This window comes from Notechis scutatus, chromosome 2 (assembly GCF_049901735.1).
Source record: "Notechis scutatus isolate UNSWTSFEM ecotype Mainland chromosome 2, rNotScu1.2, whole genome shotgun sequence".
Classification (NCBI taxonomy): Eukaryota; Metazoa; Chordata; class Lepidosauria; order Squamata; family Elapidae; genus Notechis; species Notechis scutatus.
The window spans coordinates 93,084,278-93,156,366 of record NC_142010.1 but is presented as its reverse complement, the minus strand read 5'-3'; the positions used below and the strand labels follow the sequence as shown (position 1 = coordinate 93,156,366).

At 36.5% G+C, this 72,089-nt stretch overlaps 1 protein-coding gene across 1 annotated transcript; it reads right to left on the bottom strand.

Annotated features, from left to right (window-relative positions):
- Window positions 1-13,207: 13,207 nt before the first annotated feature.
- LCP2 (lymphocyte cytosolic protein 2) lies at window positions 13,208-62,660 on the bottom strand. The gene is made up of 21 exons (XM_087954180.1): window positions 62,372-62,660; window positions 55,582-55,644; window positions 55,124-55,170; window positions 35,435-35,500; window positions 33,341-33,366; window positions 30,333-30,370; window positions 29,303-29,498; window positions 28,789-28,895; window positions 27,797-27,863; window positions 27,343-27,417; window positions 24,728-24,750; window positions 24,614-24,633; window positions 24,411-24,515; window positions 22,211-22,245; window positions 20,130-20,321; window positions 18,862-18,985; window positions 17,374-17,414; window positions 16,523-16,644; window positions 15,029-15,106; window positions 14,592-14,747; window positions 13,208-14,202 (listed from the first exon to the last, which is right to left on the bottom strand). The coding sequence occupies exons 1-21, from the start codon at window positions 62,447-62,449 to the stop codon at window positions 14,080-14,082; spliced, it is 1,782 nt and encodes a 593-aa protein (XP_087810306.1). The 5' UTR covers window positions 62,450-62,660; the 3' UTR covers window positions 13,208-14,079.
- Between the last annotated feature and the right edge of the window lie 9,429 nt (window positions 62,661-72,089).

Here is a 72,089-nt window from a genome sequence, read left to right as displayed (position 1 = left end):
TTTTGCTCTACTTGTTCAGCGTATCTTAATTATGTGTAGTCACGGAGATTTGTTGGGAAATTTCTTAAGCAACTGGAAAAATATGTGTTAAGCCAAAAAATAGAAAAAACTTTGGAAAAAAACTCTTTACATTTAATAAATTTATTAAATAAATAAGTAAGTAAGTAAGTAAGTAAGTAAGTAAATAAATAAATAAATAAATAAAATGCTCAGATTGACTTCTTAATTTACTGGAGTGTAGGAGGAAGAAAAAGAAAACTCAGTCAAGCTTTTAAGGTTATATTACTATACCTATAATCAATAAAGTATACAATAGTTCCATTCAGACCTGGAGTGGAGTCTATTGCCAGACTTAACCTATCTTGAAGGGCTAACACTATTGCCCTTTAAAAATATTTTAATTAAAATATTTAATGTAATTAGAACACATACATTCTGATATTTGTCTTTCCAATTAAAAAAAAAAAAGATTAACCCTGGATCATATATGAGAAAATATGTAAAACATAGAAGTAGAATGATTCTATGCCAATATGTCAAACAGTTTATATTTATATTTTTTACACATTTTAAAAAATGAGCAAACATTTTAAAGTATTTCTTATCTCAACAAATAAAGTTCTATCCTTTTTCCTTCAAGGTTATGATGGTACTGAACAAATGGTGGTTTTGACCAATTTTGGACATTCCAGAACCCTGTAGTCACTGGGTGCTTCATATCCAGACTTACGATAGATTGTAAACCCTGCAATCACTTAATCTCCATTTGCAATCTTTCCTGCCAGGTTCCCCCGAAAGTCAATGTGGAAGTGGGCAAGGAATGTGGCAAATTACTGGGGCAAGTCTCTTCCACCTATGCAATCTCCCTATGCCCCTCTGCACTCACATGCCATCTATTCATACACTCATGAATATTGTCCCAGAGCCTCTCCATGCAATCTCCCCATGCCCCTCTGCACTCACATGCCATCTATTCATACATTCATGAATATTGTCCCAAAGCCTCTCCACACCTCTCTTGCACATACCTTCCCCAAACCTTGTGCACCACCTTACACCTATCTGCCGTATGATGCTTAATAGACGGCACCCAAAGTGTGCTCACCATGTCCAATCTCATCGGACAGGCAGAAACAATGAAGACATCTGGTCCCTCAAACAAAGCCCAATGAAAGACTTTATAAGTGATAACGAGCATCTTTAATTCTATCCAGAAGTCAACTGCTAAACAGTGCAGCTCATGATTCAGTGGGTCTCATGGGTATGCCGTGCCAAGGAAAATAATTATACATTTCTTAGTAGCTTTCCAACAATTTTTTAAATCTGCCTCTCAAGGTAAAGTAAGTAACTTCTTGTTAATAGTTTGTAGTCATATTTTTAGAATTTTTTTGTTGATACTATTAGACTGATTTTTTTTAAAACTACCATGGGAGTTTCTCTGCAATAAAAAGATAGAAATATTAGAGATATTAAATAATACTAATTTTCCCTACACCAAAACTTGAACCTAAAGTTGATACATTTTGTAAATATCAGAAAGCTCCTAAAAATAAACATAGGTGCATAAGAAAAGCTTTTCTGGATCAAACCAAAAATCCATCAAATTCTTCATGTTATTCATAATGGCAAATCTTTCACATTTATCTACTTCCCAGAAACAGGCATTCCTAAAATGCTACTTTCGAACCAGAAGGCAGCTTATGCCCATTATACCTGATTAGATAATGATTGTGTGAATAAAATATGAGTCAGTACTTCATCTTTCTGAATGTTGAAAATTGGACTGCCATAGAGACTTTTGTGGACTTCGTGTAGATACAATATATGGGAAATTCAATGAACTATTCATAATGGAAGTGAACCTTATGTTGTTGCTTTTTTTGTTCCCTAACAATTTTAAGAAAACAGTGGATTCAAAAGCATCCACCCATACATCCACATATAAACATCTTTTTCTAAGACTTTATATCCCTATGAGATATAATATGTGATAGTTCAATAATATTACCAAAGCAATAATAGGCTATAACGATTTTAAGTTCTCAGAAGAAAACCTATTTTGTAGGAATAAATCCAGAAATAATTGGCTGCTCCATAATCCCTCCGAACAATAGTAAATAGATAAGCTTTATTCCTCTCACAAACAAAATAGTATTATGTAGGTTTTTATATATCCACAATTGTGAGTGTAATCCTGTTATTAAATCTAGCTGGACTATAATAATACAAAAGCTATTCACACATTCAATTATTTGCCGGGTAAAGACAAGAATGAAGAAAACTACTGCTTGTGTATGGCCTCTGATTAGATTAAGGCACATAAATGATAATTTTTGAGAAGATTTCAGAAATTAATCATTTTAAACTTTCTTTTCTATTGCCAGTAATTAATTAGGAACAGATACTACTGATTACATCTAAACCATTTTTAGCCATCATGAAATATTGTTGGAGCCAAATTCCATGCAGATCTGGATATATTCATATGGAAGGACTGCACGGCTAGATAAGACAACATGTGTATTTTCTTAACATGTATAGTATTCACATAAACCAATATCAAATATTTCTTAATGGTTCTACAGTAGCTTTCATTCTACATTATATAATGTTTCAATAGTATCATATTTTATTTTGAAGAAGGGCATTAGACATGATATATTTTCTATAGTGTGCTTATTACTGAAAAAATAAAAGGCATAAATATACAGGTCTTTCGCATTGGTTTCTGCTTCTCTCCGGTCAGAAGATTTTAAATCATCATACAGTATAATGCCAGTTCAAGCATGTATCTCCACTAGTAAAGTTACCCTTGGTATTTTGCTCTCTATGGCAGCTAATGTTATTTGCCAGTCAATTTATTTACATTAAACTATAATAGAATAAAAGAAAGAATATTACAATAAGTGATGTTCTGATTCTTGCCGGGTATAGTGCAGTGCAGCATATGTCAATATAATAATGTAAATTTGTCATGTTGTCTCTTAGGATAGCTATAATCCTGTTGCAACCATAAATTGGACTGATGAATTTATTGAACTTAATTCATCTAGACCAGTTGAAACTTAGGCAGCATACAAGATTAATAAATTATTGTTACAAATTAATATTAACAACTGCTAGAAAAAAAAGACACAAACTTTTGTATGAGTTGTCATTGGACAAAACCTACCTTGATTACTTCTTTGCAGATAGCAAATACACAATGAATAGTGGGAATATTGGTTGCTGGTAGTGGTAAATCAACCCTACCTGTTGACACTTAGGCTTTCAAAATATAATTGGCACAAAAATGTGCAAATTATGCTGTAATGCTTAACTGAACTGTCTTTAGATAAGTTTAACTAAAGCATAGTTTTATCATCTCCATGAGATAATAAAACAAAGAATGCATTGATTAAACAGAAAGAATATAGCTTTCTTAGGCAGTTTATCTTTTTAATATAAATCCCTACATTAGAAAAGAATATATCAAAAGAAACCGAAACCCAATATCTTCATGCAAAACAGCAATGTAAAACAGTAATCCACCTCTAAGTTAAAACTGCAATCAGGCAACTCTAAATAATATAAACTAGAACACAAATATTTGCACATGTAAAGTATATTTGAATTTAAGAGGTCATTTTGTTTATACGGATTTAGAACTTACAGTTACCAGCATCAAAAAGCTGCTGTATTACCCACAAATTAGTAATTAACTTCAAAATGTTCTTGCTGGTGCTATTTTTTTTAGTTTAAAAATGAGGTTAATTTAACTTCAAGAGCATCAGGAGCAAGAGTGATTTGAATGTTCCAGCAAGTATTGGGGGAGAATAATTTGAGGCAAAATGAACTAATCCTGTTTTGTATTCTTTTCTGTCATGGTCTGATTAAGACAATATAATGAGTGAGTATGAAGAGGGCTTAAGTATTGCTGTGTGTAAATGATATATCTTCCGTATTAACAAGCTGAATTAGATGCTATTAGAATGTGAAAGCACTTATTTTAAAAGGAGAAATATTAACATGCTTTTAAGATGTTTGATTATCTTATGTATGAAGGGAAAGAAACAAGACACCCAATAATATATATATATGACATTATACAAATATGATTGCTTTATATGAGTGAATTTCTTTGATGCAGTTTTTTATGTACTAGAAATTCTTAATGAGAAATATAAATACCGTGTTTCATCAAAAGATTGTCATTATTAGTGATTTTAAAATGCATGGAATTTGTAATGTCTTTGCTCTATAATAGCTTTCTTTTAAAACCATTGATGTGATTACTGTTGATTTATATTGAGATCTTTTGAAAACTATATAGACACTCCAGTGATTCAGAACACAGCCTCTTGATTAACTGATGTGAATATATTAAAACATTATATGTATTCTATGCAAGCCACATTGGTTTTGATCTAGCTTCAAGGTGTAATTCACTCTTTCCTGAAATTTGAAATTCAAATGATTAAGTTCAGATATGTAGCATTGTAATGTAAACTTTTCTGTATGCCCTGCTCTTCAGATTGTTCTGTTAAAAGAAATATCCTTCTGGGTTCAGTTCCAAGTGGGGGAAAAGACACTGGATTCATGGAGGTTGCTTGGAAAGGTTTACTGGTGAACAGAATCACGCACCTTGGACATCTTGGGCAAAGAAAAGGATGAAATGTGAGAGTCCCTGGATTTTATGCCTTCTCTAGGCTTTGAACTTCCTGGGGCACAGGAAGAATATCCTGATTGGTTGCTATCAGAGGTCATAGCTAGCTTTGTAGGTTGTCTGTGTGCTAAGTTTGGTTGAATCTTGTTGGGTGATGCAATGAAGGGCACTTAATGGCTCTGCCTGAAGTAGGGAGATCTTTGTTATGTAGAATAGACTAGCCCAGGTCTTAATGGCCCATTAACAAAGATGGGAGGGCTGAGTTTCTGCATCCCTTTTAGGGAAAATATTCTGCCCTTTTAATATTTCCTAAAATATTTCATTTTTCTAGGAGAGGGGTGGGTTTTAACTTCCTAGTTTCATACCTAGGAAAGATAAGGAATTCATTTAGTTTGTATTTTATTTTTATTTTCCATAGTAATATTTTTCAATAATTTCCCATATCTCAAATGTTTAGTATATAGAAAAATAACACATTTCATTTTTTTCAAAATCAGAAAGGATATATCACCAAGTTTACTTGACATATGGACCCTGATCTAGATCTGTAAATTGTTTTACGTATTTAGGGTTTGGAATGTAGGGGACTTTCTGGATTACAAAGAATGGAATGAGAAGTTAAAATTTGGCTCATGTTTGGAGAAATGTTTCCCAACTTAATGCAGTTCCACTGAAAGAAATGAACTGCAAGTCCATTAAAATAGGCATTTATGAAATTACTCTAGAATATAGAATAGAGAGTATAGTTTTGGGAGTAATGAGAAGCAATATGTTAAAGTCAGAACTTTTCAAGAAACTTGATTTTTATTAAGGAAGTAAAATTAAAATATTACATATTTTATTGAAGATTATGTTTAAAAAGAGAATCAAAGCCACCAAAAACCTGAAGAGGCAGGAAAAGGGAAAGTTGAGAAGACAAAAAAGGTTTTTTTAAAAAAACTTGCTCAAAGAATACAGAAAACTGCAACAGGACTGGGGGGCCTGGGACAGATTAAAAAACTAAATCTTGCTTTTGGTGCTGGAAATACTTGTTTTTCTGATTAACAGAAGGTAGAAGTCTGAGATCTAAGCAGCATATTCAAATATAAATTTTAAAATATTATATTTAAAAGATTCAAGTTTAAGGATTCTCCATGAATAGTTTGCAGATTGTATGCTAGTCCTTTAGTGCCCAATTCACTGGTACTATGGTAATTCCTCACCTTGTAAACCACACCAGTTCAGGCTTTGGAATTGAGAATTGGCTCTGATGCTGGCAGAAAAAGGCTGGTCTGCACATCCCCAGAAACCAGCCAGGGAAGGGAAATGGTGGCTGGTCCTTGAGTGTCTGTCCTGGCTTCAGACATTGAATTCAGAGGTTTATTTCTGTTGTCCACATGAGGGGCAACTTTGGGGACTTATAAAACCAAAGTGTGTGGTAACTTCCCTGGACTCAATAATGGTTTAAAGGGGCCTTTACTTCTTATTTTGCCACGGATCAATGTTTCGGCAACGTTAAAATGCTTGGATTTCAATCCCCAGATTTCCCCAGCCACCTCTGGCCAGGAAATTGTGGAAGATGAAGTTTATAGATCTTAAAATGGTTGAGGTTGAGAAACACTGGCATAGGTAAATGCAAGCACACACACACGGATACTTATCTCCTGCGCATTCCCTGCTTTCTCTCTTTCTCTCTCTTTCCCTCCATTCGTGGTTTTTTCTCTCTCCGCGATTCTTCCTTCACCTCATCTCCCCCCCCCCAACACGTCTCAATCCCTTCCCCTTTCCGGCTGTCACCGCTCCTCCTTCCCCCTCGTCGTGGGTTGCAGGCTTCGCTTTCCTCGACGTGGGCCCTGCTTTCCTCCCCATGTGCTCACAGTCTATCGGCCATTCTCGGAATGTCTATATTAAATCTTGTTTGTTTTACACGCTCCAACCCTTTAGGCATCGCAGAAGGTCGTGCCCCATTTCATTTGTGTCGTTTCGGTCTACAGTCTGCAACGTGCGCTCCGCATAAGAGCATCGGGAAACTCCTTTTCGGCTGAAATAACGCTTGGTTTTAAGTCCCGTGGTAATAGCTTAATGTCTAACGAAAGAATTAGGAATACTCTTCGGAATCTTCAAAGATCGCCTTGCTCCAATTTATTTTTCGCTCTTTCTCCCGCCTTCGGTTTTTAGAAAAAGGCGTTTATTTCGAGCGGCCCCGCGTGGCCGAACGTTGGAACAAAGCGGGAGAAAGAGAAGCCGTTTCAAAGGCAGACTTACATGGCTGAGTTCTATCGCCCGGCTTCTTTCCTCGCTATCGCTTTTAAATGTGCAGACAAAGGGGGCTTAAAAATACACCGGGACAGGCGATATATTTGCTGTCGCTTCCCCAAAGGGAATGGAAAAGCCTTAAACATCCTTTTAGAATTTATTTCACCAAGAACGTCATCGTCACCATTTCTACAATTCGATCTCTGGCTTGTCTCAATAGTAGCAACGAATTGCAAGCAGCAAATTCGACCTGCTGCTCTTCTCTTAATTTCTGTTACCAGCAGGTTCCTCAAAATTTACTTAATAGGGAGTGGAGGTGGGGTGTCCCTTTGTTCTAAATATTTGTATTTTCCATCTAAAATATCAACTTCAAGGGCCTTACCTAGATCACAATCTAACCTGGCATCAAACACAGAAATCCTTAAAACCTAATACATAACTTAAAACCGGAGTGACCTTACTTTCCCATCATGTAACATATCCAATATATATTTAGAGTAACACTGTTTACATCTTACTCATACAAAAGAAAATCTGTAGGTTAGCTCTAATAATTGAATTAATTGAATGCTTTTTCTTCTAAGCAGGACCTGACCCAAAAGAACAGGGTCTGTGGGTTAAAATGCACAAGGTTGTTTACTATTTATCACATGATTCATCTCTTAATAAAACAAGTGTATTTACATTTTGAGTTCCCATAATGATGTAGTATAGTATATTATAGTGTGTGTGTGTGTGTGTGTGTATGTTATTCAGCTTTGTTCGGGTATTTTTCCACATCGTTATAGTTGTGCTTTTAAAAGCAGATTCACACTGAGCATATGTGACAGACGTGACGGGGTCTGGAGATGCTGTGGAGAACGTTCTGTTGCCTACAACATCCTCCAGCATGACCGGTTTGGCAGTGGGTCCGCAATGGTGTGGGGTGGCATTTCTTTAGGGGGCTGCACAGCCCTCCCATGTGCTCGCCAGAGGTAGCCTGACTGCCATTAGGTACCGAGATAAGATCCTCAGACCCCTTGTGAGACCATATGCTAGTGCGGTTAGCCCTGGGTTCCTCCTAATGCAAGACAATGCTAGACCTCATGTGGCTGGAGTGTGTCAACAGTTCCTGCAAGACAAAGGCATTGATGCTATGGACTGGCCCGCCCGTTTCCCAGACCTGAATCCACTTGAGCACATCTGGGACATCATGTCTCGCTCCATCCACCAACGCCACGTTGCACCACAGACTGTCCAGGAGTTGGAGGATGCTTTAGTCCAGGTGTGGGAGGAGATCCTTCAGGAGACTATCCGCCACCTCATCAGGAGTATCCCCAGGTGTTGTAGGGAGGTCATACAGGCACATGGAGACCCCCCACACTACTGAGCCTCATTTTGACTTGTTTTAAGGACATTACATCAAAGTTGGATCAGCCTGTATTGTTTTTTCCACTTTAATTTTGAGTGTAACTCCAAATCCAGACCTCCATGGGTTGCTAAATTTGATTTCCATTGATAATTTTTGTGTGATTTTGTTGTCAGCACATTCAACTATGTAATGAACAAAGTATTTAATAAGTATATTTCATTCAGATCTAGTTCCCTTTATTTTTTTGAGCAGTATGTATGTATATATATATACATATAGTAAAAGTCTGACTCACAGACAAACACAATACAGAAGCCTGATGATGGCAGATGAGATTCTGCCGAAACGTTGCTACAACTTTAAAAGCACAACTACAATGACGTGGGAAAATACCTGAACTAACTATCTATCTATCTATCTATCTATCTATCTATCTATCTATCTATCTATCTATCTATCTATCTATCGGTCTAGGTGTGTTCGGGTCTTTTCCCTTGTAAGATTAAGACTATCTTGGCGACGTTTCGGCAAGGTCCCACTCGCCATCCTCAGGCTGGTGCTTTCGGCTTCGTGCCAGTGCTTAATCTTAGTCTTAATCTTACACGGGAAAAGACCCGAACACACCTAGACCTACATACCTGTACCCATGAAAATCTACGAATATATGTGTGTGTGTGTGTGTGTGTGTGTGTGTGGTATTCAGGTATTCATCATCAGGCTTCTGTATTGTGTTCGTCAACTATCTCAGTTGTGATTGCAGATACTATTAAATTTTTCAGCCCATTTTCACCCAAATAGGTTATTTCAGTTTGTTTACACAGTTATGTCAAGCAAGGAAGATTTAAGTCATATTCAGATAAAAATACTAATATGATTGTGTTTTCAATTGCAAATAAAAATCTGTCTTCATGTTTATCTTCTCTGAAATAGCAATATGGGAATTTTACCTCTTGTATCTATATTCCTATATATTTGTGTTAAATTTATGTTTACTAGCAAAGAAATAAAGCAGAATTAGTATGCTCCATTCCATATTTGGGTAGACCAGATTGTCCTGATATAAAACACTTATATTCCTATATACTTTGTTATTTCTATTTGCAGTGAAGTGTTGTACAGCTAGGTGGAAGAAATCTTGAAAGAAATGAATAGTACTGAGCCTGCTTAGTACTTGATGCCAGGGCTGTAATGGACAAGGATTTTCAAACATGTTATTATTAAAATTATGATAATCCTACAATTCTTGATCAAAAGATCTACAATACTAATTGGCTACATTGGAGATAATTTATTTATTTCTTGTTCTGTTTTTTTTGTTCTTAGTCTCTCACAGAACTTCGTCAAGTTTTCATGGAAACCTAAGGTTGCGCAGAATATAGTTTGAATAAAATCTGGCCTAGACTAGGAAGTGAAAATATGTATACTGTAAGAAGCAAAGACATTTGCAAACTATGTCTTAAGTTATGTTGCTTAGAAAATAAGCAGGAATCAAACTTAGCCACCCTGAAGATCTTATCATTTTATTAGCATTTTATTGTATATGTGTGAGGTACAAATAAACTACCATTATTTGGAGTTTAAAGAACAAACTATTTCTTAGGTCACATTTTACCCAAATTGTTTTACCGTTACAGTTACAGTTACCAAAAGAGTTTGAAGAATTTTGAGAAAGTTGTTGCACTTCAATCTGATTTTTATTTGTATTTTCTTTTCAGATGTCCATGAATGAAAAGGATCACTTGCTTGTTATTGATAATGCAATCAGAACTTTGGATAAAGTATCAACTGAAATGAATAAACTTATTGGTAATTTCTAATGCATGGTCAGAATAAAGATATGAAATTAAGAATGATATTAATATAAATATTTTTCTTTCTTTGAATTAGGGGTCCCAAAACCCTTCAGCTCATTAAACAATTTATCATATAAGAGTAATGTAATAAATGCTACTTTAACTAATACTAATAATAATAACAATAATGGATAGTGCCATCAAGTCTTGGGGTCGATACTGACCACTTTGGAGAACCCTGCTCTAAATGTATATTCGTGTTTTTTTTAAAAAAATATCTTTTTTATAATGCAAGAGAGTAGAAGTTGTAAAGTCAATATTGCTAAGTCAATATTTTTATGTAATGAACAGTTGTACACACACAGAGAAATAGTTTTAACAGTTTATGTTAGCATTCTGGCGCTAGATTAGGCTGAGATATACCAATTTGCCAAAAGCTACTGAATTGCTGAATTGCTTCTGTGGTTGAACAAGGATTTGCATCTAGGTCACCAATACCTAGGGAAAAAAATGCTACTGGAATCACTGCATCTTGGTTGTGGTTTCAGAAAGGCAGCAGAAAATATTACTTAATGCAAACACTCCTTGCAATAATAACATTAAGGAACGGGAGGGGACTGTTTAGTTACAATTGGTCTTCAGCTGTTTCAAACCATAACTCAAATTTGCCAATTTTGTGGGGCCTTCCAGTCCATTTTGCAGCATAGTGTCAGGAATTTCTACATAAATCCTGTGATAATGGCAATAAACCATGGCATTAGTGATGTTAACACAAATGTTTAATTGTGAAATGAAGAATACTGTATGTACTGTACCCACAGTTGTGTAAATTAGTAGGTGGTCTTAAATAACCAGAATCTACAAGCATGAATTTGAATTGTTGGGTTTTTAAAAAAATGTTCTGTAGTACTCCCACAGAGGAATGTCCCTTCCTTTCCTCACAATATATTCACCTGCATTTCAAGAAAATATTTTCAGAACTACTTTCTTTCCAATTTCACATTTTCCCTCTAGCTTTCCCTTCCACTTCAGTTATTTTCTAAAGATTCCCAACTTTAATAGTTGAGAGTTTAATAATTGAGAGTTTAACTGGAATGTGATGGTGTCCTTGCTTGACTATTCCTATTAAAAATAGCATGCAGAATACAATACAATATTGTCATGCACACCCAATCACAATATAACATTAAAAGCCATTGCTTTTCTTTCTCATCCTTTTTATCCAAATTGCATTGTGGAAGCAATCATATATGCACATGCAATAAATACACAGAAGACAATACAGAGAAACAACACAATGTACAGATTTTTAAAGACAAAATCAAATATTGCTTTTCAGTAAAAACTGAACTCCAGCTTTGTGACCTTCTTCTGAACTTTAGTCATCCTGCTCAAGCAGATGCGTCAAGAGAAAATGAGACAAAGAGTCAAGAAGAGTTCAAGAATAAAACCTGATTATTATTTTTGCTAGCATCTCTCCAGTAGTTTTGTTGTCTAAAACATCAATATTTAAAATTGTTTAGCGAAAGGTAACTTTACTGATTTCTTAATGGTCTCTTGTCATAATGTCCTTTAAAATATTTCTGTGAATATGTTTATAATCGAGTATCAGAAGTTAGAAGTATAGGTTTTTAAGCTTGAGCTATTAAAACATTGATATATAAGCTGGCATCACATAAGAATGTTTTTGGCATTTTCTTACTCTTTTTACCAACATTTTACAAGAAAGCAGTAAGTTTGGATTGCATAAGAGCAGAGAGAAAGAGAGATATTTGTTTTTGTTTTTTTAAATACTTGAGTCCTCTGTTTAAGATAATATTTCTGTGTTGTGTAAAACAGGGGTCCCCAACCACCGGTCCGCAGAACAACTCCTACCGGGCCGCTGGCTTGCTGGGCGCCGCCATCTTTTTTTGATGAAAAAGTGCTTCCGGTGAGCTTTTCCGGGTAGAAAGCTCACTGGAAGCACGTTTTCATCAAAAAAAGATGGCGGCGCCCAGCTGATGCGGGTACCGGGCCGCGGCGCCCAGCTGATGCCGGTACCGGGCCGCGGCATCAAAAAGGTTGGGGATCACTGGTGTAAAAGACCTACCATATATTGTCACAAAATATTTTTTTCAGAACATAAAAGCCATGCCCATTTTCAGATTATGTAAACATGTATACATTTCTTGCTATGTATTTGTTTATTTAGATAAATAATCTAATAAATATTCAATATTGTTTCAATAAGAATTATAAAATATTTTAATTTTTATATTCTTAATTTGGAATTTCATTATTAAAATGACTGTGTATTAAATAAAATTGATGCAACTGTTGACAGGTAAATGTTTCATAATTCTTTTCCTGGGGGAAGAAAAAAGCAAACTACCAGCATATAATCAATTTCATCAAAATGTTTTCTGTTCAGGTGGAAGGGGGCTCATTCATCATTCATTTGAAACATCAGATTACTTCTTGCTTGGGACAATGTGACCAAACCACTGAGGGCTTGCACAAATAGGTCCCCTTCCCTCTTTTACTCCTCTGCTCAGAAATTTTTACTCCTTTTTTTCCCCTTCCAATCATACATAGCTTATTATGAGGTTGATTTTAGTCATGTTTTGTTTAATATAGAAAGCTTCAGACTATGTTCATGCCATAATTAGTTTTAATCACATTTAATAGTGAATTCTTATTTCATTTAAATGAATAAACTGGAGACAAATACCTCCAAACATTGTATCTTAGACAAGAGAAAGTCTGTGGTTCTTTATAATTCCTTATAATTTCCTGACAGTCAATATGCTTTTGTGTGATGTTCAAATGTTCTTATTTTTTTGGATAAGGTAAGAATATACAAGTTTTATACTGCAACAGGGAGATCAAAGATTCCACCACACTTCTACTATCATAAAAAATTAAAATCTTAATATTCTGGCCCTGTTTAAGAAGAATATAATTAATGGTTGTTGACTAACTGGTTTGTTTAAGTCACTAAAATATTTTTTAAACAAATCAACACATTCTACCCAAATGCATCATCTTTGCATTTTGTAAGATACATTATGAAATGTCCACATTAAAAATTTGGTGTCATTTCAACTTCTTTAGTAGTATACAAAAATAAGAATAGTTCTTCCATTTAACTCAGGCACCAGGATATAATATCTTAATAACCAATAAATACAATCCAGACAAATTGCAATGGCAGTTTAATAAAAATATACTTCTTACCATAGTAGGTCAGATTGGCAATTAAAGGTAATGTAGATAACAATAACAACATACTGACAGAGTTGAAGTGACCTTGAGGTCTTCTCCTCTTGCAGGAAACCCTATATGATTGGGTGTAGGGTTTCCTATCCCCAGTTTGAATGATTGGTACAGAAATTAATTTACATTTCATAGTTCCAAGAACAATAAAAAATAAACATATTTATATTATGAGAAATCCTAATATACAATAGGTTTGTTGGAAAGATACAAATGAAGATTTCAAGAGACTCATTTAACAAATATTTAAGTAAAAATGGCCACACACACACAAAAATCCTTTGACTCTTGCTGATCTCAATTAACCAGTGCCATTGTATATGAAACTCAATAAACAAACTCAAACAAAAATAAACAAACTAAGAACAAACATTCGCAGGGATGCTGGGTTTGATAACATCATGAAATATCTGTGAAGCTATTCTTGAATGAATCTGTTACTAAACCTTTATATGAAAAATGTATGTAGAACTATTGTTCAGAAGACTTGAAAAAAATATTCAGTAATAAGACATTCTACAGAGTATATTTTAATCAATGGATATCACACCTATAATTTTTTCAGTGAAAAATGAATGTGCTTAATGGCTTTCATACCAAGGGAAAGTGGGGGGGAGAGATAATAAAATAGCAACCTTCATAGCATAATATGAAAAAACAGATAAATTATTTCAGTTCATCCAACACAAATTGGTAACTCCTCTAATATAAATCTAGAGTTCATTCAACACAGATCAGTTACTCCTCTAACTTGAAAATACAAAGTTGAGCTGGAACTTGATCTTCATGCATTTTCACTTCTAAAAAGTTCCAGCAGCATACGTTAACACGCATTGCTTCTTTGAACATCGGTCTTTTCCATCTATCAACAGAAGGGGCATTCGTTTGAAGTAATCAACAATATCAGTCACCGAGGTGAAGTCCTGTGTGAATTGCAAAATACCTTTCAGTTATTTTTGTGAGAAAAAAAAAAGTTCAAACAACTTCATTTTGCCTACTTTGTAATAAATTCATTTTATAGACTTATTTAGTTTGGGACAGTTGAATGGATCTTTATTTAGTTACTAATATTTTTTATAGAAATATTAGATCAGAAGATATGGAGAGACCTGGCCCATAGAATGGCCAAGATTTGGACATGCTTGAATGGATAACTTCATTTTTATAGATTTGATTCTGCTCAATTAATATATACAGATTTTGTAGAACATCTGAGGGAGGAGCAATTTGACTGACTTTAGAAAGTCTTACATTTAATAAGCCTCCATATTTGGAAAGATTATGGATCTAAGAGAATGATGCCACAGCATACCTCGTTTCCTTTCAAGCTAGTTCCCAAGAAGTAGACCTGAGTCTCTGGTTGATAACGTATCTGGATGTTGTAAACTTTGTTGTGGTAAAGCACCATTAGAACATATGGCTGCTCAACTGATTTTTTGGAGCTGTCTCTTACTAAAAATGAACCATCCTAAAAAAGTAACATATTAAAACATTTTTTAGAAAATATGTCATCACAACAGCTTTATAGATTAAAAATACATAAATAACTGAAATAAGTTATGATTGCATTTTTAAGCATTTACCAATTTTCTTATATACATATGTCCTAGAGTGTCTCAACCTCAACAACTTTTAAGATGTGTAGATTTCAGCTCCCAGAATACCCACCGGCAGGAAACCCACACCTCTTAAATCTGCTGAGGTTGAAAAATACTGATCCATACAGACAATAATCATTGAAATATTTACCTGGTTTATATTTCTAAGTGCAACTTCTGCATCTGACCGCGTGATATCAGCAACATACCACTTCTGATTTTGTTGACCCTGATGATCAGTCAGCCAAATGAAAAAAAGAAATGGAAAAATGTGTTTATTATCATAAACATGGATGTGGAATTTTGAAATGTATTTAGGAAAGCATACCGATCATTTAAAGTCCCAAAAGTATTCAACTGCTGAGACCTGATTTTGCTTATGTTGCTAAATATATATGTTTAATATAAATAAGCAAATTATATTACATCTTCTTGAAAAAGTTTTGTTTATCCTTCATGGCTTTTGGATGCCATTCTAAAATATTTTGCATCTGTATTTACTTAATGTATTTACTTAATAATACTTCTATGCAATTGTCCAAATTCTGTCTTAAGATAGAATTACCAACTTAGTATTAGGAACTTTTCACTATATCCAGAGATATTTCCTTCAACTTCTCTCCTCTCCCTGCTTAATTTTTTTCTTTGCCTTCTTTCTTTATTCATGGCAGAAGCATCTCGATTAAAATAAGGCATGCTGCACAGCATAACATTTAAACTATAAAATGCAAGATTAAAACACATACAGGTTAAACAGATCTTGCCCAGAAACTAGCAACATTAATTGCATCTCACTGCCATGAGATCCTCAGGTGTACAGTAATCAGGACACAAAGGACAGGTATACAAATTTGTTGTTGTCTGCCTGTCATCACAATCACAAAACCTCTTTGTCACGTCCCTAGTCCACAATTAGACAGGATCAAGTCATTCTTAGCTGCGTTAGCGTTTCTCCTTTTCTAATACCAGTGACTCCTTGAGGTTTATCAAATATGTTAGCAAACTACTAAGTTAAAATATTATTAAAATTAACTAAAAATATTAGTTATTTTTTGATTGCTGTAATTTTATACCAGCATGGAATTTGTTATCCCCATTGATGATTTCCTTTCCTTATGTTTTAGTCTCTTCCCCACTCCTCTACCAATGATGGTGTCCTAATTTCATGTGTGCAGGGCATGTTAAGCAAAATGATTAGCTCAATGTGGTTTATTTTTTTCTGGAGTAAACAGCTGGCAAGAACCTATCCACCAATCATGATAGTGAATATGTAAATGGATTGGCATGTGCCTTCAGGAGAGGGCAAGTTTTGACATGTGGTTTAAATGTGGCCCTCTTACAGATCTAGTTCCCTCCTCTGCAGGCCACAGATATTATGAAAAAGCTTCTACTTTATGCAGAGGGGATCATATGACAAGTTTCTTTACAAGTTTTCCTACAAAGCCTCTTTTTATTTTATTTAAATAGTAAAAATAGATACCTTCCTGCTGGTTTTTACTATTGACTTCAACTTGCCTTGACTTCAACTTACCTTAGCTAACATCTTATGTCCATATTGTGCTCCCTTTATTTCACTTGTTTCAGCTGGGTCCGAGATTCTATTGAATAAATCATTTACATGTGCCAGTATTTAACTTTTGTATACCTTATGACTGTGTTCCATTCTTTCATTATCAGCTTTAGGAAATTCTGCATTTGGTTTATTGGGAATTGGTAATGGTGGTCTGCCATCTGCTGGGGTTTTGGAAAAGTTTCTGGACAGATTACCTTTAGAAACATTAAATGTGTTTAGAAATTAAAGATAGTCCACTGAATTCATACTGAGATATAGTTAAGGAATCTATTTTGAGTGAACCAGATGTTCTTCATATTGACACCAAGATTTAGATTAAGGTTGTTTTGCTGTAGCTTAAATCTAGTATACAAACTGTATCACCCAACTTTTAAACACAAATACATTTTTAGCTTACTAGAGATGGGGAAATTTCCCAAATTTTCCATTTGTAAAATCCACCACAAATATTCTCTTTCACTGTAATGTATATACATATGTTATGCCTCTATCTGGTACTCCCCTATCTTTATATATGTAAAATGTCCCCACACACATTTTAACATGTCACCTTAATTGCTCATATATTTAATGCCCATGTTTATTGGCATGTAGAATAGCTACATATATAATTATATCACTAGTTCAAATCTAGAACAAAAGGAAATAAATGAAGTTGTGCCTGATTTGCAAGTATGGGAAACTACAAAAAAGAATAGTGAAAGTTGTTGCGTGAATGTATATTTCTGTTTTTATTTCATTAACTTATTTGTCTTATTCCTTTGTAGTAACACACAGATCACTGATGCTTTATAAATTTGCATTAATACAAATATTTTATGGTTTTCCAACTGATAAGATTTAATGAAATACTAGATTTCAGTATCTGTAGATTATCTCAAAATGCAAGCTCAACATTCATAAAATATTTCTAAAATACATACTTGGCAGAAGACGTGGTGGTAATGATGCACTTGAGGGAAAGCTATAATGAAAACAAAGACTGGTTGATATACACAGATGAATTCTGATACAGTACCCTCTTAATCTCCAACTATATGAACAGTAGTGTTATCAAGAAGTTAAGTTTTGCTGTCCCCCCCCCCTCTTTTTACAATCTTCACTATATGTAAACCAGAAATTATGTTTATTGCTATCCTTTATTCAAGAATTCTTGCAAGCAACTAATATTTACAATATTTTTTATAAAAATGTAGTTTTAGAGTAATCTAAGGCAAATTATAATGCTGATAGTACCTTAAAAGCTTTAGATACATCTCGATCATGTCAGAAAGACAAGAGATGTTTTCATGGAATATACGGTATTTACCATTTCAGTTTTAAGTAATGCACATTCCTTTTATAATAACTGAAATAATTTAGAGCCTTGATCGGTAATCAGTTGGTTAAACTTTTTAAAATTTATCCAATTTCCTAAGGATCTGTGCAAAGCCAGACATAGGATAAAACCTTTCTATTCCAACAACATTGACTGAAATGATCTCAAAAGAAGGAGAATTACCACAATGTTGTGTTCCAAATCCCAACCCCCTTAGAAAGATATCATGATTGATAGTATCAAAAGTCACTGAAAGCTCAAGAAAGACTGTTCTCAGTTGAAATCATCCATAAATGCAATAAATTCTGCTTCAATACTATAACTAAATTCCCAATCCAACTGAAATATGTCCAGATGTATTCTGGTTTCTCTGAAGCTGAATGACTTCCCCTAAAATGGGCAGCTTGAACACAGGACCAAAATTGCCCAATTTCTGGTCCAAAGACTGGGTCCAGCATTGGTTTCTTAAGAAAGGAATGATGATGAACCACTGTTTTCTTAGGCAGAGATGGGATCACCATATTACTCGGGCAGATGGTACTCTTGATTTCCAAAATAAGGGTGTAGCCACTATTTTCAAATTGCTATTTTTCCAGAGTGAAATTTTATAGCGTGAATAAATATTAAAAGTAAATATTAAACTTCCATTGGACACCTTTCAATTGTGCCTTGAAGCTTTTAATACAAGAACTATAGTAGATCTATGGCTAAAACAAGCACCTCGTTCTTTCTATAAAGAACATAGAGGGAAGCTATATTTTCTTTTCCTGTTTCTATTCTATTCTTCTTCTATGTTCTTTATAGAAACAAAGACATAATTGGCAGTCTCAGACCAATGCTAAAACATTTTAATTTGCTTGTTAGTTTTATAAACAAATAATAAATTATTATAGCCTTAGCTATTGGCCTATGGGATTTCCATTGCAGTGGAACATCTTTAGATTAAAAATCTTAAATATATTATTATGAAAGTTTCTTCTTTCAGACTACTTAACTATTAAAATGGATAATATTATTTATATAATTAAATGATGAATAATAATTGCAGCATAAGTTAATTGTGTACTTTGGGTTGACGGTTCATTCAACCAACCTTTCTGTGTGTAGATCAGGCTTCATTTTGGGTGGTAAAGGAATTATATTAGACTTAGTGGTTCTGGAAGGAAAGGTGTTGAAGGGCTGGGGTGATGGCAGTGGAACTGGCCTTTGGAGAATATCTACAGACAAGAGCAAAAACAAACAATTAACAAAAAATATGACTGGCTGTGAAAAAAGCCAATGTCATGCTAAGGGGATTGAAAATAAAAATGCTAACACAGTAACACTCTTATCAAATCTATAGTACATATTCACTTAGAATACTGCTGATGGGCCTGATAGTCTGGTAGTCATCTTTGGCTACTGAGAAGGGCAACCAAAATTATCTGAAGGCTCAAAGACCTCCTTTGAAAGAAAAGGCTACAACATGTGCAACTTTTTAGCTTGGAAAATAGGCAGCCGAGAGAAGACATGAGTTAGGGATATAAAGTCAAACATAGTACGGAAAACATGAATAGGGAGGTTTTGTCATTACCTCAAAACATTTGTCCAAAATCCATACAATAGAGCTTTATTGGACAAGATTTAAAACACACAAAATTAAGTTCTTCACATCATGCACAATTAACTTGTGGAATGAATAACTACAAATATAATAATCACCTTTCTTGAATGGTGTTAAAAGAAATTGGAAAAATGGTTGGATGACAGGCTGATTAGGAGCTGTTGATCTTGGAAGATTCAAGATTATCTCTCACTTAGGGACAGCCTGCTTCCAAATAGAATTTGCAGGGGAGCAATGGTAAAATTGTGGAATATATCCATCTCCTGATATTGAGCACCCTAAAGGTCTCAAGTTTACTATTGTGAAAAACAAAATGCTGAACTAAGCTGGGTTTGGACTCTTTTTACATTCTTATTAATTCATATGAGCTATATTATATGCTGTAGCAAAATAATTATGCAAAGACAGTAAATCCTATTCATGCTTTCCATATGAACATCTACTAAGACTTCTAATAAGTTGGGTCCATATTGTATGGCCAGCATTGGCTCCAAATTTTCTCATAATTTTATAGAAAATGTAGTTTGATAGCATTCTTAGCATATACTATAGCTAGCAATGTTGTAGCATAATCTTGAAAGCGATTCAGTGCAAATTGCTTATTATTTTCCATGGAATTTTTTTTTTGAAACCCTTCTCTAGAACTCTTTTTTTTCCTTGAAAAAATGTTTGGTGTCATTCTTTACTGCTTTTATTTTAAACAGAAAATAGATACACTGGGGATGATAAAAATAAAGTAAACATAAAACGTTACGTACTGTCAGATTCCATCTGAAAGAAATATAAATAAATCAATATTAGTATTGCCAGTTCTTTATTGATTAACTGAATTGGTTTATTCAGAATATCAACATAATCTGTACAAAATTTACAGAAATCAAAATAATGTATCATACGCATATGTATGTGCATATCCATCCATTCATGCATGCATACATATGAGTGACGTACTAGGAATTATCTTAGAAGGGGAAAGAAATATTTTAAAATAGTACCCTATGTTTCTTCCTCCTTCCTTTCTTCTTTCCTTCCGTCCTCCCTCCCTCCCTCTTTCAATAATTGTCATAATAACCAATTTTCCAGAATTGAGACAACATTTTAATAAGGCATCACTTTTGTAATTAAAACTACATACAGAGTTTAGTTTTAGGTCTAGCTTTGTTTTGCTAAAGGTGATTTTTGAAATGTTTTATTTAGGGACTAAGAAAGAATGGATATTTAAGATCAAACTTCTTTTTCAAAACCTTTTGGCATCAAATTGATTGGGGCATCATTGTTTTCAAAAGGAAACTGGAGAATGAACAAACACAGTGACCCAAAGTTATTCTGCCTAGATACTATTTCTGTGGCAATATAAGGGAAGATACTTCCACAGAGACACCAGCTTTGCACCAATATGTTCTGAAGCATTTCTACACTACTTTGTTGCCCATTTCACTGGCCTCTATTTAACTATCATCATTCCTTCCAACTAGCCCGGGTGGAAGCATGAAAAATGGCAGCCAGACAGCCATCTGCTCCCATTCTTATTCTTCGCTTATAGTGGTGGGGGAGAAAATAATACAGGTGTCTCCTATGCAAGATAGCAGCAGTCACCTAGAGGAACTTTCAGGAACTGGAAGAAAATCACCAAGGTGCTATAGAGCCTTGACTGCAGTGTAGAAGGGCAATCGTGAATAGCAGGAAGATAGGAACCCCTGCCAATTGGAACCCATCTGTCTTCAAGCTCTCAGACAAACACCACAAAGCTGTCTTTATAGAACTTCCCTTTTGTAGAGATCCAGGGAGAGGGCCTTGATACAAATACACTATTGAGAAGCTATTGATTAAACATAAAAGGTGGAAGTGTTCCTTAAATCCTGGGATGAGAGATAGTACAGATAGTTCTCGACTTACAACAGTTCATTTAGTGTCCATTCAAAGTTACAACAACACGAAAAAACGATTTATGATTTATGAACGTTTTCAAAGTTGCAACTTTGCAGCATCCCCATGGTTATGTGTTCAGAATTCAGATACTTGGCAACTGGTTCATACTTATGACCGTTGCAGCATCCCAGGGGACATGTGTCACCTTTTGCAACCTTCTGACAAGCCAAGTCAATGGGGAAGTCAGATTCACTTAACAACCAGGTTACTAACTTATCAACTATGGTGATTCACTTAATAACTGTGGCAAGAAATGTTGTGAAGTGGGGCAAAATTCACTTAACAAATGTTTCACTTAACAACAGAAATTTTGGGCTTTATTGTGGTCATAAATTGAGGACTACCTGTATTAAGAGGAATCTCAGGAAAATTCCCCTCTGACTGAAATAGATGAAGGAGGAAAGGAGAAGCACAATCAGACTTGCAAACTGTTAAAGTATCACTCTAGCCTTCCTGGAGAATTTGTTTCCTGATCTGGTCTACTCAGTAATTGCCTTAGTTTGCAATTATATAGGCATTTTCCCCATTGTTGGTGTTGATCTCAGATCAGACTAGCCCTTGCATGTGGAATGACCCTAATGTTTATACCAGCTTAGCCAAACTATTTCTATCATCTTCAAGATGGACACCTTCTTCTCTCTACTGTACGCTATATTTGGCAGCATAGTTTTGGGAGGTTCTGTTTTTAAATCTTCCACTATTTGGGTAGGAAGCATGTATTAAACATATTGTTAAAAAAAACAGATTGTTAAATGTACTGCTACTAATTTATCCATTACATTAACAATATTGTAGTATATTAAGGCAGCAATAAACTAGTTCAAGGATTAGTGAGACTCAAATTAGAAAATGTAAAAAAACGTTGTTAAATGGAGAAAATGCTACAAATGACATTTTCATATAGATATACTTACTTCTGTCTGTCTTTCAAGCATCTGATTGCTCCTAGAAAACAAGTAAAATTACTAATATTTTCTGCAAGTATTATTTAATAAAAAAACTGTTGATCTGTTTTTTTTAAAAAAAATCAAATAAAAAAGAAATACCAAGTAATGGGTTTGCATGATCAGTAATTAAAATGGAATTTTGATTCCAAGTAATTTGCTGTTCTAAACAAGGAAAAGTCATTTTGGGCAAAAGAGTGCCGTAGTTGCTCTTCCCTTAGGAACCTAAACAAGAAAAGTATGAAGTACTTTTAAGTGAAGTATGAAATCTTCACTTAGTACCTTTGATTATGCAACGTATTATACCAAAATCAACCAAAGCAATTATGCTTTAATATGCAGTATGGTTTAATATCGACACTGTGGTTTGCAAATGATGCTTTATAACTTAGTGATGGTAAATTAAATAGAGTATGGTGAAAGAAACCATGCTTTAATATGTCATGCAGACTCCATTTTTGCCAATACATTAGTGTGTATAAAGTAGCTTGTCCTCGACTTACAACAGTTTGTTTAGTGACCATTCAAAGTTACAACAGCACTGAATAAAGTGATGTATGACCATTTTTCTCACTTACGACCGTTACAGCATCTCCATGCTCACATGATCAGAATTCAGATTCTTGGCAATTGATTCATATTTATGACATTTGCAGTGTCCTGGGGTCCTGTGATCACCTTTTAGGACCTTCTGACAAGCAAAGTCAATGGGGAACCTAGATTCACTTAGAAATTGTATTACTAATTTAACAACTGCAGTAACAACCATGTCAAAAGCTGTAAAATGGAGCAAAACTCAACAAATGTCTTACTTAGCAACAGAAATTTGGGGCTCAATTCTGGTCATATATTCTCAATTCTGGTAGTCTCGTCAAGAACTACCTGTGCATTGCAGATAAATCTAAACACTCAAGGACAGGGGTGTCAAACTGGTATCCTGCAGCCTGGATATGTCACATGCAGGCCACATTCACCCTAGCTCCAGGAAGGGAAAACATGTCACAAAACGTCATGTGATGGCAATGTGATGTCACGAGTTTGTCACCCATGCTCGAGATTTAAAGGGAAGCACTGTTTGCAAATACTAGCCATAGAACCTTTGCCCTGTCTCTGTCTGTTCCTCTCTAAACTCAGAGTTTGTCAGTGTATAAGAGTTCATGAATTGGAATAGACATGGTAACAGGTCAGCCAATGGGGACTGTTTGATGACACAGACAGTTCAGAGCCTGGGCATGGCTTAGCTTGACTGAGTTGTATATAAGAGTTGCTTTGTCCTTGCGATATTGCCTCTTTAATATATATAGTGTCTGCGTTTCTGTGCTTCAGTTCATGTGGTTCTGATTGCTTCTGCTTCTTGTCCTTGTACTTGCTACCACATTGAAAGAGCTGCATGGATATTGTATATATGCATCATGTTTTATATTATCATATATAAACAAGTTTCTTCTATAAATGAACCCTGCTGAATTATTACTTGTGTGCTGGTTGGATTGCTGCAAACTCTGACAGAGCTGCCTCAAACTGTGTGATGGATGACATATAAATTTAACACTAATAATAAATCATAAGTTATTTTCCTGAAGTTGTTTTAGTTGTAATAGTGCTTATAACCTAAAGGGGAAATAAGGAAGTTAGAAGCCAAAACAGGTAGTTTTAATTAGCCACTGTCTCATATAGTGACCATTCACAGTTACTTTGGTAATGGAAAAATAATTTTGTGACCAATCCTTGCATTTACCTTAGTAGAGGTAAACATCATAAGCATAGTTATGGTTTCATTTAGCAATCGCTTTGCTTAATGACAGAGTTGCTGGTCTCAATTGTAGACACTAAACAAGGACTACTAGTATTAGGAGGCAGTGCTGATAGTTGAAGGAAACAGTCCAGGAAGGACTGTTCTATGTGAATCATTTATATCATTTATATTCCCATCTTTCAAAGTGAACTACTGACAGTACCTATTTGCATTTCAGTCATGTGACATTCTGCTATTTATGTAAGAGCTTAAAAATCAAAATGTGGCATTCAGAGCATGTTCAAAAGAACATTAGAAGATACTTTGCTAACAACAAGTCCATAGAATTGTTTTTCAGAGATATAGCCCATCAGGACAAAGCACTTCTCTAGACTAATGCTGAATTATTTATGTTTTACAGATATAGTTACTTTGTGAGTGGCGGCATTCTTCTAGAGGAAGGACTATTTTTTTCGAATCTGTCAGTGGGTGGCAGAGGAGGCTTCTGTATCTTTGCCAAGTCTTCTGCCAGAGATCTAAAAGAGAAAGAGAGAGGATTTGGAAGTGAATTTCTTCATACTGTGTTTCTTTGGCTAATTCTGATAGTTTACTTTACAGAAAATTAAACAGTTACCTGAGCTTTGGTGTCAGAGCCTGGAAAGAAAGAAAAGCAAGAGTACATTTAAAAAAACCTGAAAAAACAAGCTAAAATATTGTAGGAATTTACTAGAATGAAGCCATCTCTTACCATTTCAGGAAAAGCTCGTTTGCCTGAATTAAGAAAAAAATGAATGAAAAGAGGGAAGAACAGTTAGTTACTCATCACTGGACTCAGACAACTAGACAGTGCTGCTAAGGTTACATTAACTTTAAAAGAAAGCTGAAGGATATTACCATGTCATTGTGAAGAAAACAAAAATCTAATGCCTTTATCTCTTATAGCAGTGGCCCCCAACCTTTTTTGTGCCACGGCCCGGTACCGGCATCACAAAATGATCCGCGGCCTGGTACCGGCATCAGCACGCATGACAAGGCAAGGCGAGCCAAGCGACCAGCCAGCCAGCCGTCCCCCGCTTCTCCCCGCCACCTTCAACTCCTCCTTTGTACCTTTGTCGATGGGCTTCGCTTCGGGACGGCTTCGGGACGGTCGCTTGGCTCGCCTTGCCTTGGGTGCTGAAAGAATCCTCGCGCCTTAGTTTCGTTCAAAGCCCCCCCTCGATGAAACTAAGGCGCGAGGATTCCTTCAGGACCCAAACGCCGCTTTCCAACCAGGAAAAGCTCACCCGGAAGCACTTTCTCGTCAAACAAGATGGCGGCGCCCAGCAAACTGGCGGCCCGGTAGGAAATGTTCCACGGACCGGTACCGGTCCGCGGCCCGGTGGTTGGGGACCCCTGTCTTATAGAACGTGTTAAAATACAGATAGTTCTCAACTTATGACCACAATTGATCTCAAAATTTATGATGGTAAGTGAGAAATTTGTTAAGTGAGTTTTGCCCCATTTTATGACTTTTTTGCCACATTTGCCACTGCCATTGTTAAATTAGGAACATAGTCATTAAGGGAATTCAGTTTCCCCATTGACTTTGCTTATCGAAAGGTCGCAAAAGGAGATCACACAATCCCCGGGAACACTGCAACCATCATAAGTATGAGTCAATTCCCAAACATCCAAATTTTGATCACGTAACCATGGGGATTCTACAATGGTCATAAATACGAATGAAACTTTTTTCAATGCTGTAACTTTGAATAGTCACTAAATGAACTGTTATAAGTCGAGGACTACCTGCACTCATGTTTTACTTAGCTGTAGAGCACTCCTATCTTGCTCTGTGGACACCTTGCATGTTGCATCCCTAACTAGCCTTAAAAAAAGAAAATCTTAAAGGAATTTCTTGTGGTAAGCAACATTTGAATGGTGGAGTGCCTTGTCTCCTGTGCTTAGGACATGAAATCAAGATAACACAGGGGTCCAGCATTGAGAATGAAACCATCAGTGTAGTTTGTTGTTTCTGCAACCCTTGACAGCCCTGTTCACACTTCATTTCTTTGTGAACGGGCTGTCACCCTGCACAATAACTCTGTAGAAATGTTTCCCATCATAATTACAGTGATAACAATGTAGGCATAAATAAATCTGCAATTTGCCCAGTCTGAGACAAATACATTATCTTAACACAAGTCATAGTTGCAAATTTGCAGTAACTTGACTTCATTTCTAAATGTAAAGAAAATTGAGATTGCAGATTGAAATATTCTCTTTCTGGAATGCCAAAGAAATCATAGTGCCCTTTAAGAAACTACTTTGCTGTTAAAGTCCATTAAATATGCCTTAAGCATGGTGGTGTTTCTTGTTCTTTCATTTGATAGATCAATCAATTAAACTCTTCCGTGTTGATAACAAAATTACAGAGTCTCATTAAAATGTTCTTGCAAAGACATAACACTTTTTATCTTCAGCTTTATACACCCGCCCTAAATTTGTTTTCTGACCTTGATCCAATTTTTATCTGGTTTGAATCATGCACTATAAAAATCTCTGATATTTCTAACAATCTTCCTGTAGACTCATCAGAATTATACCTCAGTTGAAACAAATCTCTTGCTATTGCCATTGTGTTCAATGTCCACTGTGCTCTTCTGAAGCTATACGTTTCATCTCACTCCTATTCTATTGTCTAATCATCTGCACCATATATTTATCCAGCGCCCTCTCTTTTTCAGGCAATTAACAAATCTGACCCTGAACAAAGGCCAGAATTAAAAAATGATGGTTATGAATACATCAGGGGTGGGATTCAAATTTCTTAACAACTGGTTCTGTAGGCCTGGCCTAATTTGTGGGTGTGGCTTGGTGGTCATGTGACTGGCTGGGCATGGCTTGTATGTAAATATTATAAATATTTATATAAATATTAAATTTTTTATTTAAAAAGACCAACTTTTACCCCAAATCAGGCAAAGCAGAGCAGACAGATTGAATTGCTCACAGAACAACAGATTCATTCAGAGATCTATCTTTCTGCATTCTGCTACTTGAGTCTGCACTGAAAAATACAATCTTTAGTCCTAAGGAAAGTTCAGCTCTACTTTTAGATTAGCTAGAAAGCAAGAAATCCAATGATTTCCTGCTTTCTAGCTAATCTAAATCTCCCGGCACAGCAGAACAGCTGATGGTTGGGGGGGGGGAGGTAAAATAGCAACTTAGCAGGCAAGTTTGTCAGGTAAGGAATGAGTGGGCAGGGAGGGAAGGGGCAAGGCCAGTCAGTTTGCCGGTTCTCTGAACTGCACAGAATCATAACAACTGGTTCTATAGAACTGGTCCAACTGGGTAGAATTCACCCCCAGAATACATGCTTACCAGCTCCAAGACTTTCTCTCTCAAAGGTTGGCCCAGGTCGATCCATTGGTGGTTTTTTGCTTCGATCGACTGGTGCTGGAATGAAACACAAAAAAGCACATTGGATCAGTTAGTGTACTAGTATTTCTGTGCACTATTTCCACAACTGAAAGTCATCTTACTTATTTTTAGAATTCTAATAACAACTTCCTTTGAAAAATTGGTTAAACTTAAAGAATAGCTTTAGCTGTCTGGGTGGAATAGCACAATTCTGGGTGCTATGGGTGTCCTCTTATTTCTTCATAAATCAAATAAATAAAACAAAAACTCTTTACAAAATAAAATTAATTTAAAAATTCAACATGCTATCATTTTAAAAAAATCAAATTCAAATTAGAATTGTGGAAATACTGGGAAGGCAGGAGAAATATTTTATGTTTTAATAGTTGAAATGCAAGAAAGAAAGCACACTCACGTTTAAAGAGATTTGTACTTTTGTCTCTGTAACTGTCATTATTGCTTGAAGGAGAACTGAAAGGTGTCTGCCAAAACAGATTAACATAAACAAATAAATGAATATGAGCGCATTCAACAATATGGTACCTAACTTGATTTTAATTTGCTGAAATAATTTTAAGTGCCCTCCAGAGATGCCAACAAAGTATCAGAATGAGCAAGTAATATACACTTATCTTCTACCTTCTACAATTATCTTGTATGTCTAGATGCATACTGAAGTAGGTTAAACTATAAAGAAAAATTCTTATTTAAGTTAAAATTGAGTCCTGTGGACTTCCTGTATATGCTTACTTAGGGATTTTGACAATAACATATAAAATATTTGCCTTTGGCGCAGTGGTGGTGTGCGACCAGTTTGGCCAAACCAGTAGTAAAAATCAGCCTACAATCATCTGAGAGGAAAAAGAAGAGAAAAGTGTAGGATCGTCCCTCCCATCCCTCCCTGCGCTTTTCTCTTCTTTATCCTCTCAGCTGATTGGTGCTGCAGGCCTCAACTGCTGTGGGGAAAGCTGTGCGCGTGCATTAGATGTGCATGTGTTAGATGTGCGTGCACACATGCATAATCATTGAACCAGTAGTGGAACAGGTAGGATCCCACTGCTGCTTTGGCTTCTTCCACACTTTTTTACATCCCCACCTATGCTATGGCCTAGCTAGTTTCTCATCCAAATATTAGCCTTTTATTGTTTTGTTTTTCAAGATTAACCAAAATTGGGTTTATTTATACTTTAGAATACTTTTAGCGGAGAATGCTTCAACTCTGAGATGCAGAGTATCTAAAGCATACTCAAAGCAAACAATTCAAGACACTTTGATTGAATGTTGTGAGGAAGATTATACAGACATGCATATATTGCTATACAGCATTTCCTCGTGCCACTGAAGTAGGAAGCTTTCATCCTTCAAATAAATATGAAAATAAGCTATTTGAACTTCAAAGAAACATACCCCATGGACTCTGCTTCGAGATCCTCCTGGAATGGGGCTGTGGGCAGGCCTCTGTGGGGGAACAGGAGGCTGGAGAGATGTTTTACCCCTCTCTGTTGCAGGTCTGTCTAACAAAGGCAAGAACATTTACAGAATATATTTAGCTCTTTTTGTTGTGTGAGCTAGGTTTTCTTTTTTAAAACATATTTCTACATTGCCACAATAAACATGGTTCTTAGTGGCCTCCATAGAGGAAAAATATAAAAAAAATCATCCAATATTATTATTTTTTTATATATATATATATATTTAGGGTGGCTTTTCAGAAACCATCAATAAATTCCATAATGCAGCTTGACAGAGCATGTAAAGATTTTAAAGAATAAATTTGAAAGAATTATTTTAAGGAATCAGAAAATTGTTGCTATTATTATTCAATGGGAAAAATTCTCCAAATCTCTTCTGAGACACTCTACATCTCCCCTCGCAATTATTTGAATAATGAGCTGCTTCAAATCAGATTAAAAATATTTACCTATGTAGTCTGAAATGGCTGGAATTGGTTTGTGAGGAAATATAGCATTGCGGAGAATGTCCTCATTGTTTGATGGAGGAGGTTCATAATCTGCATCATTTTCATCCTCAAACCCATCTTGATCATTGGGTGTTTCATAATCAACACCATCTCCAGTCTGATCTTCATCTGGGCTTTCATAATCATCACTTTCGTCCTGTCAGAACAGATGTGTCCTTTTGCCAAAACAATCTATCATTTTAAGATTACCTTTCAGGGTACAGAATGAATTCTATCACAAGCCACAACCAAGAGTAACATTTAATAACAAACATGTGCACATACTCCAGAAGCTAATGATTTTATTTATAGTGATTACTCTGATAAGAAAAGCTAGCAATGTAGTCCTTAATTTTCAAAATTATACTAGCTGCTGTGGCACTACATATTTTTTTTAAAAAAATATGATATTTATATACTTCTGTCTCCCCAATGACTGATTTGAAAGGCATCCTTCATTTAGCTTTTTGGGCTTTTTAAAACAAAATAATGTTCTTCAAAAAACAGGATTTATAATTTTAATTTATATGACCATTATGATGGATAACTCTATGGCTTTCATGCAGAACTCAGAATGGCTTACGAAGATTAAAAACAATATCACAATATACACATTGTGACATTTTAATAGTAGCTTCAACCTCAAACTGTTAGCAAAGTAAAAGTGTAGTGGCAGTCTTATCATGTTTGCTATAATTCAATTTCTTTCAAATATATCTATTGTGGTTATTTAAAACCAAGATTTAAGTGCACAATCTATGTCTATCTAGAGCTTCATCAATATTTACCACTGAGAAACCATCATCATTTTCAGAGCTACAGAAATGGGTAAATTTTTCTATTTATGCAGAGTAATCATCCTAAATTAATTTGTAAATTAAATTAAATTAAATTAAATTAATATACATTTTAAGTTAACCAACTTTATTTTTTGGCTAGGGGTTCTTTAAAACAAATATAACTCTTGCCTCAAATCCCAAAATATACTTACGAAGGAGGACCAGCCATCACCCTCCTCTGGTTTATATTCTGTGGAAAAACAGTAAAAATAAAATATTTCTTAATACACAGAAGAATATAAATATCAAAGTTTGGAATGGTTCTAGTTAACTGTTAATGCATAGTTAGCAGAGCTTGGTAGAGAAACCAGAACTAATAAAGCTCAGGTATATATTATCTGATAAGTCATGATAATCCATCCATAATGTTATTTGTCTCAGTTGAATATTTGAATGTACTCTACTGAAAATGATAGAATGTGAATTTTCAAGAGACCTGTTTTGACATTTCATGTACCAGGCTATGGCCATTTTTCCCATCAATGACTTACAGCATCTTTTGGTTTCACCTTGTCATTCTTAAGTCAATGTTAAGGTTTCTCTGTTACATCAGCACAATCATGATTAGATAATACTAAAGATGTTTTAAGTCACTAGCTGAGATCCTGCTTATACTGTATTGTGGACATTGTGTGATGAAAATGTATATCCGAATCAACTGAAGCAGAAATAAGACCAAAAAGAGGATCCTAAGAAATAATGAAATAATATAGCCTCAGTTAATTAAAAAGAAGAATTTCACAATTCACACAGCAGGAAGTAAATAAGAAGTATTTATTTTCTAGGATGGCAAAAATCTTTTGAGACAGTAGTTCCTGTTTTGACTTAACTCTGTTAGCACAATTATCTATGATTTGTCAGTTCAAAAATGAGTATTATTTTTATGTGTTTCCTACTTAATTATGATCATGGCACTCTTACTACATCTCTTGAGAAAACATATAAATTAAGAGCATGGCTTCAGAAGAACTCCCTATCTTGCATTAAAAAACAAAAACAGACCATACTATCTCCAACTCAATTGCATTGCCAGGAACAAAGTTCCAGAAGGAAGTGTCACTTGAGTGAATGGGTTAGTGTTAATGAAGTGGAGAACACAATTGTATGTATCAGGCTATATAGCCTGCACCCCATCATTAGTCTGTTCTCGTTGGGTGTGAGTGGGAGACAAAAACAAAGATTGAAATGCTTATTTGTTTATTGTCTGTACATGGGACACAGAGAGTGCCATCTTGTCTTTTACCTCAGGCAGGAAAATGTCTTGCTTTGTTTGTAAGCTGTACTTCGATCTCCTGATGTTCTTGCCTCCCATCTTGTTAGAATGTTTTAGTTAATCCTCAAATATTCTTTAAAATATTATACATCCACTTTTTTATTTTGGCAGAGAAAATACAGGCAAAAAAATTCCTATTTTTTACCCTCCAAATTTCCAGTGAAAATCCATATCCTGCCTCTGTTATGTCTGTTCTGCATCACCACTGAATAGTATTGTCTTGACTTATGAACGTCTTATGACTGTACGGTACAGGCATGGTTATTTTTTTCTCTTCTGTTTTACTGCTCTTCCTTTCAGCATGGTATCAGCCAGTCAGGAAGATAATCATGAATCATGATAATCACTGAGGCAGGAATATGGTTAGTCTCTCATCAGGATTATGCTTGGCTTTTCTACATCTTGAGATGTTTGAAGATGTTTGAGATATGTGAAACACACAGGAAATCCCCAGAAAGACCCAGATAGGAAAAAGACAAATCCTGCTCAGTGTGTAACTTTTAAGGAGAACTAAAATTAATTAGGCAACTATTTCCATTACTGTCCCAGGACTGGGGAAAACAATTGAAATGGATTGATATAGGGGAAATGACAAATAAGTCATGAAAATCCAGTTTACTGTCCTTCATCATTTTCTGGACACACAATGAGGAAAAATAGAACTATTGCATCTTCAATTAACATACATTTCAGAATATTATTAAAGTAGAGAAGGGCTAAAGAGATTCCCCTCTCTCTTTAAATAAAATAATGGATGTCTGTTCTGTTCTCATATATCTAGCTGGAATCCTGGAGAGCAGTTGTCGGCATAAATAGAAAGGTGATGAGTTCAGAGGAACTTGTTGAACAAAATACTAATGAAAAGGGTAAACACTGAGAGAAAGGCTTAAAGCTACTTAACAGGAAGGGAATATGTAATATTTCTCCCCAGTTCAGAGACTAACTTCTTATCATATTACCTATTGTACATCTAATTTGCAAAGCATAACAGATTTTAAACAGCTTGATGCTATTGTTGAATTATATTCTAATTTTATGTTCTTACTGATATAGCTAAACATGACTTAAAATTGTCTCACTGGTTTAGAGGGAGGAATTTTAGAGCAGAATCATGTGATTAAGGGAGAAAGTTGACACTAAGTGAAAACAGAGCCTATGATTAATTAGTATCGAAACAATATATGATACTAAGCCTCTTAGATAGTTTTGTTTTGATTCTGGGTAACTATAGTTTCAAAAGATCAAATAACAAATGCAGCACTATGTTGTGACTTCCACCCCTTCTGAATGTGTACTGTGGCATCACATTCAAGTATGAAAGGAGTAGAGTTTGCATTGCAATGATGCAATGCTGTTTTCATCTTTTTTGAATGAAAGCCTTCAATCCTGGGCCTGCCAATATAAATGAATACAAGAGAGTCTGAACCATGAGCAAGAGGCAAGTTTTGTAAACAGTCCTGCTTTATTTATCTGTTCAATTTGTGTGGCTTTGGTGGAAGCCCAAACTATGAATGGGTTTACAATTACAAAACAGGAATCCAGTTCTTTCTGTTAGTATGGCATCAAACGAGAAGTAGGAAAAATGTTTCTACACTTGTGCTAAATTTTATTTAATGCTTCCGCTCTTCAATTTTAATTGTTTTAAAAGCCATTGTTATACACTATATCAAACTGTTGGCTCCAAGGTAAATTGATTTCATTTATTTCTCTTAGAAATAATTTAAATTAAACATCATTTTTAACATTTCGCATTGATTTCTGTAACATTGAAGTGTAACGAACATAGCCCAAAGCCACACCATTGAGTAGGAATATTTTTTAAAAAATGGTTACCAGCATGAAGTCTGAATATTGGTGCACAGTGAATAGGCAAACAAATATTTTTACCTGTATGTTCAGGAGATTTCTGTGTTCTGTAAAAATAAAAGAGGAAATAAGCAAATTAGTGTTTTAGGTGATGACAATGATAAGAAACTTGGGTTATGTGTGGTAGAATCTCCAGCTAAACTGCAGGGTGTAGGCATTCCTGAAGCCTTGTCTGGACATTCCCAAGGGAATGCGCTCAATCTGATGACAATATGGTTATTGCCTAACAATAAAGTTTCTGCTTGAGACAATTCATGAGCAGTTCTGTTTGCTTGTGCCTGACAGGTAAATTCAAATGTCCTGATTGCTTACCATTTGTGGAGGACATGAATATGTGACATTGTCTCCAGTCCAGCCCTGGCCAAAGGGCAGTTCCATCTCTCTTTCCTTACATCAAAAATGGTACTTTTTCCAGCTTTTGCCAGCACAACCCATTCTAAACAATCCTAGATAGTGTGTGCCTTTGCAGATACATCTTCTCACATCCAGTCAGCTGTACAAGTTTTGCTATGTGCAGATATATTGTTCAAATATTTCTGCAGTTTCTGTCTCTTCTCAGACTAAGTATTCAGATGCTTTTAAGAAAACACTGTCACAAGCTGAGCTTTTTTAAAAGTTTTTTTTGCTCCCTTCTTAGTACAAACCGTTGGAGTCAGCTGTGAAGTTAATGAGACTAAAAGCCTGAGGCACTGAAATTAATGACACTTCTTCTCAACACTAGAGTCAGAATGGAGTTGCTGAAAATGGAGGGCCATATTATTTCTGCCTTAAGTTCTTTGCCCTTGAAAGAAGATCTACTAATTAGCAATAAAATATATGACATAACACTACTAGATTGAGAAACTCCCTAACACTTCATTTCACTCCTTGGGTGCTGTTTGCAGAGACCAAAAATACTCAGAAGCATTCTGAGTGTTGCATTACATTTTGCTAAGAAGCACATGTCACTGACTTTGAATGCCTACTTCCTGCCTCAGTAGGAAAAAGAATCTAAGCCCTTGTGGTAAAATAAATTCACAGATTAAAATAGTTCATAAGTAAGCCTTCTCAATTACAACTACATAGTGTGAGACCTGCCCGGGTCAGATTCCTTAAGAAAGAAAGACCCTCAAATCTACTTGGTTGAAGTGAAAGTTACTGACTGCAGTAAAGTTGCTGACTTCAGTTAAAGTTGCTGACTTCAATTTTACTGAAAGTTGCTGACTGCAGTAAAGTTTAGCTAGAACTAAGGCTCCCATGCAAAAGATTTTGTATTTCCCCCCCTCAATCCAGCCCTTCCCCTTTACCAGTTTGGCCAATGAAGAGCTTAATCGGTGTTGTGAGAATCACTTGGATGTTAGGAGCAATTCACATTCCATTCCCAGGCCGCTCAGGCATTGTGGCCTTGAAGATTGGCACAAACTGGTTTTGTGCATCTCTGATCTTCCTCACTATGTCAGTTCCCCCTCCCTACTCCTCACCATTCCCCAATACATGTTTATTGCCCATTTGTCCACCCCCACACCTCCAGCTTTTGATGGCAAGATTCCAGCTAGGCACCAGGCCAAAATGGTAGAAATTAGATTGGAAAGCAAGGTTCTCCCTAATGAGGATGAAGAAGGTATCACGTTTCTGTTTTTTGGAGCTGGTTTTTGAATCTGCTGATGAATCTGTCAGTGAATCTGAAAATATTAAAGCCTTTCAGAGAGACTTTCAGATTAACTTATTCAGGATGCTAACCAAGAATGAAACTCCTGGTAATTTCTCTCTATAAGCAATAGTTGTACAACTGAAGTGGGTGACTAAATCCAGCATCTATTCAAGATAATGTAAGTGTCAAGTCACACACACATTAACATAATAATTCCTGCTGGTGTTTAATAAAATGAGTTCTGTTGCAATATGTTAATGCCACTCATATTGAGTTTAAAAATTAAATCTCTTGATCCATGCTGGTTTTGGGCTTTCTTGGATGTGGTTTGGCAATTAATACTGTATCAAGCGGACACAGCTGAAAGCAGTTCCATTCATCCTAACAGCTGGATTTGCATCCTCTTCTGCCCTCTAATGGCAGCAAGTAACTGGAAAGTTTTTATTTACTATGGCTACAACAGAAATACACTAAACTCTTCCTACCTTTTTGGAAAGATGCTTCTTTTTTCTTCATGTCGGTTTATTTCCTGACTTAGTTTGCTCAGAATGCTGAGATGAGAAAAGAAACAAAGAACTATTAATAAAACAATCATTATATTAAACTGGATGTAGTATGTTAAATTTGGTTTAACATACTATATTCAGTATTGTTTTAAATGGGAGAAAGTTCATTGTGCTCAACCTCAGCTGGATTTATTCCATTGTTTTTAAATACAATAAACACAAGTTCCATGTAATCAAAGAACTTTTAGTGGTATTTATGTTGGAGTACAAAATAATGTATTGATAGCATTAGAGGCAAGAATTGATTTCACAAGAGAAGAGGTTATAGTCTTTCTTTGAAGACTAATGCAAATTAAAATATAGGTACTCTTTGCTTAGCAACTGCCTTATTCAATGACCATTCCGAGTTATGATGTTGCTGAAAAATAACTTTACCACCAATGCCCACATTCATGATCCTTGCAGCCTACTTCAATCATATGATTCCCGTAAGTCAGTACACATTGTCCTTTATTAGACTTTTTTCCCCCTTTTTTCATTCTTGCAGAGAGAACAAATTGAAGAGGAAGGGATTACAAGAGAGTAAACAGGCACATATATACATCAAAAGCAATGTGGTGGAACTTATGCTTATATATAACAGTCGGGTATTTCATTGTATATAATATATTACATGCCTAATGAGTTCAGTGTGTCTATTAGGATATAACTATGATATAATAGGGTAGGACCAAAAGGAGTTGTGAAGGAACTAACAGGCAGAGTCCTTTTTCCCATGAGTAATTGCTATAAGATGCCGCTAATACATTACATAATACAAATATTAGCAGGGAACAGTGGTATTTATCCAATATAAACTGTTTATACATTTAAATGTTTCAACTATGATGAATTTAGATAAGTTAAACCTTAAGGCAAAAAACATTTATGTCAGCATTAATATGGGTTCTAAAATGTTAATAAGGATGCTCAAATAATACACCTAAGCTGAGTGTTGATGTACAACTGCAAAATGAATGAAACAATTTAAAATATTAAAAAAAGATTTATAACTGAGAGTTTAATACTTAATACTAAAGTTTTCACTGTGTGTTTGTGTGTGTGTGTGTGTATAACATATAGTATGTGTGTGTGTGTATATATGTGTGTGTGTGTGTGTGTGTGTGTGTCTGTATAACATATCCCTCTGTTAATGCAATCCTAAATTGCATTAACAGAGGGATACAATCAAGATCAAGTGAGGTACTAATATCACTCTATAAAGCCTTAGTAAGACCACACCTAGAGTTTGGCCACCACATTATAAAAAAGATGTTGGGACTCTAGAAAAGTACAGAGAAGAGCAACCAGGATGATTAAGGGACTGGAGACTAAGTCATATGAAGAACGGTTACAGGAACTGGGCTTGGCTAGTCTAGTGAAGAGAAGGACCAGGGGAGACATGATAGCAGACTTCCAATATTTGAGGGGCTGCCACAGAGAGGAAGGAGTCAAGCTATTTTCTAAAGCACCTGTAGGCCAGACAAGGAATAATGGATGGAAACTGAACAAGGAGAGATTTAACCTGGAAACAAGGAGAAACTTTCTGACAGTGAGAACAATCTACCAATGGAAGAGCTTGCCCTCAGAAGTTGTGGGAGCATCATCACTTGAAACTTTCAAGAAGAGATTGGACTGCCATTTGTCAGAAATGGTGTAGGGTCTCCCACTTGGGCGGGGGGGTTGGACTAGATGACCTAGAAGGTCCCTTCCAACTTTGATTATGTTATCTGTTAGTAAGAATCTATATTTTTATGCCAATATGGAAAAGTAGATAATTTTTCATTTGTTGATTTCCCCTTCTTTTTACTACAAGCAACATTCAGTATTTACAAAAACATTTAGACTCCTTTAGAAAGCTTATTGTATGTGTTTGTATTTGCTGCATAATGTATGAAATCCATTATTGCCTGAATTTGGTTAAACTACTCTTACAAATTTTTGCGGTTTAGTTATGCCATTGCTGCATGTTCTCCTAGTTTAAATTCACAGATAAAATGTCTGTTGTATCTTTCTTCAATATCCAACTAAGTTCATTCTCACAGCTGTACATGTATATCTCAATATTAGATATTAAATTTGAAATGAAATCATATTTTAACTAGATATTTCAGAATGCTTTAACAGGAAACATATTACTGAGATAACAATTTTTGTTTCCTTGCAACTTGTTTTTGGATTTTAACTTTTTGACTCCTTGTAGACATACTTGTGCTTTGTTTTCCCCAGGAAGGTATTTGGATTAGAAGTTTTTAACTGTCACTGCCCAACAATATCCTGCAAAATCTAGCCTCATAAATGTCCGTGAATCATATTTGATGCAATAATTTTCCAAAGGGCTCGCTGTTGATTTTTCTTTGAAAAATTAACCAGGTTTCTGGGGAGGATTGCAAACTAATATTTATTTTTGGATATGATCTTGGCTTGTAAAGAGAGTAACAAGCAAGGATCTATAGTTGGAATTAGATGGTAAGTTTTCAATCTTCAGTAAATTAAATGTTGTCAAATAAAAAGAGGGAAAGGTAGCCACAGTTTAAAGGTCAACCTTCTACCTTCTCAATAACTCACTCTTATATTATATCTACTGTATATGTGAAACTGAGCTTTTAGAAGTTTCTTTTCCTGTCCATTAAACTAATTACTATTTATATTACTATACTGTAATATACTATACTGTCACCTTAAAAAAAAAACCTCTCAGATTTTGAGTTAATGTTATTTTTGCATAGGAAGAAGGTTAGTCAAAATACATGCATTAAGTAATCTTTTAAATTAAATTAAAATTATTTTTATAAAGAAGGAACTGGTAAGACTAAATTTCTCTTTCAGTGTTTTCTTTTTCTTTTAGCTTATTGATGGTTTATAAAGTGGTCATAAATGCAGAACTATAGAAGTGCAATTGAATCGTGACAGGTCAAGAGATTATTGTTTATAAGCTTGTGAATTCTTAAGGTTCCTCTTTCTGATATGTTTATTTTTAGAAGCCTGATGATGGCAGATGAGATTCTGCCGAAACATTGCTACAACTTTAAAAGCACAACTATAATGACGTGGGAAAATACCCGAACAAAGCTGAATACCATATATATACATATACATATACATATACATATACATATACATATACATATACATATACATATACATATACATACATACATACATACATACATACATACATACATACATACATATATATATATATATATATATATATATATATATATATATATATATATCTTTGGTTATTCGGGTTTTCTCCCGCGTAAGATTGGAAGTTTCTAGGCAACGTTTCGATGAAGTCTCATTCATCATCTTCAGGCTTCTGTCTTCAGCTCTGTGCTTCTCAGAGTGATGTGAGCTTGCAGCTGCTTCTTCCTTTTAACTGCTAGTGGGGGTGTGACTTGATTGGTTGGGGACCCAACCAGAAAAAAGACCAGAAAGCATGAACAGAAGAGATGATTCCACCAGGCTGTCAATCATTTGGAAGCCTGCACTCACAAACAAAAAAATCTCCACACCACAAGCCAGGCAAACACCTGGGCACAAACAGATCCCCCCTGATACCTCCAGCTCAAACACACCCCAACCAGGCACCCAGATGAAACCCAGCTTCCTAACTAATGATAGCCGTCCATTTACCCGAAGCCAAGCTGCACTAAAGGCCTCCATTAAAGTAACACAATGCTGCCAGCCAATCAAGATACAAAAAGAGCCAAAAAACAGACAGAAGATATCAGAGACACCCATCAAGCAGAACACAGCAAACTCCGAGACCAATAAACACAGACCAAGACTCCCAACCAATCAGGATGAAGAAAAAACCATTCTGGCACAGCAATAGGCTGCCCCAAATTTAAATCTGAAACCACTGTAAAAGTCTGACCCACAGACGGACACAATACAGAAGCCTGATGATGGCAGATGAGATTCTGCTGAAAGCGTTGCTACAACTTTAAAAGAACTACAATGACGTGGGAAAATACCCGAACCAAGCCGAACACCATACATGTAAGTACCCGCGAAAACTTAAGAAAATATATATATATATATATGGCATTCAGCTTTGTTCGGGTATTTTCCCACGTCATTGTAGTTGTGTTTAAAGTTGTAGCAGCGTTCAGATCTCATCTGCCATCATCAGGCTTCTGTATAGTGTTCATCTATACAGAAGCCTGATGATGGCAGATGAGATTCTGCCGAAACGTTGCTACAATGAGAGCACAGGAAAAGACCCGAACACAATAAGACCTGTATACCTGTACCCATGAAAATCTACGATATATATATATATCGTATATATATATATATATATGACACACACACACACACACACACACATCATTGACACACACACATGTACATACCTACACCCATAAAATTAAATTATACAGTGTGTGTGTGTGTGTGTGTGTGTGTGTGTGTGTGTCACACACACACGGGGAAGGATACTTCAGGGGAAGGATACTGCAAAATCTCCATTCCCTCCCACTCCTGGAGGAAGGTTACTACAAAATCCCATTTCCTCCCCACCCCACTAACCTGCTTTCCAGGTCTGTTCTCCTGTGCAGGGCAACAAAAGAAGACCCAGACAATCAGCTGGAACTCAGGAGGCAGAAAATAGATGGGGGTGGGGCCAATCACAGGTGGTATATGCCGGTTCTCCAAACTACTCAAAATTTCCGCTACTGGTTCTCCAGAACTGGTTAGAACCTGCTGTATACCACCTCTGGGGTATGTGTGTATAGCATGTGTATATATGTGTTATATTATGTGGCCGTTCAGTGCCACTTCCCTCTCTAAGCTTCTTTTGAGGTTGGACTCCAGAAAATAGATTTGTCCATGTTAATGTAAAAATAGCTCGAGTTGAGTGATTTGAATCTGGGCTAATGAAGTCCTCCAGACTTAAAGTTGCCAAGGTTGGAGACCCCTAATCTAAACGATTGCATAATTCAGTCTTGGTGAGTAAACACAGTTGCCCATACCACACATCCAACATTTTTTTTCAATCATATAAATCAACAAAAAGAACTCAACATCCAAGGATTCAAATTATTTTAGGCTGATACCACATATAACACAACCAATTGTGGAATTTTCAGTTGGGGAAAGAAGCAATCCTGTTCAAAATGCAGAGAAAAAAAGTAATACAAATGCAGCATAGCAATGCAAATTAAAAACAGCCAAAGGGTTTTATACTGAGGCTTGGCATTGATTGATTGATTCATTCATTCATTCATTCATTCATTCATTCACATCTCACCTTTATTTTACATATGTATACTTTTCAATATCTCTATAAATAATTTATGCAAAGGGATAGAATGGAAACTCATCAAATATGCAGGTAACACCAATCTGAGGGGAATAGTCAACACTTTAGAATGAGGATCTTCAAACTTGGCAAGTTTAAGACTTCTGGACGTCAACTCCCACAATTCCTCCTCCAGTCATGTTAGCTCAGGAATTCTGGGAGTTGAAGTCCAGAAGTCTTAAACTTGCCAAGTTTGAAGACCCCTTCTTTAGAACATAGGGTCAAGATCCAGAAGGATCTTAACAGACTTGATCATTGGGCGCTATGCAACAAAATGCAATTCAGTAATGAGAAATTAAGTTTTACACATAGCCAAAAAAAAAAAAGGCACAGGTATAGAACTGGTAATTCAATACCTGGCTTAACAGCAGTAACTGTGACACGATCTAGAAGTCCCAGTGCACAATCACTTAAGCATGGGTCAGCAGTGTGCTACAGCTGCCAGAGGTATTTCTCAAGAAAAGTACTCCATTCCTCCACTCACAGTAGAATTCCCTATGCCTCCAGGCTCAAAATTTTGGACCTGGACAATCTGGAACTGCGCCGCCTGTGGTTGTTCTGACCAAGGCTTCCTGGGTCAGTAACAATCACACGCTGTTCTCAAAACCCTTTTTTTATTATTTCAATAGCTGTGAATTATATGCATTCACAGCCTGTAATGAGTCCCAAACAGTTTATGAATAGTCCAACAGAAGTCTGCCACAGTCTTTTGGAATGAGGCTGATAAGCACCCACTTTTATTTCCCTTGAAATGCTGCCAATGACTAAATTGCCAATTAGCTGTACAAGGCCAAACAGAGCACAAAGTCAACACAGAGCTTCAGATTTTAAACGGACCAGAACAAACAAAGTTGCTTCCTGCAAAGGCTCATGTCCCTTTGCTTCTCCTTTATATCTTATGGGAGGGGCCAATCATCTCCAAGCCTTACTCCCAAGTTGCCTCTTTTGTCTTAACTGTTCTTGCCTTCTGGCAGTTCTGTGCAAGCACTCACTGGGAACAGGCTCCCCCTGTTCCTCTGCCTTGCTGATGTCAGATTCTGGAGGCTCCGGAGTCTGCACATAACTCTCAGATGGCCCTGGCCCCATCTCTATGTCGGATGGAGATCCCTTTTCCGAGCACTCCCCAGATTCCAGAACTGGCCCATGTTCCTCCCCACTGTCTGACTTTGCTGCCAGCTCTGCAGGCCGCCGGCGGACCACAACAGTGGTCCAATCTAAGCATAGTTCACAAAATTGCCTGCTATAATTTCTCATCTATCAATGACTTCTTCAGCTTCAATCACAATAATACACAGGCAAACAATCAATACCAGCTCCTTGCCAAAACTATGGTCACAAGCCATGGTTATCCCCATCTTCAAAAAGGGAGACCCCAGTTGAAAATTACAAACCAATATCTTTATGCTACATTACCTGTAAAGTCATGGAATCAATTATTAACCAATCCATCATCCTCCACTTAGAAACAAACAACCTACTCTCTAATAAACAATTTGGTTTTAGGAAAAAACTATCATGTAATCTGCAACTCTTACACTGCAAAAACATATGGACTACACAACTCGATCAGGGCAAAGCAATAGATGCAATCTACATAGATTTCTTTAAAGCCTTTGATGCAGTGGTACACGACAAACTACTCCTAAAACTAAAATCTTATGGTATCTCTGGACACCTGCATAACTGGATCGAAGCATTCCTGTCAAACAGACAACAAATGGTCGAAATTGGGAGCGTTCTATCAAATTCTGTACCTGTCAACAGTGGTGTCCCTCAAGGCAGTGTTCTAGAATCAACTCTTTTCATACTCTACATAAATGACCTCTGTGATCATATCAAGAGCAACTGCGTTCTCTTCACTGATGATGTAAAGTTATTCAACACCACAGACAATACTGCTACCCTTCAAAAAGACCTTGACTATGTATCAGAATGGTCAAACAAATGACAACTTCAAATCTCAACAAATAAATGCTCTGTCCTACATATTGCCAAATAAATCAGAAAATAAAATACAGGCTGAATAGTCAAGACCTTGTTGATGATCCAAACTCTGTCAAGGATCTTGGAGTACTCATCTCAAATGACCTAAGTGCTAGAGCCCACTGTAACTACATAGCCAAAAAGGCGTTAAGAGTTGTTAACCTAATCTTACATTGCTTTTTCTCTGGTAATATCACACTAATAACTAGAGCATACAAAACATTTGCTAGACCAATACTCAAATACAGCTCATCAGTCTGGAACCCACATTACATATCTGATATTAACACAGTTGAGAAAGTCCAGAAATATTTCACAAGAAGAGTTCTACACTCCTCTACTCATTGCAGAATATCTTATGCCACCAGACTCAAAATTCTAGACCTAGAAAACCTACAACTACGCCGCCTTCGGTCTGATCTAAGTATAGTATATAAAATCATACATTGCAATGTCCTACCTGTCAATGAATACTTCAGCTTCAACCACAACAACACTAGAGGAAACAATAGATACAAACTCAAGGTTAATCGCACCAAACTTGATTGCAGGAAATACGACTTCAGCAACAGAGTGGTCAATGTCTGGAATACTCTACCTGACTCTGTGGTTTCTTCCCCAAACTCCAAAAACTTTAACCTTAGACTGTCTACTATTGACCTCACACCAATGTGCCTACCGTCCCTGACCTATTTTATATATATATTTATTTTTCTTATATGTATCCATGTATTCATAACTATGTCTTTACTTATACCTATTATCTTGTAAGCAATTGACAAATACAAATAAATAAATAAATAAATAAATAAATAAATAAATAAATAAATAAATAAATAAATAAATAAATAAATAAATAAATAAATAAATAAATAAATCAATCTCAAGGTGAACTGCTCCAAACTTGATTGCAGAAAATACGACTTCAGCAACAGAGTGGTCAATGCCTGGAACACCTTGCCAGACTCCATTATTCAGCCTCAAACTCTCAGAGCTTCAACCTTAAACTTTCTACCGTGGCCCTTACCCCATTCTTAAGAGGTCCTTAAAGAGGGCGTGCATAAGCGCACCAGTGTGCCTACCATCCCGGTCTTACTGTCCCCATTTATTTGTATTTACTTCCTTTGTTCCTGTTTGTGTTCATACTTATACTTGTTATCGTGTACATGTTTGACAAACAAACAAACTAACAAACAAAGAAACAAATAGGCCCATGCAGTCCTAGGCTACATCAACAGAATCAGGATATCAAGATCATACAAAGTGTTTGTATCCCTTTATACTGCTTAGGTAAGACACATTTGAAATACTTTGTTCAGTTTTGGTCACATGATGGGGATCCTGTGATCATACCAGTAGTAGAAATGGCCCAGAAAGATGGCAATGGAAAACAGTCTCTTACTAGCAATAAGAAAAGGCTGATTAACTTTGAGGCTAGATGACTCACAAACATACAAGCCACAAAAGAGCAGAGGGAGAGAGGGAATTAAAACAAAAACCTATACACCCACAGCATCCTGTTACATGTTCTTACCAGATTGGCAATCTTGCTCTTTTCTGCTCTTACCTGAGAGAAAGCCACCATCTAACAGCGTATCAAACAAAAGTCAGGTAATGTAGAATTCACATTATTGGGCCTTCACCCGATCAGCAAGACAATGTGGTTATGCAAAAGAAAACCTGTGTTGTTTCTACTTGCATTTCCTGCCTTGCAAAAGTCACCTGGCCTCACTGAGGCTTTTTAAAAAGCCAAAAGGTTTTTCAGATTGGTGAGACTGATGAGAAGTAATAACTTTAGAAAGTTGCCTCTATTAGGGTTACAAGAATCCAGACATGTGGGAAATCCAAATCAAGGGTTTATATCAGAAGAATGACAAAGGAGGGATGTGACTTTGATTTTCCTGGAAAAAAACTGAAAATCAGCCAAGGAAAGTATTTTCCAGTGAGAGAGAAACAACGTAATCTCTCGTCTAGCAAGATCAATAGTGGCCATGTTCTTTTCCCACTACCTTCCCATCCCTTTTCTCTTATATCTGTCATTTCATTTCTCAACATCACTACTGTCCTGAAGGGGAAAATCTAGAAGATTTATAACATAATAGCTTATATCATGCCCAGTTGCTATGTGTTTTTACAGTATGTTGTTTTATATTACTGTGTTTTATGTTTTTATTTGTTTTATTGTAAGCCATCTAGTGTCATATAAAAGTAAGGTGGGTGACTATGTAAATCAAGTAATTAAACACCCCCACACACACACACAATAAAAAGTAAATGATAAGAGATCCCCCCCCCCACAAATAGGGCATATTTCATAAATCACTATCGATCAAGATAGACTTGATAGTACCACAGCAATGGTTGGATGGTATTGTAAATTGATATAAATCCCTAGTGAGGAAGCTGCCAGAATCAACCACTTGCTGAATCCAAGAAGAAGTTATCTGAATTTTTGGAGTGGCTGGATAGGTTTCAGTGGTCTAATGAAAGACCCCACAATGCTTTTTGAACAGTTCAGTAGCTTTTTCTCAGAACTTTAATACTCAAACTTGAAAACTGCACATAGAATATGATTCATCACCAATGCTAATTACAAGTATGATCTGGCAAAATTTTAGAATCAGCAGATTTAAAATAGAGACAATTCACTTAACATTCTAAAGTTAAAACACACAAAAACAGAAACGTTCAATGGAGAAGTTTTTCCCCCTTCGTCCAGTTCCTCTATTCTCTACTTCCTTTCTTTGTATGTCTGCAGATCTTGATATGGAGGAAAGAGTGAGGATAAGGAAACAAAGTCTTAAGTGTTTATATCCTAACTATGCTATCGCAATACTGCTATAAGGCAAGTTGGCACAAAAATTAATTAAACAGACATTATAAAAACAGGTAAAAAGATAAAAAGCCATAGTAATAAACATCATAAAAAAAACCAAAGTATTAAAGAGAGGATTATAAATGACCTTCTCAGCCATGGAGCCATTAAGACAAATCTCTGATTCCTGGGAGCCCCAGACCTAGCAGCATAATCAGTGTTTTGAAAAATCAAAAGTGATGGAACCAGTCTAATTTCAGAGGAAAGATATTCTGTAGGGCAAGGACCTACAAAGAACATACATCTTCTGGGACCAACCAAATTTAGGTTCACTATCTAATGGTACCCATAGTATGCCTTCTTTGTGAGATCTAATGGGGCAGGCTGATGTCACCTGGCTTCCTTAGGGACATAAATTTCAGATTCTACCTCGTGGATTAGTAACTACTCAGTTCCTAACTCTCCTTGCTTCTGGACCTTGCAATTATTTGTTTTCCTGCCCTCCAGATAGCCTGACTTTGGAACTTCATTTCCTAAGACAAGCTGGGAGAAACATTTATCTAGTAGCTGCCATCTGTCCAGCGATTCAGCAGTTTCCCAGTAGAGAAACCAAGACATCCTAAGTCAATTCTGATAATATACTCACTTGGTCTTGAGTACTAAGTAGGAACAGTGATTAATACTTGGACAGGAGATCATAGAGAACTTCAGGATTGGAGGCAAACCCTGAAGTTTAAAAAGAAACCTACTGTTGCAAGAAAACTACAAGGGTGTGTCTAAAAAGACAAGAGCGGTTGAGCTAAATTTAATGAAGACTCAACTCCAAGACATTTCATGGGTGCTAGGCTTTTCAAGGCCACTTGAAGCATGAACTTTGCTCTTCTGAGTAGTTTCCTTATAGCAAATTGTATTTTTTAAAACTTAAATACACTTTTAGTTTCTGCTATTTTGATTGAAAAAAGAATGGCTTATAATATGTTTGTATATATACCAATCAGCCTTAAAATTGATAATCAAGATACTGAAATAAAGCATTTGCCTTTAGAATCATGTAAAACGTAGGGAATCAGCATTTTTTTAAAAAAAGTCACCGATCAGCATTTGGTAGACTCATGATAAAGACCTTGAAAAAGATATTCAGGGGCTGAGGTGTGTTTCTACCTACAAAGTTCAGAATCATGCAAACAATACTTTCCCTGTGAAATTCTATGGAATTAAAAATTAGAGTTTGAAACAGTAAAATAGACAGAATTCTGATTTGTTTTGAACTTTGTTGTTGAACAAAACTCCTGAAACCAAACAAATTTATATTTGTATTTACATATTTATATTTACACACACACACACACACACACACACATATATATATATATATATATATATATATATATATATATATATATATATATATATATATATATATATATATATATATATATATATATATTTTTATGAGGTTCTCGAGGGTATTTGTATGTGGATCTTTGGTTATTCGGGTTTTCTCCCGCGTAAGATTCAAAGTATCTAGGCAACGTTTCGGCGAGGTCCCACTCGCCATCTTCAGGCTGGTGCTTTCGGCTTAGTGCCAGTGCAAGCAGTGTGTGACCGGAGCTGCCATCTCTCTATATATACAAGTGGTGGGGGATGGTGTGCTGGGCTGGTTGGCTGTGCTGCAGCCTCTTGATTGGTTGATGGAGTTGATGTTGGTATAATGGGCTGTGTAATGGCCTTTTGTTGTAGAGATATCCTGGATCTTGTGCTGTCATCTCCTGGGTCGTTAGCCTCTTGTGTTTTAACGGCTTGGGTAATGGGTTGTGTGATGGGCTTGTGAGTTCTTTTGTTGTGGTATCCTGGGTCTTGCGTTGTAATCTCCTGGGTCATTTGTGTTTTGATCTCTTTTCCATTAGCCTCCTGTGTAGTAACAGCTTGGGTAATGGGTTGTGTGATGACCTTGTGAGATTTATTGCTGTGGTATCCTTGGTCTTGTGCTGTGATATCCTGGGTCATTTGCTGTGTTGTGACTTCTTGAGTTCTTGAGGTGTAATTTCTTGAGTTTTCTGATGTGATGTCCTGAGCGGGTGGCTGTGATGTAGCATTTTGGGTTTTTAATATGGCTTTGAGTTTGGGGTCTGGGTCTGTGTTCGTTTGGCTTGAGTTCGTGGTCGTGCCACATCTTCATGGTGGGGTCAGTTCGCTTCATGTATGGTTCAGAGGAGTTTGAAGTGGGTAGTGATGCAGCTGCAGTGCGGCTTCTGGTCTGTGGTCGTGTCTCATCTTCTGTGTGGGTGTGAGTCTGATTTTTACGTGGAAGTGTGGTGGTGGCATCTTGTGTGGCCCTCATGGGTGTGGGTCTGGTGTCATTTATCATGTTGGGTACTCGTCTGTTCATGAGGGCGGGTTTCCAAATGGCTGGTAAGCGGGAGGTGTCATCTCTTTTATTCATGCTGTGTGGGCGTTTTCTATCTCTATGGCTTCTCTGATTATTCTGCTGCTGTGGTGTTCAGTTTTGGCGATAGTTCTGGTATTTTTAAAGTCAATCTCATGTCCTGTGGCTTTGAGGTGTTGGACCAGGAAGAGGTTGGTTCTTCTTTTTGATTGAGTTCTTATGTTCTTCAACGCGTGCACTTATTCTTCTGTTAGTTTGTCCAATGTATGTGGTGAGGCAGGCAGTGCAGGGGATTTCATATACTCCTTGGTTTTCTAACTCGATTTTGTCTTTAGGGCTTCTTAGGATGGTGGATATTTTTCTGTTTGTGCAGAATGCTGTTTTAATGTTGTGTTTTTGGAGGATCTTGCTGATTTTGTCTGTAGTGCCTTTTATATATGGGAGGAGGGCTTTGCCGTTCTCTTGTTCTCTGTCTTGGATTTTGGTTGGGGTTTCTTTTTGGATTAGGTGGGTGATCTTCTTTCTTTGAAATCCATTGGCTGTTAGTACGTTGGTGAGAGTGTTTAGTTCGGTTTTTTAGGTGTTGTTCATCAGCTAAGCATTTTGTTCTGGAGATGAGTGTCTCAGCTACGGAATTGATCTGTGCTGGGTGGTGGTGTGAGAGTGCGTGTAGATAGCGGTTTGTATGTGTTTTCTTTTGGTAGATGGTGTGTCCTAGGGAGCCATTGGGTTTTTTGTATACCAAGACATCTAGGAAGGGAGTTGATTGTTAGCTTCTGTTTCCATGGTGAATTGTATTTTGGGGTGTAGGCTGTTGAGGTGTGTGAGGAAGTTGTTCAGTTTTTCTTTCCCGTGTGGCCAGATTATGAAGGTGTCATCTACGTATCTGAGCCAGAGTTTGGGTTTGTGATCATATTTTTCTAGAGCTTGTGTTTCAAAGTGTTCCATGTAGAGGTTTGCGATGACAGGTGAGAGGGTGATCCCATGGGTGCTCCTTCTATTTGTTTGTATTTTTGTCCATTGTAGGTGAAGTATGTATTGGATAGACAGTGGTTGGTCAGATCTAGGATGTGCTTGGGGGTTGTATTTGTTTTGGATGGCTGTCAAGGCTTCTTTTATTGGCACTTGGGTGAAGAGGGATATGACATCGAAGCTAACTAGTAGGTCGCTGGGTTGTAAGTTTTGTTTCTTTATGATCTCAATGAACTGGAATGAGTTTCTTACATGTGAGTTGATGGATTCTGCATAGGGCTGTAGTTGTTTGGCGAGAAATTTGGCTAGGTTTTGTAGAGGTGAGCCTATGGAGCTGACTATTGGTCTAAGTGGAGTTCCTTCTTTGTGTATCTTGGGGAGACCATAAAGCTTAGGGCATCTGGATGATTTCTCTCTGGGTATGATTCTTTGCTGGATTTCTTCACTGATGGGGGAGGCTTTTATTTTGGATCTGGTGGTTTTTTCTAGGTAGGTGGTGGGATCTGTCTTTAGGGGTTTGTATGTGGGGTCTAGCTGAGACACTCATCTCCAGAACAAAATGCTTAGCTGATGAACAACACCTAAAAACCGAACTAAACACTCTCACCAACGTACTAACAGCCAATGGATTTCAAAGAAAGAAGATCACCCACCTAATCCAAAAAGAAACCCCAACCAAAATCCAAGACAGAGAACAAGAGAACGGCAAAGCCCTCCTCCCATATATAAAAGGCACTACAGACAAAATCAGCAAGATCCTCCAAAAACACAACATTAAAACAGCATTCTGCACAAACAGAAAAATATCCACCATCCTAAGAAGCCCTAAAGACAAAATCGAGTTAGAAAACCAAGGAGTATATGAAATCCCCTGCACTGCCTGCCTCACCACATACATTGGACAAACTAACAGAAGAATAAGTGCACGCGTTGAAGAACATAAGAACTCAATCAAAAAAGAAGAACCAACCTCTTCCCTGGTCCAACACCTCAAAGCCACAGGACATGAGATTGACTTTAAAAATACCAGAACTATCGCCAAAACTGAACACCACAGCAGCAGAATAATCAGAGAAGCCATAGAGATAGAAAAACGCCCACACAGCATGAATAAAAGAGATGACACCTCCCGCTTACCAGCCATTTGGAAACCCGCCCTCATGAACAGACGAGTACCCAACATGATAAATGACACCAGACCCACACCCATGAGGGCCACACAAGATGCCACCACCACACTTCCACGTAAAAATCAGACTCACACCCACACAGAAGATGAGACACGACCACAGACCAGAAGCCGCACTGCAGCTGCATCACTACCCACTTCAAACTCCTCTGAACCATACATGAAGCGAACTGACCCCCACCATGAAGATGTGGCACGACCACGAACTCGAAGCCAAACGAACACAGACCCAGACCCCAAACTCAAAGCCATATTAAAAACCCAAAATGCTACATCACAGCCACCCGCTCAGGACATCACATCAGAAAACTCAAGAAATTACACCTCAAGAACTCAAGAAGTCACAACACAGCAAATGACCCAGGATATCACAGCACAAGACCAAGGATACCACAGCAATAAATCTCACAAGGTCATCACACAACCCATTACCCAAGCTGTTACTACACAGGAGGCTAATGGAAAAGAGATCAAAACACAAACGACCCAGGAGATTACAACGCAAGACCCAGGATACCACAACAAAAGAACTCACAAGCCCATCACACAACCCATTACCCAAGCCGTTAAAACACAAGAGGCTAACGACCCAGGAGATGACAGCACAAGATCCAGGATATCTCTACAACAAAAGGCCATTACACAGCCCATTATACCAACATCAACTCCATCAACCAATCAAGAGGCTGCAGCACAGCCAACCAGCCCAGCACACCATCCCCCACCACTTGTATATATAGAGAGATGGCAGCTCCGGTCACACACTGCTTGCACTGGCACTAAGCCGAAAGCACCAGCCTGAAGATGGCGAGTGGGACCTCGCCGAAACGTTGCCTAGATACTTTGAATCTTACGCGGGAGAAAACCCGAATAACCAAAGATCCATATATATATATATATATACACATATATATATGTATATGTGTGTGTGTGTGTGTGTGTGTGTGTGTGTGTGTAAGTATGTATGTATTTGTTTTCTTAAGTTTTCGCGGGTACTTACATGTATGGTATTCAGCTTTGTTTGGGTATTTTCCCACGTCATTATAGTTGTGCTTTTAAAGTTGTAGCAACATTTCAGCAGAATCTCATCTGCCATCATCAGGCTTCTGTATTGAGTTCGTCTGAAACGTTGCTACAAACGCCGAAACATTGCTACAACTTTAAAAGCACAACTATAATGACGTGGGAAAATACCTGAACAAAGCTGAATACTATCTATCTATCTATCTATCTATCTATCTATCTATCTATCTATCTATCTATCTATCTATCTATCTATCTATCTATCTATCTATCTATCTATCTATCTATCTATCTATCTATCTATCTCCAGAACTGTAAAGTCTACAAGCTTGAAATTTGGCACGTATGTTCCTCTTGGCTCCTAGGTGCTTACTAAGAGAGGATTTTTCAAAATGACCATCAGAGCATTAGTATTTTTGATATTATTATTAACACACTATGATGCTAAGGAGTTCTACTCCCCCTGACCACCTGAAAAGAAATCTGTTCCAAATGCAAAACACAAGTAGAGGAGGGGAGTTTCAGTTTTAGTTTCACAGCACCAAGCAGCTTTAGTACAGAACAGTTGAGCTAAGCCACCCACAGGCTCCTTGCTCTCTCCTTCTTGCTCACACAGCAAATACTGTTTAACTTTCCAAACAGCCTTCAACTCTCTCACACACTGACAGGACGCTAGCCAGATGAATACTGATGGATGCTGATAGGCAGAGGCACAATTTCTTCCCCTTATTTTTCTCCCAAAAACTAAGCCCGACCACATAGTTTAATAGCGAAGGATGGGTATTGAGCTAGTATATTATTACACAAATCAATTCAGAGTTCTCATTTGACATGAAATGACCAGGCTCAAATTATTATATGTTTGATACATTACGCAAAGCCCTAGTTCTCTGGACAAGTTCATAATGCCAGGAAGGTGATGTGAAAAAGAAAAGGCACAATCAGAAGCAAGGTGGTTGGATTCCATGTTGGATGATCTAATATCCTGGAGAAAATCCATCTATGTGGTCACTAAGAGTAAACAATGACTTGATGGCACATAATCAATATAGCATGTCTATAATGTATATAAATGTGTGAGAAAGGGAAGGAAGGATGCTGGCTCTGCATGTAACATCAACATATATTTTGTTTAAACCACAGTCTGTTAAGTAATCCACAGCTGAGTTATAGCTTTGTGTCACAAATCACACCTGATATATTACAAGAGTTATATATAGTTTAAACAAAAACCGAGCAAACCATATTACTGGCTTAGTACAATGGATTAATTCAGCCAGTACGTGTATATATAAGATGTGAATGAATGAATATGGTAAATCAGTTAATAACGTTTGATTAGAATTGTATATGACTCACATTGTTTTTTATTATCTTGTCTACTTTACTTGTATGATATGGAGTGACAAATTTATACTCATTGATCTTGACAAACATGTAAGTCGATGGATGGGTGGGCTGATGCATAGTAATGTGCAATAAAGTGAAATATAAGAACATTTGAATGTTCTGTGTTCCAACTGAATAAAATTTAAAAACGTTTTCAGAGCTCTTATCATTGGGTATTTAAAATTAATGGAGATAGGTATCTGCTGTGTATTAGCCAATGCACACACGTACAAAATCGACCAAACAATATTTTTTTTTTTAAAAAAAAAACCTCCTAGCTAACAGTGGAAGCAACCATTAAAGATGGTTTCTGAAACTTCTGCTTGCAGAAAAAGCAATAAAACTAAATTTAGCAGAGATGTCAATAGCAACATAAAAATTTCAACAAACCTCATGAACAGTAAGCAAAAACCTAAGTGGCAATTAGTTTTGGGACTTTTTTTAGAGGGGTTTAAACAAATAAAGTAATATAGTTTTTATATTTAGCAACCTGAATGAGTAACAGCAACACTATTTGTTAAGGCTATACACAATGCACTCTTGCATTTGTCAATCTGCCTGCAAAACAAAACAAAGTATTTTCTGTGTTTGGCAATCTGCCAGAATGCACAACACAATCAGAGAACAAACAGTGACCACAATGTAACAGGAGTTCACATGATTTATGCTATGCCATTTATGTACAGGGGTTCCAAACCTCATGCAATAAACAGGCTTCGTACGGGTCTCATATCTTTTCTATTTGACTTAGTTCATGCGTGTTAATCAAATCCCACAGAATATGCGTGGCACCGGTATGACTCTCAGGTGCTATGTTTTCTATTTTGGGCAGACACCAACAAAGCTTTCTCAGAGCTTTTTCCATTATCTAAAGCAATCTGAGCCTCTGATTGGTCTTTCTGAATAATTCCTGTATAAGGCCAATGAAAAACAGCAATTCTTTCTCAATTACGAGACCAACATTCTTCCTCCTACTCTTAACATTGCCATTGTCAAGATGGTTGAGAAAAAAGCAAAAGAACTATAAATGGGTGGGGGGAGACTTGAGAACTACTATGTGGGTGGTAATAAAAGAAGGTGACATTGTGTGTTGCAAAACATGTGATCTTGAAGCTATTTTTGATAGTAAAGCCGAGACAGGAAAGCACATGTTGCTGAAAGGAAAAACCATATCAAAATATTGCAGAAAAGATCAAGCAAGTGTTCTTGTATTATAGCAGTCCACATCCTGGAGCTCTCAATATATTTTGATACTAAAAGTTTCACAATTCTCACCCAGAAGGGTTCTGCCTAGGATGCCTGAACAGCTCTGGGATATATTTGGAGTAGCCAGGAACAATTATGACATATTTCAGAAATTAGAATTCTACACAGTGTTGCATTTGTACCAGAATATTATTTATATTCTCTAAATATACCAAAACAACCTCAATAAATTGTTGTGTACAAATGTAAAGATCCCAAAGCAATAATTCAGGTTTAAAAATGCATGTAGTAGAACTTCAATACAACTACACCACTTCTAAAGTAATTAAACTAAAACAATAATAGTGTCAGAATGATTTAGATTTTTTTAAAATATTCAAAATATTCAATGGATTATGTAATTTATATATTCATACAGATTGCCTACCATAGAAGACAGGAATGAATGTTTTTTTGCTTGATAACAATTAAATTTTAGACAGGCATTCTTACAAACTTAAACATGTTGCTCCCTTTTGGGGTAATAAGTGGTGTCATACACAGCACTGAAGAAAGTAGTAGTAAACAAAACATATTAAAGGAAGCAGATAAGAAAAGAAAGCATCACTAAATCTACTTTATATCAGCACAATTGATTCTCTACATACATTTTTATCCTTCCCTGATATGAAAAGTTAAAAAAATTTTTTAGATGTTCCTGACATTTCTTGCAATATAATTGAAATTGGGGCTTTAGGGTCAGCTTTATATGAGAAAGACATACTATATTTGTCTATAAAAAAATTGAAGTAGTTTTGCACCTTATCATTATTCTATTTCTTTCTACATTTAATTCTACAAGAAGTGTTAGAAAATGATAATGACATCAATGGCATCTAATTCAACTGCTTTAAGGTCCCATAGTAATTTGGACAAATAGGTGGCCGTGACTTAATCTTACCGATTTGGATGAAATCTGAATCCAACACAACTCAGATTCTACTCAAGTTCTTTACTTTAGGTAAACTTATTTATAAATAAATAAACTCAGTTTGGATTCTGACCAAGTTGTTTAAATTAGAAAAGGTGATATTGGTTGTATCTATTCCTCAAGTAGATTCCAGTAGTATTTTCTGTTTGGGCCAACAATTGCTGTATCTTTCAGAAATAGGTTTCTGCCCTATTCTCTACACCGTCATGTAAAGGAAATTAATTTTATCTGATCCAGGGAGGGGAAGGAGAAGCTTCTAGTGAGCAAAAGCAAAACTTGTGTTCAAGGAATTCATTTTCCTTTTAATTGGATTGTGATGGTTTTCTTTTCCACATATTTAGCATCAACTTACTAGTGACAGAATCACATGTGATTTACTTACGGAACTTTTAGCTTTGGAAACTTCTGAATATCATTTTCAGACATGTTCTGAAACAAAAAAAAGCAGCATACTATAATTAGGCACGTGCCATCATTTTTGTTACTGAGGATGCTTATTATAAAATAAAAATAGAATTGCAATGGTCACATGAGAGTGATATTTGCTTAAGTGTAACTTGCAACACATGCTGTTTTCTCACCCCATCTTCTTCTTCCCTAATTATTCACTAATACCTCTTTGTTTTTAATAGCTTACTTATTATCTATCAATAATGATTGATTGATTAACTGATTGCATACCCAAAGAAATTAGAACTTTTGACATATCTTTCTGAAAATTGTAGCAAGGTTTAGAATTAGATGGTTTTCCTGAGCTTTCTAGAGAATTGGATTAAATAATCCCTATGTTCAATTCCAACTCTATATTCTGTAAGTCTATAAAAGTATTGAAAAACTTACCAGAAATCTTTGTCCAGTTATGTTAAGTTTCCTAACAACTTTCTCACAATCCTTAAAGTTTAACTGCAAATGAAAATAAATTGTGTTAATGTTAAGAGCACTTGTAACAATCACTGTTAGCCTGCCATCTCCTACTCATATTTTTGGCAAATAAGTGCCATCAAATTCAGAAGTTTTGCACAATTTTGGATTGCTAGGCTTGTGCTGTTAATAATTACAAGCATATTTGTAACCAGATTTAAACTGTCTAAATAAAGCATAACTGATTTATGGCTGAAAATTAGACATGCTTCTTCAGAAATAACACTAACTTGAGTGGGAGTTATGACTCTAGAATTGTTTGTATAATGATAGCAGTCAGGTGTAGTATTCAAGGCTGTTTCATCACTATGAACTGTAAGGATAAAGACACAATTTGTCAGACTTATCAAATGCAGAACTAACCTGATTTTTAAATATTTTTATTTAAAAAAAATAAACTTTAATTGCAGAAGAGATCGTGTAATTTTAGCTCTAAGATCGTAACTACTCACAGTGAGAAGAGTGCTATATGATTTTTTAAAATTGCCATTTAAGTAGCAGTTCAGAGAAATGCATCTTCTGTGCCGCTTCACACCTTGTACAATACAGTTTCACAACTTACTTAGCTTTAGAAAGCCCTTATTAATGTATTTGCTTTTCTATTTGATTGTATTGTTGTCTTTTAAAAGAGCAGGTGGAAGGGGGCTTTTGCCCAACTTTGGCTAATGTTCTGTCAGGATGCTCCAAGAAAGATAACTTCCACCTTAATGAGTACATATCTGTATTACTGCAAGGCATTCTATGTGGATCTGTCTTTGGAGACAACTCACAGCTGGTATAGAATGCAACTGCTAAACCTCTGAGAGGGCCAACTTGCTACTGCAGAGTTATTAAAGTATCACTTATAAAGTTGCAAATGGCATTACATCCAGATATATCAGGAACCACCTTGCCAGAATGAGTCTACCCATCATGTCCGAATATCTAGTGAGAGCTTGCTGAGGTTCCTATCCCCTTAAGAGGTACACCCAATGTGGGTCAGGAAGCAGTTTTCCCCCCAGTAATATCTCTAAAGCAGTATTTTTCAACTCAGCAACTTTAAGATGTGTGGACTTCAGCTCTCAGAATTCTTTAGCTAGCATTTGGCCCCATGCTTCCTGGTTCTCCCCAGGGCAAGGGTCAGTAGTGGGATTTAAAAAAAAATACTACTGATTCTGTGGGTGTGGCTTGGAAGGCATGGCATGGCTTGGTAGGTGTGGCTTGGTGGGCATGGCTTGGTGGGCATGGCAGGAAAAGGATTCCCTCCCCACTCCTGGGGGAAGGTTACTGCAAAATCCCATTCACTCCCCATCCCACTAACCTGCTTTCCAGCTCTGTTCTCCTGTGCAGGGCAATAAAAGAAGACCCAGCCTAACAGCTGGGACTCAGGAGGCAGAGAATAGATGGGGGCGGGGCCAGTCAGAGGTGGTGTTTGCTGGTTCTCCGAACTACTCAAATTTTCACCACTGGTTCTCCAGAACTGGTCAGAACCTGCTGCATGCCTGCACCTCTGGCAGGGGTGTCAAACTCATGTCATCACATCATCATGTGATGTATCATGACTTTCCCCCCTTTGTTAAAACAGGAGTGGGTGTGGCCAGCACATGACACATCCAGCCTGTGAGCCGCAAGTTTGACACCCCTGCCCTAAGGCAATTAAAAACTGTCCTATACTGACATGCCTTTGACTTTAAATAATAGTGGGATCCATTATATTAATTGGTATACTAATTCATATTCTGTAATTTTTGTTTGTTTTTATTGTCTTGCTTTCCTTGCTGTATACTATCCAGAGTTTGACTGCAAAAGTTTACAAATATTGATAATATTTTAATGGTTTCTCCTGTGTGTAGCCATTATCTAACCACCCAAAAGCACATCTGAGTGCAGAACAATCTCATTAGGCCATTGTTAGTGACTGCGATTTCAACCTGAGGAGGTGCATCACACTGCAGAGGCAACATAATTCTTCTCACTGAAGTGAAGAAAAAAATAGAAGTAGAATACTTTATATTGTCTTAAACCTTTCTCCAGGAATCTCACAAGCAAAAGGAGTTTTTTGTACATGCATCAAGAGATTGACATTCATCCACAAAAATTTCTTCTGCCAGCGGGAACTGCTGGATGATTTGAAAAAATGATGATTTGAATTGAAAAAATGTGGCTACATCAGTCTGGTTAAGAAAGGGCTTGCTGGGGGGGGGGGAATCCCTCTTTTAAATTTTGAAGAATTTTTGTTCTCATTATTTTAATTGAATATATTAAGAGTGGACAGGATGCTCTGACAAACAAACTGTATATAAAACAAGACAGAAATGATGTTCTTTTAAAAAAAAATTAAGTTCAATTTTAATAAATTCAGTACATTTAATTACAGATTACATTATATTCATTACGGTGAACACTGAATTCATGAGAGATTCATGACTGACTATAATCTCTTTTCTTGAACCAAAACATAGAATATCTCACTCATATCTTTGCTGAGTTTTTTTTCCAGCAGTATACATCTTAGCCAGAGGAATAAACAGATCCCTACTTAGTGATCATAAATACATACAACAGTTCTCAGTACAAAACCAGAATCCCACCCTCTAGCAAGATAGTAACTAAAACATAATTCTCATACAATCTCACCCTGAAGAATGGTCCAGAAAGGTTTTTGTGTCCTCAACAGTACTTTAAATGTAAAAGATTAAGAGAAGTCTCCCATGTGAGGTGTCATATATAGTACCAACATAACTGGCAAGATAGGTATGGCATAGGTCAATCAAGCAGTTTAGCTCTCAAAATTATTTAGAAAATACAAAAATAATAAATGACTTGATATCCCTAAATAATAATATCATTCAGGAATCAAGTAATATTGAAGCTACCCACCAAAGGGCTTCATCTAACTCACGGGTGTCAAACTTGCCGTGTCACGTTGCCGTCAAGTGACATTTCGTGATGTTTTTCCCATTCACAGAGCTGGGGTACTGTCTGGATGCTTCTGGCCCATGGGCCACTAGTTTGACACCCCTGATCTAACTGGTAAATTTGACATAGGCTAGTAGTTCAAAACAGTTATCACAAAGAGAGCTTTTATATTTTAATTTAAGGCAATTCGATTGATTGATCGACCTCTGTCTGCAAGGATTGAACATGTTGCTCAAGTTGAAAAGTACTGATAATACCAAGAAAAGGACATTTAAGGAAACAACTTCTTTACAGTTATATATGAGATTATCTAGCACTGGAGAAAACAACATGAGAAGACAAGACTAAGATGGGTTTGCAGCAACTTTCGACATTGTTAGTTGATATAGATAGTAAGGACTGCAGAAAAAATAATTGCAACCAGCCTGCCTTCCATTGAGGATCTGTATACTGCATGGACCAGAAAGAAGGCTGAGAAAATATTTACAGACCTCTCACATTCTGGACATAAACTGTTTCAACTTCTCCCTTCAGCTGTCGCTATAAGGCATTGCATGTCAAAACAACTAAACACAAAAATAGTTGACTAAACTCCGCTGAACACCTAATTCCCACAGCACTGTCTTAGGCCTAAATATATTTACCCATATAGTAGGCTATATTGTTGTTATCATTATCATCTCATCTTCTCATCTTTCCTATTACCTCTTCCTATTCATTTCTTATGATTTATCACTATTTGTGGTATCTTATGACCAATGATTGTAACTATGACCTATAATATATGACCTCTTACTTTGTTACTTGTATCTACACTATGAACTTATACACCAGAGACAAATTCCTTGTGTGCCCAATTACACTTGGCCAATAAAGAATATTCTATTCTATTCTATTACTGATTGCACAATCAACCACTAAGTTGAAAATGTGGCACGTAAAGCTACAGGAAGGCAACCCACTACTGATCAGTTCAGAATTCTCTAATGCTTTAAACATCAATGTACTGAAAAGGTCAGTCCCTAATTTGGCCTGATGCTAAATTAACATGGGTGGCATTCCACTTTCAAAAATATTTGAACGATAAGATTTTCACCTTACAACAAACAACTTCTTTATTACTAGCAATCCATTCTGCTAAAAAGTAGAGCATGTATCCATAAAAATAAATTCCTTATATCAATCTCCATCTGGGAGTCAAAGCTTCCAGTCATACTTTACATTCCTACTAGGAAAAGAGTGAGAACCCAGAGGCGTAAAGTTATACATGTGGAAAGGACTCCACCTAGGCAGAGCCATTTGGGGTAATTGGGCCAAGGAACAAAGGAAGAAGTTTTTGTTTATAAAGTGCAAGACAGTGTTGTCATAAAACAAATGCTCATTGGTACTTTAAAAAGTGTAACAGAGCACTAGAAATAAAATAGTCAATGCTTGTGTAATTTTGGTTTTGGAATAACATTTACAATATTTACTGAAAGAAAGATAAAGTTCTTTCCTCAGATAAGTATTTACAAATTCAGGAAAAGAGGAGAAGGTGTGAAGATCATCCTAAATTCTACTGAAGACAGTACTGTAGAAGAATCTGTTCAAAACAAAGGAACACCCAAGTGTAGATGACAACAGAGCTTGTTTATGAAAAAGTGGAGGCCTTGAAAATTAGCAAATCACCAACTGCTTATTTGATTAATTTAACATTAGTAAACACTGATACAAGACTTTTGTCTGCATCTTGGATGTATTTTGAATACAGTGACCAAATATCCTTTAGTACAGTCCTTTCATTCAGAAAGTTGAGTTTTAGATTTGTTTGTTTTTTTAACTTTTTCTTGGTCTTGCTCTTGGATTGTCCTTTGTAAGGCAAAGTTATAAATATAAACAATTGATTTTTTTATGCTTACGAACCACTTTCATATTTGTTCCCTTTTTAGGTTTGACCTTTGTTTTTTCTCCAAGAAAATATGATCACTGGAAGAAGCTAATGGAGCATATGCTACTTTCAAAAATTTCCAAGCTCAATCCCCACCACCTCCAGGTAAAGAAACAGGCAAGAGAAGGAAGATGAGATTCATCACCTATTAATATCAACTCATACTGTAATGGAGAACCACATGAAAGAAATTTGGCTTTTAAGATGCAGAGGGCATGTAAATCAAGCTCTTTCAGCAAACATAATATTTTGTGGCTTTGTGAAATATTTTGTGCACAATCTTTTGTGCAAAACTAGAATGTGCAAAACCAGATATTTTGTGCAAAAGCTGGTTGTCTGCTGATATTTTTCATAAAAAGAGTGTAGACCACAACTCTGTAAAGGCAATGCAGACAGGTATTTCTGGAGAATACAAAAGCAATTAGTAAAAAAAAAAGGAACAAGAAATCCATCCTCAAGTTTTACAAAGGGCTTAAACTGTACATTCATTTGAACTACACAGTATTGAAGTCTGTTGCTGGGCCACTGCAAAGTTGTCAGTTGAGCTTGATTTATTCTTGACTATTGCCTGGGGGTATAATAAAGCTGAAAGAGACTAATTGAATCTGTCAAGGCTAGAAGACCTGTAAGTCCAAGGTAGTGTAATTGTCAGTGCTCCTGCTGTCTCCACTCCTCTCTAATGAAGTCTGCCACTTGGTTTAACTTCTCTGTGACTGCTAACATGGTATTCATTTGCAAAAGCACATTGCTATGAGTTATAGGAAAAATAAATTAAGTTGTCGTAGTGGCATAGTGCAGTCAAGGCAGGAAGTGCTGTGTCTCCTGAAAGCTACATCAAGCTGAAATATTGGCCCTAATACTGTGGGGTTACTATTTGGGGTATCTATGTAGCACCTAGTCACTTATCATAGTTAACATGGTATTAAAGAGAGAGTGATTGACATAAAGGGATGGAAAAATAGGAGGAAATTTAGGGAGACCAAAAACTATTTCTAGAATTAAACTGTTTTTAATGCTGCCCACTGTTGGCTCTAAAAGCCATGTTCAAAGCTCTGCAGTATACTATACAATCTATGCACACTATAATTTATAGATTGGCATTTATGGCAAATACAAGTAGGCTTCCACATATGCTTCACGAGAGCACCAGTGTGTGAATATAAGAGTGTCCTTTTCCTGGCACAGCAATATCTCTTTGCAGTTTGGTTCTTATCCTTCTTCCAATAGTTATAAAGCTATGCAAGAAAGCCTTCTCAGAGAACTTTTGGAAGCACAACCTTCTTTTTCTTGCCGGGTATTAATGGTGAGAAATGTGTCTTTTGCTTTAAAGCCTTTAATTATGGCCCTCCAAATCAAAAGTCAGCTAAGCTTCAAGCTTTGCTTTGAGGCAGAAATGCTGACTCTCTCTCTGAAGAATGTGTAGGCCAAGAAAGAAAGAAAAAAATTAGCCTCACCTTCAAGGCCTAGATAGATTTAGATCACAATACAAACTGGATATTAATAATCTGGCCCCTTGTAACTTTGAATCTGGGATGGCAGTCATTCACTCACACTTTACAGAGAAATCATATAACTTTAGTGCCAACTGGTAGAATTCCAAGCTCTTATTACAAATAAGTGGAGAAAAGTGTAACATCATCATCATCATCATCATCTTCATCATCATCATCATCATAATTCTCCCTAGATGCAAGCTAAGATACAAAATTCTTTTGGAAGGATCACTTTGGAAAGCTGAAATTACATAAAAACATATATGTACAGAAAAATATATTTTCTGGATATGAGGAAAACAGACAGAAGCTCAGGATTTCCATTGAAGAAAATTGAGAATACTAACTGGAAATGGTAAAGATGACACTGTTCAATTAAAATGAAACTTACCCTCCTAAAGTAGTCTGCCAACTCATTGGGCGACCAGCGAGCCACTTCAGAGCGATAGGGCGTGCTTCGCAAATCCATTTCTGTTTCTGGTTAGTCAGTTAGGAAGCAAAACATGTTAATCTTCGGCTATGACACAGTGTAGGCTATCTCCTCAGCAGCAACGGATACAGGAAAAATGCGGCAGATCCACAGAATTCATTTAAAATAAATTGAACTCCTGCGTTTGGGCTTTCCTTAGAAGTGTGCTGCAACTGAAGACGGCAAAGCTTCCGGTATGAGCTGAACGGTCTCTTTCTCAGAAAACCTGTCATCAAGCAGCCCCAGTTTCACCACTTCCTTTTTTAAATCTAAATACATAAATAAGGAAATAAGGTGGTTCAATTCCATTATTGCAAAAGAAGGCTTGGAAATCATGTTACTCTTGAGAAAAGACATTGTTCTGCTGGGGGAATCAGTTGCTTTGTGGAAAAGGACATGATAACATATTGAGACTGCAGATGGGATTTTTTTTTGTATTCCTGATTAAAAAGAAAAAATGGGGAATCACATATAATAATAGGAAATACAGAAGCCAGAATCTGTCTTCCTCTGTTCCTCTCTCAGATTCACTTGAATGAAATTTATTGTATATGTGAAATAGCATTTCAAAATTTGACACTTGTCTTATAATTAACATAACCATCCTGCTCTGGGGTGACAAGACAGTTTGTAAATATCTCTAGTTATTTAGCAAAGTTGAAAGACAGCCAAAGATTGAGCGCAAAAAGATAAACACAGCCAAAGATCAAGTGCATAATCTGAAAGATTATGTTCATCCATGAATAAAACCAAGTCTTATTTATTGAAGCTTTATTGAATAAGCCACAATTATCTGGCTTCATAGTAAAAATAACAAATAAAACAAATAACATTAAACTAGAAAGTGTGATTTGTAAATAAAGATCCTGGATTCAGATCACACCCAGCTCATTTTGATTTAGTATAAGGGATAAGTCTAATCAAAGATACAGGCACAAATACAGACACAGACACAATCCTAACATCATGCTGCTACAAAATGGAAGTGCTTGTGTCAGGAAGGAAGGAAGGAAGGAAGGAAGGAAGGAAGGAAGGAAGGAAGGAAGGAAGGAAGGAAGGAAGGAAGGAAGGAAGGAAGGAAGGAAGGAAGGAAGAGGAGGAGGAGGAAGATGAAGACAAAGAGGAAAAAGATGGAAACCACAATTGTGCAACTGAAATTCCATTGTCCACTTTTTTTGATCCATCCTTGCAGATGCCCCTTCAGTTCAACTTCAACTGTTAGTCTTTCAATATCTTTCAAGTACTGAGCAACATGCTACGCAAATGCAAAGTAAAGATTTGAAAATAATAATAATAAGAAAAGAGAATAGGGGATCAATAAAATCAAGACTGTTCTTTGTGTTTATTGTTAGGTGATGTAAATATACATCAAAAAAACTTTATGTAGATCTCTTCTTGATTTCTGTTTTCACAATTATATTAACAACTGGGTTAACATTCGTTAGAAGTTTGTGCAAGTTATCTTACCTCATCCTATATTACAGTTATGAATGTTAAAATAGTATAATGAGGTTTAAAGATTATAATCACTGTGATGATCTTTTTACTTCTCTTTCGTATCAAGAAATAGAGAAACAAATAATATGTGGCGCCCTGCATCACCACAAGAGTGCAGTCAAACTCAATTCTTCCCACGCACATATGAGACTTATTCATAATCTGAATGAGGAGGATTTCAGCATTTCAACTTGCAAAACAATTGTCACAAGGTGTGTGTGTGTGGGGGGAAGTGTGTTCTAAAAATATTGAGTTCCCACAGTACTTAGCCTGCAGAGGTATTTAGGGGAATATCCTCTTTATTGAGTTTTTCTTCTTTGAAAAATAGATGAAAACAAATTCATTAAAACCCTGTGTCCGTTTTTCTTTTGTAGCTTTTTCTAACATTACAACTGTTGCATTAAATTCTTTGATCTACGTAGTTGTTAAAGTTAATTATCTAAGTTTTTTTTTTAATTGCAAAAATCTTTGATGTTGTTCTTTGTTATGTACATAGGTGGTTTTTGAAATTGTAGAAAATATTTGTAGCTCAGGTTGTAGATTTAGGCAGAGATCTTCCTCCAAGCTTGGCTCCCAGGTGTTTCATTACCAAACTAGGTAACATCTTCAGTGGATCTGAGGTGAAGTGCCTTGTTCATTTATTATAGGTCCTGGGTGGTTGGGTGGTCTTGTGACTGGTTGAATCAAAAGACTGATTCTGGTCTTGTGACTTCTGAATGGTTGCTGTGAGGTGTGAAAGTCAACAGGTGAGGGGGTGATCCACTTCCTTGTTGATTCATATGCTGGTTCTAAGTTAATGTGTCTGTTGATGGACCCGTTGGTAAGCTTTCAACTGCAATTGAGCCCAAAATGTCTGGTCACCACATTATAAAAAAGATGTTGAGACTCTAGAAAAAGTACAGAGAAGAGCAACCAGGATGATTAGGGAACTGGAGACCTAAGTCATATGAAGAACAGTTACAGGAACTGGGCTTGGCTAGTCTTGTAAAGAGAAGGACCAGGGGAGACATGATAGCGGTCTTCCAATATTTGAGGGGCTGCCACAGAGAGGAAGGAGTCAAGCTATTTTCTAAAGTGCCTGTAGGCCAGACAAGGAATAATGGATGGAAACTGAACAAGGAGAGATTTAACTTGGAAATAAGGAGAAATTTTCTGACAGTGAGAACAATCAACCGATGGAACAGCTTGCCCTCAGAAGTTGTGGGAGCATCATCACTTGAGACTTTCAAGAAGAGATTGGACTGCCATTTGTCAGAAATGGTGTAGGGTCTCCTGCTTGGACGGGCGGTTAGACTAGATGACCTATAAGGTCCCTTCCAACTCTGATTATCTGTTATCTGTTATGTCCATTGCTAAGCAAGGCAGTTGTTAAGTGAGGCTTGCCCCATTTTACAACCTTTAATGCCCCCATTGTTAAGGAAATCACTGCAATTACGTGAATCTGACTTCTCCCATTAACTTGGCTTGTCAGAAAACATCTGGGAAAATTACAAATGATGATCACATGACCTCTCCCTCTGGATAGTGCAACTGTCATGAATACATGCCAGTTACCAAGTGCCCAGATTTTGATCACATGACCAGGAGGATGTTGCGACTGTCATAAATGTGAAAACTAGTCATAAATCACTTTTCAGTGCTGTTGTAACTTCAAACAGTCACTAAATGAACGGTTGCAAATTGAGGATTACCTGTATATTTCCCAGTGTATATTTCTGAAGTAGATGCAGTGACAGTGTTTAGAAATACATGTTCTTTTGCAGTGATCTATCATAAACAAATATGTTTTCGGTAGGTTTCCTCAGAGAAAAATGGACAGGAAGAACCAGGAGGATAATAAGTCAAGTATTATTGTCTGTTCCATAGCAGAGTACCTTTTTTTAATGGCTTTAACAAAACTGAATTGCACAGCATCTATGATGGCTTTTTTAAGGATTAAGTGAGTGATGTTCACTTTTTCATGTCACATGAAAGAGTGAACACTACTCACTTAGCCCTCCTGTAGTCCTTCCATCACTGAAGTTATCTGAAGTCTTTTTAACTTATTATTTGACCGCTTATCGCAAGCTGCACAGTTCTCAGGTTTGAAATGACTAACTCACTATGATGCACTAACTCAGACATGGGGTTACTACAGTGGAATCTACAAGGAAGATTCTAAAAAGCCAAAATGGTTATCACATTCAACACAACTGAATCACCGTTCTTGCATCAATATCACACATATGTTAATAGAATAACAGAGTTGGAAGGGACCTTGTAAGTTTTCTAATCCAACCCCCTGCCTAGGCAAGAAACCCTACACCACTTCAGACAAATGGTTATCCAACATCTTCTTTAAAACTTCCAGTGTTGGAGCATTCACAACTTCTGGAGGCAAATTGTTCCACAGATTAATTGTTCTAACTTGTCAGGAAATTTATCTATAGTTCTAAGTTGCTTCTCTCCTTGATTAGTTTCCACCCATTATTTCTTGTCCTGCCCTCAGGAGAACAGTTTGACTCCCTCTTCTTTGTGGCAGCCCCTGAGATATTGGAACACTGCTATCATGTCTCCCCTAGTCCTTCTTTTCATTAGACTAGACTTACTCAGTTCCTGCAACTGTTCTTCATATGTTTTAGCTCCAGTCCCCTAATCATCTTTGTTGCTCTTCTCTACACTCTTTCTATCTATCAATATCTTTTTTACATTATGGTGACCAAAACTGGATACAGTATTCCAAGTGTGGCCTTACCAAGGCATTATAAAGTGGTATTAACACTTCACGTGATCTTGATTCTGCTCCTCTGTTTATGCAGCCTAGAACTGTGTTGGCTTTTTTGGCAGCTGCTGCACACTAAAGTACAAAAGGTTAGAATGGCCCTGACCCTTCTGACCTTTCATAATGTCTTAAAAGATTCTGCTTCTGTTCACCAGCCCATTGCCCTTAGTATGTGATGGATCCCATCTCTTGGCTGTGCTAACAACTATTGATTGTGACATCTTCCTCAGCTGCTACATATTTTAGTTTTTGTATTTATGATGGAGGTTTTAATTTCTAATTGTTGTTTAATCATTTTAAAATTATTTTAAGATTCTTTTCCCAGCAAACAATCTTAAAATAATGTGTGGCATGCAAACTGAATAAAATAAAGGGGCGGGGCTTCAGTTGCATAGCTGCAATTATCATCTTTACTTCTTTTTTAACCTCTTTTCCACCCCGCTTGGTTATTTTCCTCAAAGCCACTTTACTCTCTTAATTTTAATGCCGTTGTTCTTATTAGTCAATAAAAGAAATCCCTCCGATCCACAGGCAATTATTTGAGGTAAAAAAAAATCCTTTAGAAATAAAATGTGTGCCGTATAGCTGTATATTATACACTTTCTGAATCATTAAATGCTTCCCTCACTTTATATAAAGGAAATAAATGTGGTTAAAAACAGCTATGGGACAATTTCAGTGAATGAATGAATTTCTAAACTGGGAATTACATTTCTGTCTACAACTCACATCCTTTGCACTGGCTCACTCTTAAAATGCAGTCCCTGAGAATTAAAAATGCCAGAATAAGTTTGATTTAGGCTCCAATCCAAAATTCAACACTACAAAAACCAACCAAATCAATAAATGGAAGTACTCTAAATCTAATAGACAATCTGCATTCTGTATGTTGAACTGAGTCAACACTATTTTTTATATGGGTGACTACTAAAGTTTACTATTTTTAGAACAGCACCTGATAAGCCTACCAGCCAGATTTTAACCCTAAGCACCTGGAATTCTCCATGGCAAGCGAGAAAGCCTTGAAGATTCTGGGTTTTTTTTCCAGACCTTAAGATGAACGAAGTCTCTTGTTGGATGTGTTTTTGTGTGATTTTGTATGAAATGACTGGATCCTAGCTTCTTTGCTTCTGTACTGATTGTCATTTATACATAGTCTTCGACTTAACACTACAATGGAACCCAAAACCTCTGTTGCTAAGTGAGACAGTTGTTAAGTGAATTTTGCCCCATTTTACAACATTTCTTGATAAGTTGTTAAGTGAATCACTGAAGATGTTAAATTAATAACATGGTTGTCAAGGCAAGCTGGCTTCCCCATTGATTTTGCCTGTCAGAAAATAGCAAAAAGTGATCACATGACCCAGAGACACTGCAACTGTTATCAATATGAACCGGTTGCCAAGCGGCTGGATTTTGATCATGTGACCATGGGAATGCTGCAAAGATCCTAAATGTGAAAAATGGTCACAAGTCACTTTTTTCAGTACTCTTCTATCTAGAGAACAGTCACTAAATAAACAGTTGTAAGTTGAGGGCTATCTGTATTATTATTTATTTGTCGTAGATGACACTGTGAGCCATTCAGGCAGTGCTTAAATTTAGTCAAAAACAGTTTGATGTTCAATGCTTCTTTTTTCTGTTGAAACATAGCCTGGTCTTCCAGCTGAAGCTGGAAAGGTAGAAACGAGAACTTCTCAGCCCAGACTGATTATCTCCAGTGTATTCGAAGAACCAGTGAAATATCCACTGACGCCATAAAGTGGAAGGAAAATGCTTAAATTTCTAACCCTGAACACAATCATATAAGGTTTGATAGCTGTAAATTGCAGTAGTAGACATTACTTTTTTTATCTCTGTTAACCACTTAGTTAATTTTGTTGGGCCTGCTATTAGCTCATTACAGAATGCAGAGTTGAGTTTTTGAAAAGTAGAAATTGATTGCTGTGGTTGGATGAAGCCTGAAAGTTATGTGAAACTTTTCAAATAAGGCATGTTTTAAATATGCTCCTTTTAACATTCCTCTAATTACTGGCACATTGGACACCATACATTGTGATACTTACAAAGTCTTCTACCTGGAAATACATAAACAACCTTCAAAGAAGGTGATGCAATTTCCCCAATAGTCATTGATGAGTAATGACTATGGTCTCTGAACAAAACCTTTTTCTCTTTGCAGGAGGAAGAAATCAAAGAAGATCCATCTAGAAATGGACAAGAAGGATAAGCTAGAAATAGGCAACAATAACCTATTTCATTAGAAGACTGAGACCATTGGACTGATGATCCAGCCCTGATCAAACCAGAGGTGGTACAATTTTTCTTCATGGGTTGATTTAATGCCATCTCAGACAGCTGAGCAGAGGAGTAGATGACAAACAATTATAAAACTAGGTCTCCATGTATGGATAAAACAAACCATGTATCACAGACACCAAAGCAGAGAATTTGAGCAAAAGGTAAATATGCCCTCATATCAAGAGGTAATAATGATGTCCATGTAATTTTCTTGGCAACAGAAGTAATTTGTTTTACTTTTTATAAAACTTTCATCCACATTAAATGCCTTTGTTCAGATAAATTCTTGTGCAGTTCTGACACCCACTTTAAATAATGGATAGGATCTCAGTCCAGTGAGATCCAACCAGGCTTACTTTCCCACAATTGTATAATGTGGCAGTTCTACTTTGCTATTCTAATAATAGGAATTGGTATCAAAAGTTTCTTCTTGCATTTTGCTTTTGGAAATGGAAATTTGGCGAGGCCACTTCAAATGCTGTATTACCAGATCACGAAAGTTATCTATATTGTTTCCATTTGCAGTCATCCCACATTATTACTCCATTGTTCTCTCATCTAAAGAAAACTAAAACCAGTAATCCTGCCTGGCACCCTTACTGCTTGGGGAAATTGGGAATAATTAACAAAGTAAAGACAAGGTTGAAAAGAATGCAAAAATAATACATAGGGCAGCATTGTTAGCAACCAGCTAGAATAAGATATGCTACACTGAGAAATCATTGAGGCTTTTTTGACTATATTCAACAATTCTGCCCTTGTCCTATATGAACTAGAACAAAATGTTTGAAGCTGCTTGCAAACTGCTTTTGAAATATGATACTCAAAGGCACTCAAATGACCTCATTAGTTTGCATATGAGTTCACCTTCATGGAAAATGCTTCCAGAAAACCAAAGGTTATCAAACTATGTTTACTTTCTTATTGCCAAAGGAATATGAATATCATCCTAAAATCCTATAAATCTTGATAGTTAATCCTGAAGCTGGTATATGTGAAGTGGGGAATCAAATGATGCCAGGAGTTTAAGCATAGGAAAGACATGTCAAAGAAAGAAAGTTTAGTGCAAAACAAACTCTCATAGAAAGAATGTTCTCTCTAGCTTGTGGCATATTGTTCTTATTAGTATAATACATGATAATTTATGTAACTTTAATAGTATTTAACTTTATTTTATGGGAAGCTAATTCATGCAAGGTAAAGGGGAAGGAGATTGGGCTGATTTGCATACTGTAATTAAATAATGACTGCAATCATGTTCCCCACACTTTGTATTGGTGTCTGAAGTTAACCCCAAAAGCAGAGTAGCAAAAACTTCCACCATGGATCTATGCTCTTAGCATTTCTTATTTGTCTTGCCATTTGTGATCTCCTATATTACACCTGATGGAGATGGGTGGTTTAGAAATAGGAATATAAATACATATTGTAATCCTAAACACATTCATTTTGCAAAAAGCTTGATCAACACAATGGGACTTATTTACAAGTAAACATGTGCAGACTGTATGCCAAAATATTGTTACTACAGAGTCAATATAGAGGTCTTGAAGCTATACTAGATTTGCTATTACATTTAGGGTCATAAGCTGGTTTTCTTTAAGGACTATACTGACCCCTCCTTAGCTTCTATTGGTTTCTTCAAGCAAACTTTATACTGTGGATGGCTTTACTTAAAGTAGTGACTTCTGAAAAGTCATTCTCTTTCTTAGCAACTCTCATATGCAATAAAGCCAAACCACCTCATGATCTCAAACACCAAACTGGTTTACTGCTAACCTTCCACCAATTTAAAGAAATTCAAAAGTTACAGAGGCGTTTAAAAGTTTCTGAACCCTTTTTAATGTTCAATATGTCTGCACAATATGACCTGAAACATGATCTGTTCTATACCCAAATGTTAAAACGAGATACAGAGTTTGGTCTAGTAGATAAGATATCATGCTAGAAAGCAGGCATTCAAGTCCCACCTTAGCCAAAAAGCCACTGGGTGACTTTGGGCCATTCACTTTCTCAGTCAACTTACCTCACAGGCAGGGGTGGCCTACTGGGGGTTCGCAGGCATTCAGGAGAGCCCCTAGCTAAGATTCTGTGCAGTTCAGAGAAAACCTCCATAGCCCAGGGAGGGCAAAACACCCTCCCCTGCTGACTAGGCCGACTAGGCCATGCCCACCATGCCACCTCCACCCAGCAACCGGGCAGAGAATCCTTTGCTAAAAATTTTAAACCTCATTCCTGCTCACAGGATTGTCACTGTGGGGGAAATACGTGGAAGAAAGCATGTTGGATATGTTTGCTGCCTTGAATTATTTGTAAAAATAATAAAGGTGGGATATAAATAAGTAAATAATAAAATAAAAAGGAATCTAATTTAAACATAGAAATCAAAGCATTTTACTTGTTCATTTATTTATTGAGGAAAATCATATCTTAAAATAAGTCCCCCCAATTCCCTTTCTCAATTTTTAACTCACTCTCTGTCACAGATGTTCCTGCAGTCTTGATCTCATTTAAGGAACAATAAATATATGGGAAGCTTACATGCTTCCAAGCAAAATCGGTGTCTCCAAAAATAATTCTGGGCTTCAAATAGACATCCTTAGAAAATAAAATAGTTTTTTCTTTCTAAGTATGATACTGATTCAGAAAGAAGGGAAGAGGAATATAAGCAGAAGCAATAGGAAGGCCCTTGAAAAGATGGAGGTGATGGTTAGATTACTCAACTTATTTCTGATTGGTCATGCCTGCCCTATAGGGATGATAATTTTCAAATCAGCACAAATAGGTGGGAGGATCCCCACTCTGAAGTTTTTTTTCCTAATCTTTACAGAACAGATCTTCTGAGCCAATTGAACCAATTGTGTATACGGCACTATTCCAGTGAACATCTTTTCTTGGCATCATGTGTACTCAAAATACTAAATCAGAATGACAGCTGAAATTTCTGGTTGGCCGTTAATATACTCACTCAAGACTGTTTTTGCTGCTGAGGTGAGTCATCACTCCTCTACTTAAAACAAGTTTTTGTTGAAGGACAGGAATGGGAAAAATAATCAATACTTCCTTCTAGCTTGTAGCCTG

Coding starts and splice junctions, on each gene's coding strand:
- LCP2 (XM_087954180.1), bottom strand. CDS start 62,449: ATGGATTTGCGAAGCACGCCCTATCGCTCTGAAGTGGCTCGCTGGTCG. Junction 35,501..55,123: donor TTTCCAAAGCTAAAAGTTCC/GTAAGTAAATCA, acceptor TTCTCATCTCAG/CATTCTGAGCAAACTAAGTC. Junction 14,748..15,028: donor CACTTAGAAATATAAACCAG/GTAAATATTTCA, acceptor TTACTTTTTTAG/GATGGTTCATTTTTAGTAAG.